This window comes from Aotus nancymaae, unplaced genomic scaffold (genome assembly GCF_030222135.1).
Source record: "Aotus nancymaae isolate 86718 unplaced genomic scaffold, 86718_ANA_hifiasm-v0.15.2.pri h1tg000029l, whole genome shotgun sequence".
Classification (NCBI taxonomy): domain Eukaryota; kingdom Metazoa; phylum Chordata; class Mammalia; order Primates; family Aotidae; genus Aotus; species Aotus nancymaae.
In genome coordinates this window covers 13,634,213-13,706,003 of record NW_026988442.1, presented here as the reverse complement: position 1 = coordinate 13,706,003, position 71,791 = coordinate 13,634,213, and the positions used below count along the sequence as shown (strand labels likewise).

General features: G+C 47.7%; 1 protein-coding gene across 1 annotated transcript; it reads right to left on the bottom strand.

Annotated features, from left to right (window-relative positions):
- Positions 1 to 28,752: 28,752 nt before the first annotated feature.
- Positions 28,753 to 70,325, bottom strand: CHMP4B (charged multivesicular body protein 4B). The gene is made up of 5 exons (XM_012455171.3): positions 70,030 to 70,325; positions 34,390 to 34,567; positions 32,012 to 32,126; positions 30,885 to 31,011; positions 28,753 to 29,622 (listed from the first exon to the last, which is right to left on the bottom strand). The coding sequence occupies exons 1-5, from the start codon at positions 70,217 to 70,219 to the stop codon at positions 29,558 to 29,560; spliced, it is 675 nt and encodes a 224-aa protein (XP_012310594.1). The 5' UTR covers positions 70,220 to 70,325; the 3' UTR covers positions 28,753 to 29,557.
- Positions 70,326 to 71,791: the final 1,466 nt, after the last annotated feature.

Sequence of the window (71,791 nt, the reverse complement as noted above, 5' to 3'; positions counted from 1 at the left end):
ATCAGGCATTAGAGTCTCACAAGGAGCGCTCGGCCTAGATCCCCCGCATGTGCAGTTCACAGTAGGGTTCACATTCCTATGAGTATATAACGCCGCCTGCTGATCTGACAGGAGGCAGAGCTCGGGCAGCAATTCGACCGATGGGGAGTGGCTGTAAATACAGATGAAGCTTGCTCACTCACCGGTCGCTGGTACTGGTCCATGGCCAGGGGTTGAGGACCCCTGGCTCAAATAACAGCCATTTATTTTCCTGCAGTTCCAGAGGCTGCAAGTCCAAGATCAAGGCGCCAGTGGGGTTTCCTCCGAAGCCTCCCTCCTCATCTTTTCTCCCCATGTCCTCACATGGCCTTCCCTCTGTGCACACTCACCCCTGGTGTCACTTCCCCCTTTTAAAAAGGACACCACTCAGATTGGATTAGGACCCAGCCCTACTGGCCTCATTTTGCCTTATTCACCTCTTTAAAGACCTTATCTCCTTACCTCAGACATTCTGAGGTACTAGGGGGTAGGGCTTCAAACTATAAACTTTGGGAAGGGCACAGTTCTGCCCATAACTGCTAGGAAAGGAATGAAGTGGGTGGTTTTTTTAAAGAGAAAGAATCTCACTCTGTTGCCCAGGCTGGTCTTGAACTCCTGGCCTCAACTGATCTTCCTGCCTTGGCCTTCCAAAGTTGGCAGGGGTGGGTGGGATATTTTAGTCAAGGTGGTCAGGGAAGGCCTCTTGGAGGAGGTATAATTTGAGCTGAGGTCTAATCGGGAGATCTGGGGAAAAGAGAGTCCAAGCAGAGGAAAACGTAAGAACAAAGGTCCTGAGGTGGGATCACGTTGGAGGTCTTTGAGGAGAAAGAAGGCCACACTGGCTGGACATGAGGTTGGGGGCCATGGCAGGATGGTGTCAGCAGGGCTTTGTAGGCCACAGAAAGGAGTTTGGATTTTATACAATCCTTCTCCTGTTTCAGTAGAGGTCGTGGGATGTGGTAAGAGGTGCTGGGACATAGTGACAAACCTGATGCATCTTCCCTACTGCCCCCGCTACAGATCTGATCCCTGCCCAGGCACTCCCAGCCAGGCAGGCAGATAAGGAGAGGATTTAATGCACTGTGATCATTCCTGAGGCAGACGAGGTCAGGGAGACCTTGGGGCCCAAAGTGCTAGCTCTGCCTGAACTAGTTAGCTCAGTGTCTCTGGCGAGGCTGCTAACTCATGACTTGAGATGAAGAAGCAGAAGCGTATCCCAGGCAGCGAGACCTGCGTGGCCTAAAGCTGGAGAAATGAAAGGGCTGCTGGTGAGCTCGGGTGGGTGGGGGATATGGGACAGGGCATCAGCAGCACCTGCCATGCAGATATCCACCACCTGGAAGTTGGCTAAGGAAATGATGATCAAGCCGTATGGCAGAATATTCTGCAGCTGTCCCATCGAATGAAGCAGCTTTCTCTCTGAAGATACAAAAAGATTTCCAAGATGTATTAAGTGCAAAAATTAAAGCATAGAACCATGGTTCCTGATAAGCTACCATCTGTATAAAAAGCATATGTGGAGGTGGTAAATAAGACTACGTATTTGTCTTATTCACATTTGCATAAAGAAACTGGAAGGATACACAGGAACTAAGACATGTGGCGGGTGATGGGGACTAGGCAGTGAGGAAGATGTGGGAGTTCGACTTGTTTCACTGTGTGCCTTGTGAATGGTGTTTTTTTTTTTTCTTTTTTGATATGGGGTCTCACTCTGTCACCCAGGTTGGAGTGCAGTGGCATGATCTTGGCTCACTGCAACCTCCGCCTCCCGGGTTCAAATGAGTCTCCTGCCTTAGCCTCCTGAGTAGCTGGGATTACAGGTGCCCACCACCACGCCCAGCTAATTTTTTGTATTTTTAGTAGAGACGATGTTTCACCATGTTGGCCAAGCTGGTCTCAAACCCCTGACCTCAAGTGATCCACCCGCCTCGGTCTCCCAAAGTGCTGGGATTACAGGTGTGAGCCACCATGAGCAATCCTGAATGCAATTTTTGAAACCCATAATCATGAAACTCATTCTTAAAAATTGAAGAGCTAGAGTACAGAGAATGTGGCGTAGGAGCTGAGGTCACCAGGGCTGAGGTTGCTGTCACAGTATAAAAAGACACATATCGTGACTATGAGATTAACAAGAGCCATAGGACCCGCTTAAGCATCTCACAGGCCGGATACCAGGTGTCACTTAGCAATTGATGCAGCCTGGCCCCAGGATTTCCAACACTGCCCAGGGGATTTCCAGGAAACAAGACCACCTCAGCACAGATGCAACTTTCATAAACCTTGAAACAAAGCTTCCCCTTACAAGAATAGCTTAAACTTCTTTTTTGAAAGAAACACCTGGCAACTAACCTAGACTGAACCCAGGCCTAAGAAAGGGAGAAGGATCCCTCAAACTCTGAGGATGGTCTCTAGACAGGGATCCTCCTAGTCAGCTGGTCCTCTGACCCCCTAAGTGTATCTGGCCCATGTCATTGCTGTCTGTCTCATAATAGCACAGCCAGAATAAATCACTTGAGGCTGCGCATGGTGGTTCATGCCTGTAACTCAGAACTTTGGGAGGCAGAGGCAGGAAGATGGGTTGAGGCCAGGAGATCAAGACCAGCCTGTGCAATATAGTGAGATCCCATCTCTTAAAAAGAAAAAGAAGGATAAACTGTTTGAACATCAGACAGTGTCTAAGACTCATCTGTGACACGAATCAACCAAAGGGGAGAAGTCGCCCCTGGGGAAGGTGGCCCCTAGGACCACCTGAACACAACAGCTGCTTATGATTTGAGCAGTAGGGAGCCATGGAAGGGTATAAAGGTGAGGAGGAAGTGTGTGATGTGGTCAGACTTGTGAGCAGCCAGTGTGGAGAGTGATTCACAGGAGGCAGCATGGAGGAGGCAGGTGTGACCATCCAGCTAGCGCCTGGCCACTGATCCAGGGCAGAGACAAGGAGGTGGAATGGGGAGCAGAGCATTGGAGGGGGAAGGGACAGTAGAAGGTAGAGCTCATGCGGCTCCACAGCCAGGTGGTGATGCCAACCTGCTCCTTCCCCTAGGAAGAGAGGTGGATGTCAAACCTCAAGCCCCGCGCAGCCACGCTGGCCCCTGATAAATCCCTGCTGGCCAGTCATTACTCTTCCCACGTGCAGCCCCGTAATTGCTAAGAGATGAAGTAAGTGTCTGAGGCTGCCCTCTTGCCATGGCAGACAAATGCCTGTCTGAGCAAAAGCCGGAGGGAACAGGACAGATGGGGTCCTGTTCAGCTTCCCTGCTCCCAAGCCCAGCCCTTGCTGCTCCTGTGGGCTTTGGGAAACCAACAAGGGCTTGTGTTTAACGAGGCTGCCTGCTCATCCATCACGCAAGGCCAGTGCACTGTGACGACAGCAGCCGCCAAAGATGAGATCCAGGCCAGGGTCCCTGAATCAGAGCAGGGTGAGGGTGGGGCAGGCTCAGGGCAGTCGAACCCAGGCTGTGTAAATCACCACACCTCTCCAGGCTGCGATTTCCTCACCAAAATGGGGATCATGTATTATGAGGCAGACATTGCATGTTAACAACTCTTCAGCCGCTTGCTCTACTTCTTTACGAGGAGAATCACATTGTTTTCAGGATGGGAGGAATGGTACCACCAAAAACACGCACTCCGCCAGCTTCCCTTGCAGCAGGGGCCACCACGTGACAAGAGATAAGACATAAGGCCGGGTGTGGTGGCTCATGCCTGTAATTTCAACACTTTGGTAGGTTGAGGCAAGAGGATCGCTTGAGCCCAGGAGTTTGAGACCAGCCTGGGCAACATAGCATGACCTGTCCCTACAAAAAAAAAAACAAATTGCTGGGCACAGTGGCTCACACCTGTAATCCCAGCACTTTGGGAGGCCGAGGTTGGCATATCACCTGAGGTCAGAGCTCAAGACCAACATGGTGAAACCCTGTCTTTACTAAAAATACAAAATTAGCTGGGTGTGGTGGTGCATGCCTGTAATCCCAGCTACTCGGGAAGCTGAGGCAGGAGAATGACTTGAACCCAGGAGGCAGAGGTTGCGGTGAGCCAAGATTTCGCCATTGCACTCCAGCCTGGGCAACAAGAGTGAAACTCTGTCTCAAAAACAAACAAACAAAAAAAAGTTAGGTTATCCTTGCATGGTAGCGCACACCTGTAGTCCCAGCTACTCAGGAGGTCGACCTAGGAGGATCACTTGAGCCTGGGAGGTTGAGGCAGCAGTGAGCTGTGATCATACCACTGCATTCCAGCTTGGGTGATGGAGTGAGACCCTGTCTCAAAACAAAGAAGCAAACAAAAAACAGAAGCCCTGGGGACATATGGAGATGAGATGCCTGGAAATGCAACAAGAGGATCAAAGCCGCACACCAAGAGTGCTGAAGTGTCAAGATCAAAGGTGTCCAAGTCCCTGGCAGCTTCATGGAGCCACTAAGTCGCCTGGGGCTGCCATATCCAGACTTCTGAATAGTCTCTGTGAGGATGAAAGACAAGGCTCCAGGCCCTGTGAGAGCCTCGAGCTAAAACCAGGCTCCCTACATCAGGAAAAAGCTGGACATCAGCTGTTTCTTCTTGGGACTGGAAAAACTGCCCAATAACCTTGGGCTGCAGGCTAGAAGTGGGTGTCTTGCCCTGGTTCACAGAAAGAAAATGTCACCCAAGATAAACTGAAAAAACAAAACAAAAAGAAAGAAACTCAATAGGCGGGATTGACAGTAGCCTATTACCTTCATGTACTGGGACTGTCATAATAAAATAGAGTAGAGTGGCTTAAGTCACAGCAATTTATGAACTTTCAGTTCTGGAGGCTGGAAGTCCCAGATCAAGGTGCCAGCGTTTGGTTTCTTCTGAGGTCTCTCTCTTTGACTTACAAGCGGCCACCTCCTTGCTCTGTCCTCACGTGGCCTCCCCTGGGCATGCTCATCCTTCCTGCTCCTTGGCACATTCACATTTCCTTTTCTGGGGACACCGGTCAGATTGCATTAGGGGCCACCCATATGCAATAAATGACAGCCTCATTTTAACTTCATCACCTCTCCAAAGGCCCTATCTCCAATATAGTCACACTCAGAAGTATTGGGGACTATGGAACACCTATCAGAAGTGTTCGCCTAGAATACAGCACACAGAGATAAAGAAATGTGAAATATAAAGGAGAAGTTAAGATGGAGGATGAAATGAAATGATCCATTACATATCTAATAGGATGTATGACAGGAATAAGAATTCCAATAAGAGATAGTAAAGAGAATGTGGGAAAAGCAACATATGAAACTATAATAGGGGCCAGGCACGGCCCAGAACTTTGGGAGGCTGAGGTGGGCAGATCACTTGAGGTCAGGAGTTTGAGACCAGCCTGGCCAACATGGTGAAACCCCATCTCTACTAAAAAATACAAAAATTAGCCGGGCCTGGTTGCAGGCGCCTGTAATCCTGGCTACTTGGGAGGCTGAGACAGGAGGTGGAGGTTGCAGTGAGCCAAGATCACACCACTGCACTCCAGCCTGGGTGACAGATTGAGACTCTGTCTCAAAAAAACCAAAAAAATATAATATAAGAATTTTTCAGAATTGAAGAAAGCTCTGGCTTTACAGAGCAAAGCCACAGTTCAGAGTGGGATAAAAACAAATCTAGGCTGAGTGCGATGGCTCAAACATGTACTCTCAGTGCTTTGCGAGGCTAAGGCAGGAGGATCACTTGAGTCCAGGAGTTCAAGACCAGCCTGGACAATATAGGGAGGCCCTGTCTCTACAAATAATTTAAAAATTAGCCAGGTATGGTGGCATGTGGCTGTGGTCCCAGCTACTTGGGAGGCTGAGGCAGGAGGATTACCCAAGTTCAGGAGGTTGAGACTGCAGTGAACTATGATCATGCCACTGCAATCTAGCCTGGGGTGACAGAGAGAGATCCTGTCTCAAAAACAAACGAACAAAATCTATACTTAGGCATGTCTAATTGGACAACTTTAAAGGTAAAGAGAAAACTTTTTTTTTTTTTTTAGACAGAGTCTCACTCTGTCGCCCAGGCTGGAGTGCAGTGGTGCAATCTTCCTGGGTTCAAGCAATTCTCCTGCCTCACCCTCCCAAGTAGCTGGGATTACAGGCGAGCATCACCACAGCCAGCTAATTTTTGTATTTTTAGTAGAGACGAGGTTTCATCATGTTGGCCAGGCTGGTTCCGAACTCCTGACCTCAGGTGATCCGCCAACCTCGGCCTCCCAAAGCGCTGAGATTACAGGCCTGAGCCACCACACCCAGCCAAGAGAAAACTTTTAAAGCTGCCAGAAGGGTGGGAAAGACAGATTCCCTTCAAAGAAACAATTAGACTAAAAAATAGACTTCTAATTAGCAACAATAGGAGCCAGAAAATAGTAGAATAATATCTCTAAAACACAATGAAAAAATACTTGTCAGCCTAAAATTCTATATACCTAGCTACTGTCATTGAAGAGTGAGATTAAAACATATTTCTAGGCCGGGCATGGTGGCTCATGTCTGTAATCCCAGCACTTTGGGAGGCTGTGGTGGGTGGATCATTTGAGGCCAGGAGTTCAAAACCAGCTTGGTCAACATGTCAAGACCCCATCTCTACTAAAAATACAAATATTAGCCAGGTACAGTGGCGCAAGCCTGTAGTCCCAGCTACTCAGGATGCTAAGACTTGAGAATAGCTTGAACCCAGGAGGTGGAGGTTGCAGTGAGCTGAGATTGCACCACTGCACTCCAGCTTGGACAATAGAGAAAGACTCTGTCTCAAAAAATGTATATATATATATATGACCAGGCACGATAGCTCACACCTATAATCCCAGCATTTTGGGAGGCCAAGGCGGGTGGATCACCTGAGGTCAGGAGTTTGAGACCAGCCTGACCAACATGGAGAAACCCCGGTCTCTACTAAAAATACAAAATTAGCCAGGTGTGGTGGCACATGCCTGTAATCCCAGCTACTTGGGAGGCTGAGGCAGGAGAATGGCTTGAACCCAGGAGGCAGAGGTTGCAGTGAGTCAAGATCATGCCATTGCACTCCAGCCTGGGAAACGAGAGTGAAACTCCATCTCAAATATATATATATATATATTTCCAGACATACATGATTTAGAGTTTACTACCCATAGGCCCTCACTGAAAGATTAAAGGATGCTCTTCAACAAGAAAGAAAATGATTAAAGAGATAGAGAAGTGAATCCCATGTGATTCATGCTATTTAAGCCTTTGATCAAGTTCAACCTGAAGATACTCCTGGACTTTTCAGTTTCAGATGCCCACAAGTCCCACTTCATTGAGGGAGGGGGAATGAATTAGAATGTTCTGTCACTTTCAACCAAAAGAGCCCTGATTGACACCACAGCTCTCCCATGTATGCTAACTAAATCAATAAGATTGGTTCCCCCAGCTTGGAAAACAACAGAGGTAAATAAATATGTGTTAAATACATGAAACATGGTCCCTGTCCTTGTGAATCATGGAACCTCATAACCATTGATCAGGAGAGTTCTGAAGACATTGAATCTTGGACTCTGTCCCCACCTGTGACATCCTGGTTTATCTGATCTTTGAAACCAAGACCCAGCCCATCTAGTGAGATTACCTTCCTGTTTGTAATCCCCACATCACCCCCCCGCGCGCGCGCGCACACACACACACACACACACACATGCATACACCCACATGCACACACTCCTCTATTAAGCTCACTCTCCCAGCCAGGGCCTATGCCCACAACAGCCTCACAGCCCCTGCTCTGTTCCCTAGCGTCACCTTGAACACTTGCCAGGATGAGGCTCTCGACACTGCAGTGTGGTTGGTGAGCAGCAACAGATCACTACATGGCTTATATTCCTTGAGTATCCCACTGATATGTTCCATTTAGTGTCACATTTGGGGGTGACCTTAGGCAGGTGGAAGCAGACTGGGAAAATGAGGTAGCTGAACTTGATCTCTCCAAGGGTCTTACGGCCACAAAGAAGGGAGCCATCAACAAGCTGGGTCCCCCAGTTCCCGCCTCAAATACAGTAGGTTCGGCCGGGCGCGGTGGCTCAAGCCTGTAATCCCAGCACTTTGGGAGGCCGAGGCGGGTGGATCACGAGGTCAAGAGATCGAGACCATCCTGGTCAACATGGTGAAACCCCGTCTCTACTAATACAAAAAATTAGCTGGGCATGGTGGCGCGTGCCTGTAATCCCAGCTACTCAGGAGGCTGAGGCAGGAGAATTGCCTGAACCCAGGAGGCGGAGGTTGCGGTGAGCCGAGATCGCGCCATTGCACTCCAGCCTGGGTAACGAGCGAAACTCCGTCTCAAAAAAGAAAAAAAAAAAAAATACAGTAGGTTCCTCCTGGTTTCTCTTATATATCTGGCTTTGATGTAAGATTTCCTTGGAGAAAGGGTTCTGTAACTAGTTGTTTTTGTTTTTTTGAGACACCGTCTCACTCTGTCACTCAGGCTGAAGTGCAGTGGTGCAATCACAGCTCACTGCAGCCTCGACCTCCCAGGTTCAAATGATCATCCCACTTCAGCCTCCTGAGTAGCTAGGACTACAGGTGCATACCACCATATGGTGATTCAGAGTTCACTACCCATAGATAGGCCCAGCTAATGTTATTTATTTATTTATTTATTTATTTATTTGAAGAGACAGGGTTTCGCCATGTTGCCCAGGCTGGTCTCGAATTCCTGGGTTCAAACAATCCGCCTGCCTCAGTCTCCAAAAGCTCTGGGATTACATCTTAGGAAGCTGTCTCCTGCCTGCCCTGCTCCAAGCAGATTCACCCCGCACCTTTGCAAGGGAAGAAGTCAGTGTAGCGTCCTGCTCCCTTCCTCACTGGGCTCCATGGGAGCATTCGGACCCAGGCTTGGTGAGATGGCCTGGAATAGCTCATCGTGCCTGGGAACCTCCTTTTCCCTAACAGGCTCATCAGCACAGGCTCCAGCACCATTTATCCTGTTGGCTGAATCAGGCAATCCATTTCCAGAGCTCAGCAGTGGGTGGGGACTGTGAATTAAGACTCTAACCCAGAGGAAGTTGATGGTCTCATCACCATCTGTAAGCCTAAGAACAGGGTGTCTGGTCCTTCCTGGGCCCCACGACTGCCACTCCTGCACTCAGACAGATGTCTTCTGGGAGGCGAGTCCAGCTGGTCCCTCGGTGAGAGTGCGGGAGAAGCAGACAGGCCCCTCCCTAGGAGACAGCCAGAGAAAGCCTGCAGGCATCGGAAGTCCCCACCTCAAAGGCATGGGCCAATGGCAAGTGGGCAGGGTCCTGGCAGTGTCTACTACTGGAAAGACAAATGAGGTGGTGTCCTCTAGGACAAGAGGAAACAGGGCCTCTCACTGTTAGGACCCCCTCTCCTCCCTCTTCCTGCTTTCATCTGTGTATTGGTGAGGGTTCTCCAGAGAAACAGAATCAATAGAAGACACAGACAGGAGACAGCTAGATTTCTCCTAAGAAACTGGCTCACACAGTTGTGGGGTTTGCAAGTCTGAAATCGGAAGGGCAGGCCCTGGGCTAGAAACTCAGGCAGGATTCTATGTTGCAATCTTGAGGCAGAATTTCTTCTCTGGGGAAGCTGATTTGCTCTTGAGGCCTTCAACTGATTGGATGGGGCCGCCTATGTTACTGGGGATGATCTCCTTTACTTTAAGTCAACTGACTGTAGATGTTAAGCACAGCTACAGAATACCTGTACAGCAACCCCAAGATTTGTATTTGATTGAGTTTTAGCTTTACCAGGCTGGTGGGATTTGAGCCTCACACTTCGCTTCTCTTTATGTCCTGGCCCTCCTTTCTTTCCACAGAAAGGCTTCTCCGTGGGGTGAGCATGAGGGGCATGGTGACCAGCAGCTCTGGGCTCCTGTCTTTCCAGCTATGTGATCAGAGAGGAAGGGGTTCCTCTTCCCTGTCTCCAGTTTAAAAATTCCCAGCAAGGATGGGTCCAGGAGGCTGGGTATGAAATGAGATGATGGCATTGTCTGGATCCCAAAGCAGGAGTGGGGGGTATTGAGGGCCCCCAGAAGAGAACAAGAACACTCACTCCTGAAAGGAGGAAGTGCCAGTGGCGAAGCAGGACCTGCCCCCACAGGTCTCTTCCTACAGGCAGGTGAGGCTGTGCCCAACCTTCCCCTAACTCTCTGCCTGCACCTGCCAGCCTAGACCCAGCTCCTCCCAGCCCCACCATCACCCCATCAAGGAACATGAAGAAGCCTGAAGCCTTCTCACTTTCTTTTTATATATATACAGACAGGGTCTCACTCTGTCACTCAGGCTAGAGTGCGGTGGCACAATTATAACTCACTGTAGCCTTGAACTCCTGGGCTCAAGCGATCCTCCCACCTCAGCCTCCCAAGTCATGAGGACTACAGGGGTGCACTACCACGCCCAGTTAATTTTATTTTAATTTTGTGGGCTGGGCGCTGTGGCTCACACCTGTAATCCCAGCACTTTGGGAAGCCGAGTTAGGTGGATTGCCTGAGCTCAGGAGTTCAAGACCAGCCTGGGCAACATGGCGAAACCCCATCTCTACAACAAATAGAAAAAATTAGCTGGATATGGTGGTGCAAACCTGTGGTACCCACTACTTGAGAGGCTGAGGTGGGAGGATCGCTTGAGCCTGGGAGGTGGAGATTGTAGTGAGCTGAGAACATGCCACTGCACTCCATCCTGGATGACAGAGTGAGTGAGGCCCTGTCTCAAAAAAAAAAAAAAAAAATTAGAGTAGGATCTCACTATGTTGCCCAGTCTGGTCTATGAACTCCTGCCTCAAGTGATCCTCCTGCCTCAGCCTCCCAGAGCACTGGAATCATAGGCATAAGTCACCATGCCTGGCCCTTTCCACCTCTTAAACACACATTCCCCCATCATTACTGTTTCTAGGATATCTGCTATGGCCTAGATGCTTGACACCATTTCTCCTTTAATCAATATCTCCTTAGTCAACAACCCTGGGAGGTTTGAGAGCTTTTACGGAGGAGGAACCGAGGCCCAGAGAGGGGAAGGGAGTTGCTCAAAGTCCCTCAGCTATTAAGTTGAGGATCCAAGATTTCAACCTAGAGACACAGGAGGATTTCACACGTCTGTATGAAGCCAAAGCCCAGGAGAGAGATTTCTCGCAGAAGCTACTTCTCACAAACAGCCTTTCTGGAAAAGCAATGAAGATCCAGGGTTTTTATGATTTTGGCCAGACCTTGGCCCTCCCAGTTGGCTCAGAGTGAGGCCTGGCTGTACGAGAGGTATTTGAGAGTGAAGGTGTTCCCGTCCTTCCTCTGCCACTTCCTAGGCTCCCAGCTGCTGGCCACAGCTCTGGCAGCAGAGGTGCGTAAACCCTCTCATCTAATTAAAAAATAAAATCAAAGAAGGAAAACTTTTTATTACACTTTCCTAATGGTGGAAAATAGTTTCAGACATAAAAAGGCATTCAGCTGGCTACTTCCCAGGCGTCAAAAATTAACAGCCACTACATTTTATTCCAAGGAATTAATGGAAAATTTTACATGGTGGTGTAAAATGCAGGGGACAAGATGAAGGACATGATTCTTCATCGAACAGCTCAGCCCCTCGCTTGCAGCAAAGACACTGTTTTGGCCGCCTGCTCTGAGGAGGAACCATGGGTTCACAGGGGGCCAAGTAGGTTATGCGGGGGATGGAGGGGAGAGGTGGAGGGAATTGGGTACCACCTCCAGGGAAGCTTCTGAACTCCCCCATTTGCAGACATCTCCAAACCCTGGCCTCGTCAAATTGTCATCTTTCCTGCGAGATCCCTTTGCCCTGAATGATTGCAGATGGTCAAAACTTCAGACCCAGGGGCAGGAGGCCTGGGTTCTAGTCCTGGTTCTGCCTCAGTCTCTCCATCTGTCAAATGGTCACTAGAGCTCCGGGATCCCTCTGAATCCTGATGTAAAACAAACTTGGTCTGTGTCCTCTCCTAAAAATATGAGCAAAAGCCTGGGCTTTCAAGCCAGGCAAACCTGGGTTTGAATCCAAGCTCGGCCACTCATTAGCTCCATGGCCTTAGGCAAGTCACTTCTCTGAGCCTCAGTCTCTACCTCTTTAAAATGGGGACAATAGGACACCCCTCTCAGGAGGGCTGTGTGATGTCGACATCACTTTGTCTCGTCTTCTCTGGCTCCGGGGGCCCCCCAGTGAACTCCCAGCAACACGGGCCCAAGCTCCTTTTCTCGTTTTCTTGTTTCCACAAAAGAGTTTATCCTGAAACACGCCAGTTAGCAGTGAACACTGTACAGGCGCCTCCTGGGGCTAGTAGAGAGGAGGGTCCACATTACTCACCTCACAGCGACCCCCTGACAAGCCCTTTGGACCACACTGGAAGGAGAAATCAGTTCCTCCCTGCAGAGTGGGATGGAGTGGGCAGGGAGCAGAGGGGAGCTTTTAAAAACATAATTTGAGCATATTTGGGGAAAAGGCAATGTGCAATTCACGGTTATGATGTCTGTGCTTTTTCTTTAAAATGTTCCTGAATCCAAATTTTAAGTTTTTAAGTGTATTTATTTTTAAATAAACATTTACATGTTCAATCATATTGGCAATTAAGTTACACCAGGGGCTGTAAGCTCGGGGTGAAGACCCCTCATCTTTGGCTCTGTCCACTCCATGGCCTCGGGGGCCCCCTTGCCAGCCACGTCCTTGCTCCTTCTCCAGCCTGGACCTTTCTCCAGCTCTCAGGTGCTGCGGCCCCCTGGTCATCTCCCCTGATGCCCCATGTCCCACTCGGAGGCCCAACATTGAGCGCAGCTGCTCCCCCCCACCCCCAACTCTTCCTCTGCGTCTCCACCAGATGCCCAGTTGTGAGCCAGGGTACTGGGCGCCATCCCGGCCACCCCCCTACTCCAATAAACGCCCCATGGACCCACCTCTAGAGCCTCAGTTGAGTCTATCACCTGCTCTCTGTAAGGCCGGTTGCCTCGCCACGAGCTCGGACGCAAACCGCCCCCACTTTTTCCGAAAGTTCAGACGAGCTCAGGCGTGCTCGGACATGTTCCCTTCCCCCATGCTTGCACAGCCTGGCCTTCCTTTAAAGAGCCCAGTATGCAAACAAGGTCTTGTAACATTAGCCTCTTGCCAACCAATAGCAGTTGAGTCTTTTTGACCAATAGCAGTTGAGTCTTAATAGCCAATAACAGTCGAGTCTTACTAGCCAATAGCAGCCAAGTCCTGTATGCAAACAAAGCCCTGTAACCATACCCAATGGTAGTTCTGCTTTGTCCACACCCTGCTCTCCCAAACCAATCGAGCTATTTCACTCCCTATAAAACCCCATGTCTGAGAGGAGTCCGCGGGACTTCTTCGGACTTTCCTGTGGGACCGCAGAACCTCACCCGGGAGCCTGAATAAACCCTTTGCATTGGATCTTTTCATGCTGGCCTCAGTTTCTTCCCTTTAAACTCGGCGAGAACAAACCTTACACTCTCCAGATCTGCCACCCGCCCTGGCTACCGTCTCTTGGTTTACCACCCCGTGCCTGGAGCTCCGGCTCAGCCAGCAGCCTCACCATTTGAGAGTCCCGCGTTACAGGCTAAAATCCTGCCGCCGAGACTCTGCTCGCCCCACGCCCTCTCCCTGGCCTGCCCTTCCCTCTCTTTATCTCTCCACCTCATGTGCCCGCTTCATCTGAACCTCACACCTCACTCTTCTAGACCCTCTGCAGATCACCCTCTAGCCTGGTTCAAGCAATCAACTGCCTTCGAAAACACACAATGGGCACCTGATGTGTGCTGGGGACACGGCGTTGAGTCCCTGCCCTCAGGGAGTGCCCAGTCTAATGAAAAGGACAGACACAGACAACTAAAATCCTGTTTTGCTGATGCCGGGATGAAGGGTGTTTACAGGACTGGATAGAAGAACCCCCGACACAGCTGGGAGATCAAGAACAGCTTCCTGGGGGAGGTGGGGTTTCTGTCAGGCCTCAGAGGAGGAGGACGTATTCAGCCCGTACAGCTGGCGGAGAGCACAGCCTTGGGAAAGGCCTGGGGTCACCTGACCCAGCCTCAAGATATCTCCTCCCGGTGGCTCCTTTGCCATAAACCTAGGCTGGGAGCATTTCCAATTCTTTGGAGCACTGCCCAGAGGAAAACTCTCTAGGAGGATGAAGATTTATTTATTTGATTGTAAAGTGAAAGACAGACCAAGGCTGGGCATAAAGAAGAGGGATAATAAAGAGCAGGCAGAGGACAGCACCCTGCACCCGGGGAACCCTGAGCCAGCCTGTCAGCCTGAGGACCCTGAGCTGACCCTCCCCTTGGCTCAGTGCTCCTCCAGTAAAGGTCCTGCCACAAACACATAGCAAGCACCTCCTGTTTGCCAGCCGTGTGCCAGGCGGCAGGGATACAGCAGCAAACGAGACAAAGGCCCTGCTATCAGCCAGAGTTGGACGTGGACCTGGCAGTGACAGGCCAGGGCTGTGCTGAGGCAGCAGGAATCCTGGGGCCTCAAGAGCCCAGTAGCAGCCCCTGGCCCGACCTGGCAGGGGTGGAGGGGCAAGAGAGGGTAGGCAGAGACAAGTGTCTGGGAGCAGGGTCTAAGTGAGGGAAGAGGGTGTGCAGGGCGTTCCACAGCCATGCCCTGGGGCCTCTATGTCTGCAGGGGCCCTGACACGGGACCACTACCATGGCCCTGCTGCTTCCACCCCTCAACTTGCACCCCAGGAAGCCCACCCCACACCTCCTGCTGCCCCCCTTTTATTTTATTTTATTTTTATTTTTTTGAGACAGAGTCTCGCTCTGTCACCCAGGCTGGAGTGTAGTGGTGCCATCTTGTTTCACTAAAACCTCCTCCACCTCCCAGCTTCAAGCGATTCTCCTGCCTCAGCCTCCCAAGTAGCTGGGATTACAGGTGCCCACACCATGCCAAGCTAGTTTTTGTATTTTTAGTAGACGTGGAGTTTCACCATGTTGGCCAAGCTGGTCTCAAACCCCTGACCTCAGGTGATCTGCCTGCCTCAGCCTCCCAAAGTGCTGGGATTACAGGCATGAGCCACCGCGCCTGGCCTCCTGCTGCCCCTTGAGTCCTTGCCCTGGCAAACAGTCCCAGCCAGCCTTGTTCTCCAGGGTCGACTTGGCCATAGCCTCCTCCATGTATCCCCTCCCTGCCCACCCATACCTAGTCCAATCTCACGGAGGTCCCAGGACGGAGGCTGGGCCACTGTCTAAGCCTCTAACGTAGCCCGAGGTGCCATAGACAACCCCCATCTCTGCAAGGGGTCCCTTTAGAGATCCCCTCTTTGCTCCCACAGGGAGGGGACAATAACTGACCCACTCCCAGGTGTGACAACTTACGATCCAATAATTCTCTCTCCGTCTCTTGTCAGTTTCCTGCTTATGGAGACAGAATAAGATGAGGGCCAGGGGAGCCAGGTGACGCTTGGGATAATGGAAATTGCTGGACCGTTATAAGCCCTGAAGGGTGTGTCTAGCCTCAGTTTTAACTGTGCTCTTTAGAATGTTGGGTACTTGGCCAGGCGCAGTGGCTCACCCCTGTAATCCCAGCACTTTCGGAGGCCGAGGCAGGTGGATAATTTGAGGTCAAGAGTTCAAGACCAGCCTGGCCAACATGGTGAAATCCCATCACTACTACTTCTACTACTACTACTAATAATAATACAAAATTAGCCAGGCTTGGTGGCGCACATCTGTAATCCCAGCTACTCAGGTGGCTGAGGCAGGAGAATCACTTGAATCTGGGAGGCAGATATTGCAGTGAGAAGCTGGTGCCACTGCACTCCAGCCTGGGTGACAGAGCAAGACTCTGTTTCAGGAAAAAAAAAAAAGAATGTGGGGTGCTTGATGCCTTTGTCTGTAGCTTGGCCTCGGCAGGCACCATTTCTGGCAACAGGAAACTTCATTCCATGCCTCATCCTGGTTTGCGTGCAAAAATGTTCATTGCCCCATTATCTGCAACCATGAAAAACTGGAAACGGCCCTCAGGCCTAACAGTAGGGAGGGTTCTAAACTCTGCAAAAGCAGGGACAACATCTGCCTTGTTCATTGTTAGGGTCTGCAGTGCCCAGCTTGATGCCCAGCACACAGTAGCTGCCCAGGAAACATCTGTGGATGGAAGAGGATGAAGGAGGGAGGAAGGGAGCGAGGGAGAACAAAAGGAAGAAGAAACTTCGAGAGTTCTTCTGGAATCTCAGAAAGCAAACCCTTCCCTGCTTCTGCCAAGCTGGAGAAGATGCACCTTTTGGGGGGCTGTGACTGTCCATTTTTAAAACTTCCATCAATGTCTCCAAAACTTGATTCCATCTTGAGTGTTTTTATTTTTCCTTTTTCATCCTCCACCGTTTTTTTTAACACTAACTGTTGACTTTCTCGTTTGGAGAGGCTGATTGAACTGTGGCTCGGGGGACTCAAGACAGTCACTTGAGACATTTAGAGTTCCAATCACGCTGTCGCCTCCCCAGTCCCCCACACTTGGCACCAGGGAAACCATCTCTGATGAGAGCCGATTATCTTTACACTCTAGAACGTCACACCCTAAAACACAGGCTGTGCAAATCGGAATTCTCCGTCACTAATGTACATCCAGTGAAAATATCAGAAGGCTGATGGGAAAAACCCACATGCTAGTGAAGTTCCGTGGCTGATGTCATTTGAGAGTCACAAGCTCCAAGCCTGGGGAAGGCTGTGAGATCACCTGTCTGGGGGCCACTCCGTCTCATCCCTCAGGGCTGAGTCAGTGCCCACGGTCCTCCCTCCAGAGAGAGTGGCGGGCAGGAGAGGCCAGCGGACGGGGGCGGGGCGCGCACATCAAGTGAGTACCTGCTGTGTGTAGGGCACTGTGCCAGGAAGGATCTCGTGCAGTCTGAGAACAACCCTGCCAGGTGAGATTTATTTATCACCCTTTTGCAGAGGGAGCTTCCTGTGGGATCTCAAAGGATAAAGAGGAGTTAGTCGGGGGAAGTGGAGAGGCCTGGAAAGGCATTCCATGAAAAGGGAATGGCATTGAAAGGCAAGAGGCAATGAATAGAATGAAAGCAGTCTGGTGTTGCTGAAGCTGAAAGTGCCAGCAGGAAGAGGGAAGGACAAGGCTGCAGAGGTGGACGGGGAAGGAGCAGGGAGACACAAGCTAGAAGCCTGGAGAAGCTGGAGTAGGCTGTCACTGTCATTTAGGAGAGAGATGATGTGTCAACAGCCTAGCCCAGGCTAGACCTTCTTCTCTCATTCACAGGACCTACTGGTGTCCCCTGGTCTAGAGAGAGAAGAGGAAAAAACACAGGGAAGAGAAAGAGACCAGAGAAACAGGGTGATGTGGGAAATTGCCAGGGAAGAGACTCTCAGAGATGTCTAAGCTAGCCTGGAGTCAGCAGGACTGGGTGGCTGATTCAATGCCCACGGAGGCTGAGGAGCGGTGAGGACCCAAGGATGACACCCAGATTCCGGTCTCCAGAGCTGATGGCGGGGCTGCCTCTGATTCTGGGACTCACGGGAGGCACTGATGGAGGAAAGATGCTGCATTGCCTCGTGGACATGCTGGGTTTGTGGTGCTCACGAGACATGAGCCCAGGATGACAGGGTCTGACTCAGTAGTGGGTCTAGACCCAACATCGAGGCACAGATGTTGGTCGTGAGCTTGACAATGATCCCTGCAGCCACAGATGAGAGGGGTGCACTTGGAGTGCGGGGGAGGCTGCCAGATGAGGACCTCATCCATTCATCCTGCACACAGGTTCTGTTTGGCCTGCACAGATTTCAAAAATCTTCGAGCCAATGTTTAAAAATCAAGGATGCTCACTTAAAAATACAGATCTCTGGCTTCTCTTGGAAACGCAGAAGACTTGGCAAGAGTGGCTGGAAATCTCTCAAAGCAACCACCACCGAGGAGCAACCATCACCAACAGGGGCGCGCGCTCTCCTGCTCACCGCAGCCCCCACCCTTGTCTATTGCCTCTCAGAACCTGAGCCTAAGCAGTTCTTGTTGGTGATCATGGCACCTGTAGTGAGTCTTTGTCCCATATCTCTATCAAATGCTGAGAAACAAAGGGTAGTCGCGGAGAGTCAGAGCCACGTGTTTAGGTAAAATAGGAGAGCATATATCTTTGCAGAGGCCAAGACAGTTTCCTTGTCTTGAGCACACACAATTAGTCTGTATCAAAGGCCTAGCCCAGCTCAGACCTTCTTCTCTCATTCATGGGATCTACTGGTGTCCCCTGGTCTAGAGTGAGAAAACACACAGGGAAGAGAAAGAGATCAGAGAAAGAGTGTGATGTGGGAAATTGCCAGGGAAGAGACTTTCAGAGATGAGGACCCCTGGAAGTCAAATCAGGTCAGGCATGAAGGATCTGTGCCATGCCAGGGCACACAGGGCCACACGTGTCCACACACATGCACACAAATACGCACGTGCACACGCACACACCAGAACATCTCTAGGCCTGCTTCCATTCATGTGTGCATGCCTCTCTACACACAGAGGCACATGTGTGCACATGCAGAGGGCAGACACAGTGAAGGGGTGCGCACATGGACAGACACGCAAACACCCACATGTGGGTGCACTGTCACATACACTCAGGCACAAAGACGTACATGTCTGCACAGACACAGGTGTACCCCTGTGCACAGAGCCACTCGAGCCTGTGCCCTCCCAGGAATCTGTGCTCCCACCTCGCAAAGCCCTGACAGTTCCAAACCAGCAACTCATAACTAAATAAATATGATAAACAACTCCCCTCCAGATGGCTCCGCACACACCCCCACTCCTCTTGCTTAGAGGGATGGCACATTCTATGCCAATAAATCCTCCTGTTTGAAAACATTTGCCTTCTTAATTGGCCCATTTATGGATAAAATATGTTTCTGGGTAGTGCTCTGCCAGAATGGGATACCGAGATGCAGGGCTGGCGGCGTGTGCTACCACCCGGCCTGGAGAGGTCCGGCTTGGCCCACCCCCAGAGACAAGGCCCCAAGCAGGAGGAAGGGGTCTCAGCACTGCCAGAACTAGCTCCTCTATGATCTTTTCCTCCCTGTGCCTCGATGTCTTTCTTGGGGTTCACATTTGTTGAGCTTACTGTACGCAGCACGGTCCAAGGTCCTTAGAGGAACCCGCAGGTCCTCCCTTCGTTTCTCTGGTGGCGAGCCTGTGAGTTGCAGCTGACTGTCATAGCCCCCAAAGATATGTCCACATCCAAATCCCTGGAACCCATGAATATGACTTTATTTAGGAAAAGGATCTTTGCAGATATAATTAAGGATCTTAAAATGATATCATCCTGGATTACCCCAGTGGGCCCTGAATCCAATGACAAGTGTCCTTATAAGAGACAGGAGAAGACACACAGAGGAGATGTAAACGCAGAGTAGAGATTGGAGGCTACAGCCCAGGAAGGCCAGGGATCCCCGCATTCTTCCAGAGCAGGCAGGGAAGGGTTCTCCCCCGGAGCATCTGTGGGAGTGGGGCCCTGCTGACACCTTGATACAAGACTCCTGGCCTGAGCGGCGAGCGAATGCATGTCTGTTGTTTTCAGCCGCTCAGTTCATGGTCATTTGTCACAGCAACCTCAGGAGACTGATTCACCCCCTCAAGTATGGGAGGTACCCCGACCACACAAAGCCAGGCTCAAATCCATCCCCTGCTGCCTCACGGGCTCTGCAGGAGACCCATGCTGGAGGTGGGGAAATGGAGGCCCTGAGAGGGTCAAGGCACCAGCCGGTGGCCAGGCAAAGACCAGAACCCGACACCCTGGCCCTCCTCATGCTGCACCTGCCCTGGCAGTCCCCACAGCAGGAGCAGGGAGGGAGGAGGCCCAGCCTAGGACAGCCCCGAGAGGAGGGTTCCCTCAGGGTCCCACTCTGAGATGCACTGAGGAAGGACGGGAAAGAAACCTCCTTGGGGGTTCCATTTTCTTCCATTCTAAGATGGGCCCAGAGTGGGTAAAGCATGAGAACCCCTTACAGCCACTCCAGTGAGTGCTAAGATGTGTCGTGTGCCAGGACAACCTCTCCTTCACATGCCCCCACCCCCCTCGCCCCCACCTGGGGTGGTGGGTGCTGACAGCTCTGCTTCCCTTGCTCAGGCAGGAGAGTGAGACCGGTGAGACCTCCATAGAGCCGGGTCACCAAACTAGTTGGCGACAGAGCTGGGATTCTAGTTCAGGCCCCTCTGCTTCCAATGCCACCTGCTATGCTGCCTCCCAGGTAAGAGCCAGGCCACCAGAAGCAGCGTGAGACCTGGTCCTCTTTTCCCTCTCATCCATTAAATGCTGGTCTCTGGCTCAGTGGCCTATTGTGGGCCAGGTGGGTCGGAAGTTTGAATCACCCACAGTGTGGTCTTGGTCAAGTCCTCTCCCTCTCTGAGCCTCTATTTTCTCATCTGTATGTTGGGGGGAACGTGGTAACAGCCATTCCTAAGGGTTGTCATGAGGACTCATGGAAATAAAACCCCGGGAGTCCTTACCAACATGCTGGCACCTAGCAAGCACTCAACAAATGCTAGTGGGTGTTCCAGCAAGGTTAGAGGTCAGTGAGAAGGAGCTCCTAGTGCCTGGCCATGGAAGGTCACTTGACCAAAGCGAGGCCAGGATGCCAATGGAAGGGAGTGGGTGAGGCTGGCCATGCTGGCAGGGGGGACCTCAGCCCCACCCCTGCGCTCCCCCTTAGCACCCCTCCCCAAAGGACACCAAATCCTCTGCCTATGGCTCAGCCCAGCCGCTGTTCTCAGAACCAAGCGGTGGCTGAGTGAGCCGCAGGGACAGGGAGGAGGGGAGATGGGAGCATCATCCGCATGTGTAACCAATGTGACGGCTCAAGTTCCCAGTCCGGCTAATATGATCATAAACCAGATTGTCAACGCTAGCCAGGAGGGGCTGGCTAAGGCTAAATACAGGAAGAACAAAGGAAGGTGGCAATGTTGGTGCCACCAAACCAGGTTCTGCAGTAGCAGTGACTGCGTGGCCTCCAGAGCCAGGCCTCTGGTCCCCTTCTCCATTGCAGGCAAAGCAGCAGCCCTTTTCTGGTTCATGTCATGGGCTTCCCTGTAAGATCTCATCTGAGTTTGTTGTCAGAAAACATTTGGAACAGCCCTATCCTGATCCAATTGTCCTTTTCATCAATTAATTCATTTTGTTCAGTTTAGCACGTACCAAGTACCTACTCAGCACAGGCCTGCAGTGGTGCTGAGCACAGGACTCCACCACTTATGGTATAAAGGGAGGCATCATACAAGGAAATGCAGCTTCTACAGGGAAGAGAGCCAGGCAGGAACGCATGTGTGCGGAGATATGAAGATATGTAACTGGGGAGCTAAGGGTCTCGGAAGCAGGCCAGGCAGAGGAGCCTTGCCCTTGCTCTCGAGGACAAGTGGCAGGTGTGGGAGTGACAAGATCCAGCCCAGAGATTAAGAGGTAGCCCTGGTTGCTGAGTGGAGAATGGTTTGTAGGTCAGGGAAGCAGCAGGAAGGCCAGTGAGGAGGTCCTGACAGGCGAGCCATCCTGGTGGCCTGGAACAGAGCCAGGCAGGTTTCATGGGTGTGCAACCTGAGCAACCACACAGGGCCCTCACCTAGAAGGGCCCCACACTCGGTTTAATAGTCTATTGTTGCTGTCTTGAAATTCTTTTTTTTCTTTTTTTTTTAGAGTCTCACTCTGTGGCCCAGGCTAGAGTGCAGTGGTGCGATCTCGACTCACCGCAACCTCAGCCTCCTGGGTTCAAGTGATTCTCCTGCCTCAGCCTCCCGAGTAGCTGGGACTACAGGCACCTACCACCGTGCCCAGATAATTTTTTGTATTTTTAGTAGAAATGAGGTTTCACCGTGTTAGCCAGGATGGTCTCGATCTCCTGACCTTGTGATCCACCCACCTTGGCCTCCCAAAGTGCTGGGATTACAGGCGTGAGCCATGGCGCCTGGCAAAATTCTTAATAATTTCTGAACAAGAGGCCCTGCATTTTCACTTTGCACCGGGCCCCTCAGTGATGTAGCCAGTCCTGATCAAAGCAGAGCCGGGATCTTTCTGAAACAAGCAAAGTCCTAAACAGACTTTTCCCACTGTTGTGCTGGAGCCGGCTTGTACCAGGCCCAAGAGCCTTTGGTTCAATTTTTTTCCCCACGTATTCCAGTGACCACAGGAATGGTCGAATTTTAAGGCATGTTTTGTCATGTTGGTAGTTTGAAACTGGCCATGGTAGGAGAATGTGACGGAAATCAGCAAAGATTACAAAGCAGGTCTTTATTTTTTCTGTAGGCGTTTCTTCATCAGCGCTGCCCCAAGTGCACCCAAGGTCCTCCCTGGCAGTTTGATAAAAACAGGCTTCTGGGCACCTGTCCCCAGGCCTTGCTGGCACTGCGCAAGGTGAGGCTCACCCTTTGAGATCTCCTCAGCCCCCTGAGGCCACATGGGGCCCACAAACCTCACAGAAGGAGGCAGAGGAAACTGGTGGAGTGGGGTTGGGAAAGGAAATTAGCCTAAGATATGGGGATGCGCAGCTCACCAGGGAAGCGGAGGGCAGCGCTTTGGGGTCTGTGCTCTTGGAGAACCAGCTCCAGGGCAACAACTAAAGTCCCCGGCCTGGGACCACTCCCACCCTCCCACGAGCTGGTTGCCTTCCAGCTAAGCAGATGCAGGGCCGGGGGTGGGGGACACACACGTATCCATGTCCACGGAGCTGTCCTGCTTTGCTGGGCTCCTGGGCCCAGCACAGGGACCTGGAACAGGGAGACTGCCTGGAAGATGAGAGAGCGGCGCACAGCTGCAGCCCCCTAACCCCGCACCACAGAGTGGATCTTCGTACATAGTGACTACAACGGCCCCACCTCCTGGCTGGCTTCTCTTACACTCGAGCTTCCAGACCCTGGCAGGAGCTAGGACACAGCCCTCTCCCGACCCATAGGGGTGTCCCTGCGGGCAGGCGGAGGGAGTGAGGGGGGTTGTGGGGGGGCGCGAGAAGCACGGAGACAGGGGAAAGCGAGGAAAGGGAAGGGAGCAGTCCCGGATGCTAAGCAGACACCACTCGCCGCCCCACTCCACCGCCTCCTCTCCCTGCGCCAGGCGCAGACCACGCGGAGGAGCCCACCGTCTTCCCGCGGTTCGACGGGAGCGGGGCCTCACAGCCTGGGACATGGCGCCACCTGCAGGCCCCTGGGCGCGCTGCAGCGTCAGCCCCTCAAACCGGGGAGGAGGGACGGGTAGGACCCTACACTCTCTAGATGAACCCTCTCGCTCCACAGCGTTTCCCAAAAGGTATTCGGTGGAACTCACACCCTGGTCAGGTAGTTTGGGAGATGTCCCTTGGAGATTCACAATGCACCTTTGCCCCTGAAGTCTGGCTTGAGTGAGCGCTTCCTTTCCCTAAAACACAAGCCTCAGGGAAGTGATTCTTTCTAGGCCTCAGTTTCCTCATCTGCAGAATGGGGATTAGGATGTTGCACTAGAAAAGATTATCTCAAAGACTAGGTGGGACTCACGCCTGTAATCCCAGCACTTTGGAAGGCCGAGGCGGGTGGATCACGAGGTCAAGAGATAGAGACCATCCTGGTCAACATGGTGAAACCCCGTCTCTACTAAAAATACAAAAAATTAGCTGGGCATGGTGGCGTGTGCCTGTAATCCCAGCTACTTAGGAGGCTGAGGCAGGAGAATTGCCTGAACCTGGGAGGCGGAGGTTGCGGTGAGCCGAGATTGCGCCATTGCACTCCAGCCTGGGTAACAAGAGCGAAACTCCGTCTCAAAAAAAAAAAAAAGACTAGGTGGGATTCTCAGGCTTTAATGAGAAAGAGAATCATGGAAGCATGTTGGAAATGCAAGTTCCTGGGTTTGACTCTCCAGGGAATTCTAATCCATGCAGGAATCTGCAGGTAGGACCAGCCCCAGAAGATTCATATGCAGAAGGTCCGCCAACACCAGAATGAGACTTGCTGAGGGACTGGGTCTTCAGTGAGGCTGGAAAAGCAGGTAGGGGCCAGATGGTACCTCCAGTGTGGAAGCTGTAACTGTCCAGAAGGGGAGGTTTTTTGTTGCTGCTGCTCTTATTTTGAGACAGGGTCTTGCTCTGCTGTTCAGGTTTGAGTGCAGTGGTGAGAGATCATGGCTCACTGCAGGTTTGACTTCCCCGGCTCCAGCGATCCTCCCACCTCAACTCCTGGGGTAGCCTGGGACTGCAGCCGTGAGCCACCATGCCCACCTAATTTTTTTTTTTTTTTTTTTTTTTTTTTTTTTGAGATGGCATCTCAATCTGTTGCCCAGGCTGGAGTGCAATGGCACAATCTCGCCTCACTGCAACCTCCACCTCCTGGGTTCAAGCTTCAGCCTCCCAAGTGGCTGGGATTACAGGTGTATGCCAAAACGGCTGGCTAATTTTTGTATTTTTAGTAGAGATGGGGCTTCACCATGTTGGCCAGGCTGGTCTCAAACTCCTGGGCTCAAGCAATCCACCAGCCTTGGCCTCCCAAAGTGCTGGGATTACAGGCGTAAGCCACTGCATCAGGATCCAGAAGGAGAGATCCAGAAGCGAGGGCTCTTTAGAAAGATCACTCTGGCAAGGTGGGTGGCAGAGACACCAGGAGGTGACTGCTTTAGTTGCTCAGGTAAGATTTAATGGTGTCCTGGACCAGATGGTGGCAATGAAGGGGAAGGAAGGGACAGACTGCTGAGGTAAATCCTTTAACTCTTCAGGAATACTGAAAAAAAACACTGAAATTTATTATAATTATTTTAAATAATTATATTTTAAAACTTCAAGGAGTTGTGTATTATTACACAATATATTAGTACAGTGGTACATATATATAATTTATTAATAAATATGTTATATACTCACAAATATTCTTTTGATAGGGGTTCAGAGACCAGACGAGTTCATTCAATACCTGGCACATACTAAATGCTCTGTGTTAGCTATCACAGCAGACTGTAGCTCCCATAAACAGTCCCAGTAATATCTCTTATCCCCTAAGCTCTTTTAGAACTAGCTATGCCAGCCGGGTGCAGTGGCTCACGCTTGTAATTTCAGCACTTTGGGAGGTCAAGGCAGGCGGATCACCTGAGGTCAAGAGTTCAAGACCAGCCTGGCCAAAATGAAGAAACCCCATCTCTACTAAAAATACAAAATTAGTGGGGCATGGTGGTGCATGCCTATAATCCCAGCTACTCGGGAGACTGAGGCAGGAGAATAGCTTGAACCCGGGAGGTAGAGGTTGCAGTAAGCCGAGATCCTGCCATTGCACTCCAGCCTGGGCAACAAGGGCGAAACTCCATCTCAGAACAAACAAACAAAAACAAAACAAAACAAAAAACAGAACTAGCCATGTCCCCATCAAGAGGTGGAGTCTAATTCCCCTCCCCTAGAATCCTAGGTGGGTTTGCAACTCACTTATAACCAACAAAATGCAGTGAAGTGATTCTGCATGACTTCTAAGGCTGGGCCACAAAAGATGGTGCACCTTCCACCTTGTTAGCTGGGACAATCACTTCGAGAGCCCTGAGCTCTGGCTATGCTGAAGTCTCCATGCTGTAAGAAGCCCAAGCCACATGGAGGGGTCTCAGGTTCCTGACAGCCCCAGGGGACATCCCAGTCAACAACCACATCAGCTGCCACACGTAGTACACCACTGACTGGAGAGGTCCCCCAATAATTCCAGCCTTCAGCCATGGAGGTCATCCTAGTGTTCAGGTCTTCCCAGGTGAGGCCCCAGTTATCACAGAGCAGAGGCAAATCATCCCACTGGCCCTTTCCAAATTTCTGACCACAGAATCTATGAGCATAATAACATAGTTGCGCTGAGTGTGGCGGCTCACGCCTGTAATCCCAACACTTTGGGAGGTCAAGGCAGGCGGATTGCCTGAGATCAGGAGTTCAAGACCAGCCTAGCAAACATGGCAAAACCCCGACTCTACTTAAAATACAAAAATTAGCCAGGTGCAGTGGCATGCACCTGTAATCCCAGCTACTCTGGAGGCTAAGGCACAAGAATCACTTGAACCCAGGAGGCAGAGGTTGCAGTGAGCCAAGATTGTGCCACTGCACTCCAGCCTGGGCAACAGAGTGGGACTCTGTCTCAAAATATAAAATAAAATAGTTGCTTTTCACAGCTAAGTTTCAGGGGTGGGGTTTCATGCAGCAATGGAGAAGTGAAACCGCGATGAGTATGCACCGTGGTGGCTGCCCACGCTTTCTATGAGGGAACCAAGTGTCCCTACATAGCTGCCCAAGTTGAGGAGGGAGAGGAATTTTCCTTCCAAACCAGGAGATTTATGACAGCTGGCATAGAAGTACTATAAAAATTTTTTTGTTTATTTTGTTCACTTGTTTTGTTTTTCTGAGACAAGGTCTTGCTCTGTCACCCAGGCTGGAGTGCAGCACTGTGATCATGGTGCACTGCAGCCTCAACCTCTTGGGCTCAAGTGATCCTCCTGCCTCAGCCTCCTGAGTAGCTGGGACTACAGATGCATGCCACCATGCCTGGCTAATTTTTGTATTTTTAGTAGAGACTCGGTTTCACCATGTTAGCCAGGCTGGTCTCGAACTCCTGACCTCAGATGATCTGCCTCCATGGTGGACACTGTCAGTGCCACCCGCTCAGCAACTATCCCTCCTTCCTTGCTAAAAGAAACCCAATTCTCTCCAGGCATCAAGTTAAGTGGGCAGTAATATATTCAGGGAAGGAAGGCTCCACCCCCAGCCCTATGGGAGAGCCCTATTGGTCTCTTTTGTCCTGTACAAACATTCCAGACTACCTTGCAGCAAGAAGTGGCCATGTGACAGTTATGGTCCACGAGGCATAAAGGACAAGTTGTGAGAAGACTCTGGGGAAGCCTGGCCTGCTAACATGGGCTCGGGTGAAGGGAAAGCTGGCGGGTGCTGGGCCTGCTGCTTCGTGACACTGGCTGTGTGAGGAAGGATCATCTCACAACCAAGAGAAGGCAAGCCTTCCGGCCAGGTGTGGTGGCTCACTCCTGCAAACCCAGAACCTTGGGAGGCCGAGGTGTGGCAACAGGAGCGAGGTGGGAACATCGCTTGAGCCCAGGAGTCAAAGATCAGCCTGGGCAACATTGTGAGACTCTCTCTCTACAGAAAATGTAAAAATTAGCTGGGAGTAGTATGCCAGCTACTCAGGAGGCTGAGGTGGGAGGACTGCTTGAGCCCAGAAGTTTGAGGTTGCAGTAAGCCATGATCATAGCACTGTATCCAAGCCTGGGTGACAAAGTGAGACCCTGTCTCAAAAAAAAAAGGGGGGGAGGGAGGGGAAGCCTCTATGTGTCCAGGGTGCTGGAGCAGAAGAATGCAAAGAATCTAGTTCTTGAAGATATGGTTGAACCACTACTCCAAACCCAGAACCCCACCACCACCACCAAGACTTCTTGTCCTGAAATTTTTAGACTGTAACCACCTTGAGGGCAGGGATTCTGATGCCTGTACTCCTGGCTTCTTAAATAGTACTTAGCACATAGTAGGTGCTCAAGAAATATCTGTTGACTAAGTTTTCATGAATAAGCAAATGTCTTCATCGCTTATACCAGCGGGTTGAGGCTTCTGTTGCTTATAGCCAAGGAATCCTGACTCGCTAACTTCTCTCTCTGGCCCCACGATCCTCCTGAGAACAGGAGAGGGGCTGGGGATTACTTAACACTGTACCCCAGGGGCCCTGGCACAAGACCCACACCTAGTAGAAATAAGCAGCTATTGCTCAGAGGAGTCACAGACCCTGCCCTGGACCTGGCTTCCGGGTCCACCAGAGCTGGAAGCTTGAGTCTGCAAGTTCCCCTCACATAGACCTACGGCGAGAAGCCCTGTGGCAGCTGATGAGAAGCGCTTAAGGAAGTCCACTGGGTCTCCCACACCAAGTGATCCCAGAGGCCACACCAGTGCAGGCTGAGGGGGTGGAAGCTGGCAGCCAGCACTGCCACTAGATTTGTCTTGAAGTGAAAGAACTGAGACTAGCCAGCCCCAACCTCCACACAAGTCATGTATTTTCAAGCCACTATCTTCAAGTCCCAGTTCTAAGTATGGCAGCCCTGGGATGGCCCAATGATGGGTGAGGGACAGGGCATGAGCCACTCCACACAGACAGGACCTCAGAACTGATCTGCTCCCATCCCTTTGCTTTCCAGGTGAGAACGGGAGCCCCAAGGAGGGGAGGCAACTTGCCCCAGGGCGCCCGGTGAGCAATGATGGTGTCGCATTGTGAACTCAGGCTGGTTTTACTTTAAAAGGTTTGGGAGTGAGCACAGGGTGAGCACTCCTCTTAAGGGTGTCCTCTTAATACTGCAAATTTGCATGCAGAATTAAGAATGAGTATGTAGAGATCTACCTTTCTGGAGGGTCCACAGCATTCATCAGATTCTCAAGGGGATACAAGACCAAAGAAAAGGGTACAGAGTAGAAGGAGCTGGGCCAGAGTCATCTGTTGAGTCTCAGCAGTGCTGGGGTGAACTCCATGTCCCAGATTCTCAGTCACGCCCTACACTTCCTCCCCATGAGAAAGGCCATTTCTTCAATGTTCCCGATGAGCCTTGTCGGATGGTAAGGCTCCTGCTGGCACTGCCCATGGACACTGGCAGAAAAGAAATAGGGAATACCCTGGAGTGCCCAAGAACCAACTTACCCTGAACTGGACCCAGAGTCCCCAAGCACAGTGAAGGCCGATCTAGAACTTGAACAGACTTCTAGTAAGACAAGCTCTGCTCTTTGGTTCAAACTGATGACACACGTCATGGTTAAGTCTCCATGTTTCCAGACTCCACTGTACACCTTGCTGGTCTGGAAAGGGTCAGCTCCCAAGGCAAATGATAGATTAAACACAACAGCAAAGTATGAAAATTAATTGAGATATTTAATAGACAGTGCAAACCATAATTTCATCTGAATATAAATGTATGCACATGTTTCCAATGAGTTATCTATCAGTTATCACAAACAGCAACAAGGACCTTATAGCTATGTTAGAAAACTGTATAGTTGGAACTTAATTCTAACAATCTCACTTGCTCTCAAGAGAACACCATCCATTTCAAATCAATGTCACAAACTCCAAAAGACCAGGGAAGCAAGGACGTGGGGAGTGGGCCAGAGTGGCAAACACAGGGCCAGTACACAAGTGATGGACAGAAATACAGCTCTGGAGGAAATCAAAATCAGATGCATTATTACAGCTAAGGGCAAGGAAAAGCCTATGGCTTTTTAAAAATGACTTTTCTGCCAGTACCATACAAGTATACAAACAGATGCGCGGCAAGTCAACTGACTTACAAGGACAGAGGCTACATTTCAGGTCATTTCAACTGTAATTGACAGACCCTTTCCATTGAGGATTCAGCAGTGGAGTCAGCGTAGTCCAGAAGCTTAATGTTGGATTTGCAAATACAGTTTATTTTACAGAAATTCAACATTATAAACAGCAGGCACTTCCCACCCCGCCCACCCCCCTCCCCCGCCCATCCCACCAGGTGCAGACCATGCTATGCAGAGAGTGAGCAGCAATGCAGCCCTACTGCTTTGGAGTGAGAGTTGAGAGCGATGGAACCTGCCTGCACCACGTCCTGCCTGCCCCACACACGCACACGCCTGCTCGCTGCGCAGGCCACCAGAGTCTGTCTGGGCCCAGCCCGCGCTGGACCCGTTACATGGATCCAGCCCAGTTCTCCAATTCCTTCATGTCGTCGTCTTCCTCTTCTTTCTTCTTGGCTATGTGAAAAGAGAAAAGGCTGTTTAGGACAGCTGGTGCTTTCAACATGTTCTGGCCGGACCCTGGGGCTGCCTGTGCTCCATGGCGTCTGTCCAACAGCCCTGCCCTGTGGCCAGTCTCCTCTCCAGGCTGTAGGCAGACTGCTCCTTGGTGCCTAAAAGCTGCCACATAAAACTCTGGTTTTCCAAATAAAACTATGGAAAACCAACACACTTTGGCAGTGCACACCCTCTGCCTCCAGCAGGACCAGACAAAACAAGAATTCTACACAGAAGCCATCAGGATTCCCACAAGGCTTCGGGCCCAGAGCCTCCAAGGTGGGAGGAGAGTGGGAAGAACCCCCCAAGAGATCTAATCCTTGCCAACCCCCAATTTCACCTCCAGTGGCTTGACCCATGGCTACATAGCTCCAGGAGCCTTGCTGGATGGTCTCTGCCTACACAAGACTCCAGGCAGCTGACTCCACTTGAGGGGGCCGTTTCCTCTTTATACACAGGACAGGGAGGTGACCACACTGGTCATGCACCGCCCCCAGGACTCTCTCTCATGCCGTATCAAATTGTCTCACTTTTTCTAGAAGTTCTGTGTGGATTACTTCTATCTGGGAGTGAAATACTGTGCAAGGGGATGGAGAAAGGGAAGAAGGAGGAAATGAAGGTTTTACAGAGCCAGGTCTCTAAAGGCATTGAAGCTGTTTCCTTTGCCCAGGGGCTGCCTCTAGGGGCCAGGGCTTTTGCAGGCGTGTACAGTACAGGATACTAGACAGGGGCAAGAGCTGCCCTGCACTTGAGCTCTCACACCTGCTCATAATGCCTGGAACTTTCTCTTCTTTAGTAAAATAGGAAAAATCATTCTAGAAAAGAGGCTCTCAACTGGGGGTGATCCTCCCAACCCCTACCAAGGGACATCTGGCCATGTCTGAAGACATTTTTGGTTGACATAACTCAGGGCGGTTGCTACTGGCATTTAGTAGGTTCAGACCGGAGTGGTCCCGAACATCCACAGTGCGCCGGACAACCCTGCCCCCACTCTCATCTCTCTGCCCAGAGAGTTATCTGGCCATGTCCATAGCATCAAGATTAAGAAACCCTGTTCTAGAGAGAAATCAGAAAAAGGCAGGTGACATGGCCTCTGTGGCCATTACAATGGATCCTATCTAGTTCCCAGTCTTGGGCAAGCTCAGGACACAACCCAAAGCCAACCGACCAAGATCACCCGCCACATGCCCTCATGGGTGTATCATAACTCTAGAAGCACTCACCGGGTTTTGATGGTAGGGCTATAGAGGGAACATTTGGTAGAGGGACTGTTTCAGGTCCACTGATTTCCAGCAAATTCTTGTCTAGTTCCTCCTGTTCTAGTTCTTCTAATTCCGCCATGAGCTCATCCTGGTAAAAGGAAACACAATGTGAGTGCCCTCCCTGAGAATCCCAGACCCCATGGTCATGCCCCCTACCTAACTAATGCTCAGTAGAGACACACACCCCTCTGAGAAGGTCTGCAGGGAGGTGAACTCCAGGTTCCACACCCTGTGATTCAAATATCGTAAAGCGGCTTCTGTTGGGGAACATATCACTGCTGTGCATCAGTGATGTACACCTCTGGTGTCCTGCACTAGACTGTGAGCATCTGGGAGAGGGGATCTTTGCCTTCCTGTTTCTTTGGCTCAGAGATGGACACAAGAGTGAATGCTCAGGAATGCTTGCTGATTTGAAATGAACTTGATTCATCTATCAAACTCCAGTATGAAAACCCTGGTGTTGAGAGCCAAAGGTAAGACCTGCAGGCTGTTTTCTCAGCTATACAGCAGGGGTCAGAAAGCACAAAGAAAGGTCCAGCAGACAGGAGCAGAGCTTCAGGAGACTTAAATCTAGCACATAGTGAAGTACCTTCAACAGGGGCTGGTACTGTATTTTAAAAACCTAAGAGACTCAAGGCCCCAAATTGCGACAGCAGAAACTGGCAGGTCCCGAGATCCAGACAGATCCCTTGGGTCAGGGGTAAGTGCTCCCTCCTTGGCTTTACCTTTCCCTCATGCTGGAGCTGTCTGAGGCAAATCCTGTGAACTTCTCCAGGGCCTGGTCATCTCTGCTGCCCAGCTCTATGCCAGGGCCTGCCCTGGAAAGGTGCAGGCTAGCTACTTGTTGAAATCAGTTAGTGACCTGAAGCCTGCTGAAGGGTCCTGATGAATGTTCCTTTACTCTACATAAGCTTCTACCCCAAATAGGGAAAGTGTCCCTTACAATGCAGAATCCAGACAGGGTTAACACCATGCCCTGTCTCTGTCCAAGTCCCAATACTCCCTGCCTGAGAGTCTCAAAAACACATCAAGGGGCAGCCTACAGGGGGTTGTTTGTGAAGCTTATGGAATCTGTACAAACCACTCACCTCGTCAAACTCTTCTCCAAACCCTACAGGTTTTGAAATTGCTGTTGAAATCTCCTCCGCAAGTTCTTGCTGGTCAGCAATGTCCTGCATTAACTCATCGACTTTATCGATGTCCCTTCAAATGAAATGGACAGGTATCGTGTCAATTTATTAGGCTGTGTAAAGAGGGCCTGCAAGGCAAGGCAGGAGCAAAAACTGGGCCCCACACCATCAACTTCCCAGCCACACCCCCTGCAATTACTCCCTCTGAGGAGTTACTTAGCATTATTGCCTGCCTTCTCCCCTTTAAAATAGAGAACCACAAACTCAAGGGGATGGGAATGTCCTTAAGACACTACCCAGTCTAACATCCTAAGGAAGTAAGGCTTAGCAAAGTCGGGTGGCACTCTCAAGGTCCTACGGCCAAATTAGTAAACATGTCAGTTAAGACCACAGGGTTTTAACTCCTGGGCCAACAGCTCTTTTTCAAGCCCAAGAGTAACTCCGTACAGGGGGAAGTAAAAGCACAAATCACAGAAGACAGCCATGCCGCCTGACAGGCCTTCCATCTACTCAGTCCACCTATGGATCCTCTAGGACCCCAAAGGAAAGGCAAATATGCAGAATTTTCTTCTATACACTGTCAATCATAAAACCTATAATTACTCAAGACAATATATACACATATACATCAACATTTGCACAGTATTTAATGAGCTCCCTGCTAGGTTTCTAGGAGAACACAGAAATGAGGCTTAAATATCATCTTCAATCAAGCACCTCGCTCCAGTGAACATCCACCTCAGACAAAACCTCACTTATTTGAAGGCTACTTCTCCTGCAACCTCATATTTCTAGAGCAAGATCATCACACTTTTTCTGAAAAGGGCCAGATAGTAAATACTTTAGAATTTATGGCCATAGAGTCTCTGCTGCAAATACTCAACCCTGCTGCATAGCACAAAAGCTGCCACAGACAATATGTAAATTAAGAGGCATGATTGTATTTCGCTAAAACTTTAAAGGCCAGGCATGGTGACTCACACCTGTAATCCCAAAACTTTGAGAGGCCGGGGAGGGAGGATCACTTGAGGCCAGGAGATTGAGACCAGCCTGGGCAACATAGTGAGACCCCATCCCTACAGAAAATTTTAAAAATTACCCAGGCATGATATCACACACCTGTAGTCCTAGCTACTCAGGAGGCTGAAGTGGGAGGATGGCTTGAGCCCAGGACTTTGAGGGTACAGTGAGCTAGGACTGGGCCACAGCACTCCAGCCCAGACAGACACAGCAAGACCCTGCCTCAAATAATAATAAAACTTTATTTACAAAACAGATGGCAAGCCCATAAGGTGCATTTCCGTGCTTTCCCTACCCACTGGACAGCACAGCTGAGTACCCAAAAGGAAGCAAAAAAGGCTCCTAGCACCCCCAAATATATGCTGCCAAATCTAAGCACTAAAAAAAAAAAATGCAGATTTTTTTTTTTTAATTGAGATGGAGTCTTGCTCTGTAACCTAGGCTGAAGTGCAGTGGTACAATCTCAGCCCATTGCAACTTCGCCTCCTGGGTTCAAATGATTCTCCTGCCTCAGCCTCCAGTAGCTGGGATTACAGGCACACGCCAAAACACCCAGCTAATTTTTGTATTTTTAGTAGACAGGGGGTTTCAACCATGTTGGTCAGGCTGGTCTCGAACTCCCGACCTCAGGTGATCCACTCGTCTCAGCCTCCCGAAGTGCTGGGATTATAGGCATGAGCCACCACGCCCAGCCCAAATGCAGATTTTATTCATGAGAGAGGCCTTCATTTGGAGCCTCCTTACCTTGGCCTTTAGTTACAATTGTAACAAGCTTGGTTATTTAGTTTCTTAGGCCACTGTCATGAGAGGTAGCCATATAGGGGAAGAAGGACTGCTGAGGGCAAGATCATTGTCAATATGACAGCTACAACTGGAGAGCAAGGGAGAAGGCAGACAACTCCATCAAAAGCAGACACTGGAACGGAGAGATCCAAAGCTCTTGGATGAACCACACATTTCAGGGCCCCTGAGCATCAGGGAAAAATCATGGGCACTGATTCTAATCCCATTTCTATCCAAGCTCCCATGTCACACAGCTTCCCTCACCTTCATAACCGGAGGTCTGGAAAAGAGGACCTTCTAAAGAGAACCTTTCCAGCTTGAAACTATGCTCATCACAATAACACTGAATTACTCAGAAAATATTTTTGCATCCCATGAGATCTGCTTCCAAAGGCACATCATCCATTTTAGGAGTTTCAAAAAAGAATGAGAATTAAAACAAACTTGGGTGCTCGAATAGGTAAGTCAAGGGATCCGTGTGCCCAAGGCCATGGCCTGGGTGCCCCGTGGCGCAGGGGCGGGTGGACACGTACATGTTGTCGTGGGCCGCCTTCATGGCCTTGGCGGCATAGCCCATGTTCTTGAGCACCTCGGTGTTGGTGTTGGCGTTCTCCAGGGCCTCCCGCTGGAACTCAATGGTTGATAACGTGCCGTCAATCTGTGCCAGCTGCTTCTCATACCTTTTCTTACGCTTCAGTGCCTGGAGGGCCGCTGCATGGGGGAGAAAACAGGGATTCAGAGAGCCCAGGCACAGGGTGAGTCCTAGTGTTCACTGAGTCTTCTCCCCAACTCTACTGGAAGCACCTCTGTTGTAGCTTCCACTATAGCAGAGGGTTCATAAATTCTACACAGAGAGCACATTCAATTTTCTACAAAAACATAAAATTCACATACCTCAAAACATGGCCAGTAAACAAGCACACAAGCCAAATTCAACCCTTCAGTAACCATGCGCACACACAAATCAAAGCAGGGACAGCTACTTGAGGAAGAAGACACTCTGGGGTCAAACCCCAGCTCACAGGCTCAGATGAGCTACTTAGCTTCACAGATGGGGTCAGTGTGAGCAGCAAATGACTTAATGTTTGTAAACGCCTGGCACATTAATCAGTGTGTATACCCCTCCAAAAAAGCGGCTCTCATTATTATAAAGCAACTTTAAAGTACCATTTTATGCCAACTACATTACAGAAATAATAAATATAATGACCATACCAAATACTAGATCAGTTTGGATTAAAAATGCTATTTCACTCATAGCCAACAACTCTGTAAACTGTTACAATGCTTCCGAAAAGGAATATGGCAACACAGCAACAATCATCCTAATGTTCTTAACCTCTGACCCAGTGGTTTCCTTCTGGAAATGTATTCACAAGCAAAAAGCCCCATGCCTGAAGACGGCTACGATAGCGTTCTCCATCATCGAAAACACAACTACACTAAAAAGACAGACACAACTCCCTGCCATGGCCAAACCTAGAGTCTGACCATTTGGTCAAGTCAGTGGCATCATCTGCCTTAGCCTCCTAGCACACAGAGACCGTATGTAGAGATCATCTCCTGGGAAGGTCCAGTAGTCAAGGCAAGCAATTTGACCACGGTGAATGTGTAGCAGAACTGGGACCAAAACCACATCTCCCAACTTGAAACCCAGATTTCCTTCCCCTCATGGTCTCAGTTCCACTCTTCACACTGAAAAGTATCTTTAGCACGCATCTTAGATGATGTTGGGGCTCAGAACACACCACCCCAAAATATGACCATAGGAAATGAGAATATACCACCGCCAAACCCCCAAAATATACTTCTTTGGCATATTTTGAGCTGGTTATTCTGGGAAACTGGTAGCTCAAAAAGCTGTCCTTTCGTTTAAAAAAAAAAAAGTACATCTAGGAAGGAAAGCTACATTACTAAAATTATCTGTGTCAGGAAGAGGGCTGCTCCAGACAACTTTTACTACCTAAGAGACCTTTTATCTGCATAACACAACCTTTATTCACCATACAGTAATTCTTCCCCTCACCCTCCCATAACTTGTGCCCCCACCCCCAGCCCAAGCCCCTATTCTTTTCAGTAACTCAGGATGCTATATAAGCTTCAAGCATCTGACTCTTCTTCAAGTGTCATATTTTGTGTGATTTCCACATGTACATATTCAACTAAATATGGTTTTTCTCTTGTTAATCTGTCTTACATCAATTTAGCTGGTAGCCCAGCCAAAGAACCTAGAAAAGAAGCTATTTTTTGCTCCCCTGCAATGGGCATCAAAAACCAGGAAGGAGGCTTAGCACAGACTCTGTCAGAAAAAATGGCTGAGCTGGGCTGGGCTGGGTCAGTAGCACTAGCCTCACACACATGCACCCAGCACGCACACTCTCCCATGTCCTGGAGCTCTGGACCACAGCCAGCTCCTGCAGACTGGAGGTCACAAGCCTTCCCCCATGGGGCTGTGGTTTCTCCATAGGTCACATGAATAGGTCCCATGGTCTTTCTACTCACACCCCCTGTTGGCATGGAATTCTGTCCTAAGGACCATTTGCCAAGGGAAAATGGCTTGGTCTGCGTATAGCAGTTCACAGTTCCTCTAAAAGCAGCAGAAAAATTCTCCCAGCCAGTCTTTCCAACGAATGCTGACCAAAATACATACATACACACATGAAGAGAACTCATAAAACATCTGAACAACAATGAAATGTGCCTCATTAAAATCTGAAAATCCACTTAATCCATTATCTCCCTTGATTCTGATATAGGCCGGAATGGCCCCCGACTTCAAGAAACTCATCTTGCAGTCACACCATGGGATCCTCAAGACCCTTCACTCTCACCTTCTGGTAGCACTAAGTCATGCTCACTTCATAAAGGCCTCAAAATAGCAACCCTTTAAGGTTGGAATGACCACCCCTTTTAGTTGACGAGAAAACTGAGGTTCAGAGATGTCATGTGACTCAGCTCAGGTAACTGGCAGAGAGGGGACTTAAACCAGGTGTGGAACCCCAAAGTCCATGCCCTGCCATTATGTTATGCCTCCCACTTAATGAAAAAGGAAGGATACTGCCCTGGAGGGATGATCCAGTCCTGCAGTGACAGGGGGATGGTGGAAACACAGAAGAGGGAATGAAATCCAACCGTTCCTTTGCTGAAAAGTTCTCAGTAGCTCTGTTTGCCATATGGTTTAACATGGCCTGCCAAGTCCTGCAGAGGCAAGGCGTTAGAAGTCTCTCTGCAAGTCCAAGTCCTGGGAGGCCTAGCACAAGGTCTACAGAACCACCTTTGCCATCAGTAATGTCAGAGGGAAGAGGTCCTGGGGAAGTCTTGTGAGTGCCCCAGGGCGTGCGGCTACTGGCCTGCTTCCTGTGACTTCCTTGGTGCTGTGCTGCTTTCCCACAAAAGCCATACCCTAGACATACTCTAATCACCAAGTGAATCCTTCTAAGATCAAGTGCCAATGTCCCCCTCCAGGACATCCCCCTTTCCCAAGTCCCCTCCAGCCAGCTCCACCACCCACAGCCTCACCTACCATTCAAGATTCACCAAGGCCTTCCAGGCTGGCATGGTGGCTCATGCCTGTAATCCCAGCACTTTGGGAGGCCGAGGTGGGTGGATCACCTGAGGTCAGGCGTTAGAGACCAGCCTGGTCAACATGGTGAAACCCCATCTCTACTAAAAATACAAAAATTAGCCAGGCGTGGTGGTGCACATCTGTAGTCCCAGCTACTCGGGAGGCTGAAGCAGGGGAATTGCTTGAGCCCAGGAGGTAGAAGTTGCAGTGAGCCAAGATCATGCCACTGCAGTCCAGCCTGGGCAACAGAGCAAGACTCCATCTCAGGGGGAAAAAAAAAAGATGCACCAAGGCCTTCCAAGAGCCTGCTGCATGATGGTGAAAAAGCAATGGGCAGTCCCATCTGCCTCCTATTTCATTTAATTATCCAGAGATCCCAAATCCCAGATCCCAAATGACTGGGGATCCGAAAGGTGATGCTGCTCACCCAAGTCATCCTGCTGCCAAATGAGGAGGGGAGTGGTCTGTGTGACTCCCAGTCCTATGCTCTTCCTCACGGGCTCACAATAACAGCAAGTGACTCTGAGACAGTTCTTAAAAGCAAACACTCTTTGACAGAGCTGCCTTGCTTTTCAGTGTCCCGAGTGTAGCCGGAGCTTGATAAAATGCTTATGAAACTGGTTTTATACAGTCAGTACATTCTTATATTTAAAACCAAAGTTATTTCCCTATTAACATCATAGATTTAGAACTGCTTTTTCTCCAATACATTTTCCATTGGGAGTGACTCCTTGTATGCTAATCCTAACTTCCTCTGACCTCCACCCCTACTTCTAAAATCCCCCAAACAATAAATGATCTGGAAGCAAATACCAAATATACCAGGGAGGAAAGCAAGAGCCCATCCCCACGCCGAATGAAATAATGCTGATATTATTCATCTTTGCAGATCAGCAATCCAGCACAATGAATGATACACAGTAAGTGCTTAGTATCTACTAAATTGAACCTCCAATTTCATTTGTTTTACAAGGTTTTTGTATATTGTATCCAGGGTTCTTCATGGGGGACGCACCCGCATTTTATCTCCTGTGCACCTCTGACCCAGAGAATTGATGTCTTACTGAAACACAGGCTAGAACAATCACCTGACAGCATTCCTCCTGGCCCATAAAACAGGGACTTGCCACAAGCACCTGGCTGTGAGGCGTGCCCTCTCATACTGGGGATAGGTCCTGAGCAAACAGTATGAGGGACAGTCCCAGGGAATCCCCCCAGGACTCCCCTGCCTGCCTGCAGGGTTCACACAGCCTCTTCCCTTCCTTGCAGTGAACTCTCCACGACTGTTGATTTTTTTTTTTATCTAGATCTATCTGCTGTGTGTGTTTCTCAACTAATTGAGAACTCTAAAGAGAAAGGCTACACAATTAATTTTCCCTACAGAAACCCCCAAACAGGCTTCATGAGTAAAGTAACCTTGAAAATAGACATGGGGTCAGCATCTGTGCTGCAAAAGCAGATGTAGACAAATATTCACAGCACTTGAACCACAAATGTGTGGCACCAGTGGTGAGGTATATACACCAGGGCAAATTAAAGGCTCAGAGGTATTGGAGTGCTTCCACAAGTAAAATGCCATTCTTCTTGAATACTACTACACTTAGTAAAACTTCCTCCATCCCAGGCTTATTTCTGATCACAGAAATTTGCTTCTATTTGTAACCAACCCAATGTTTTCATAAATATTAAACATATATTGGTTCTTAATGTCTTGCCTTAACTTCTCCAAATTCCTGATGGTTAGATTACAAAACAAGTACTGGGTTAAAGAGAAGCTGTTAATCTAAATCAAATATTCAAAAAAGAGGTATCTAAAGAAATCCCTTTTCTGCCAGAGAACCCCCAGTGTCATTTATAAACACAATGGCTTTAACAATTGAAATCTAACCCAGACCAATAGACGTTTAAGAGGTTGCTTTTAGATGGGAAAAAAAAGTCCGTGGAATCTCCATATTTAATTATGCCTTTGCCGGTTCCAAGAGAGTAATTACAGCAGCAATTACAGAATCTAATAACCAGCTTTATTGGCTCTGAAAGCTGAAGCAAAAACAACTCCAACCATGTTGAAATAAACATTGGTCTCCAGACAGTTGCTTCATTAGACCCTCTAAACAGCTATTTAGAGGAAAGATAAAGAACAGATACCCTAAGAAGCAGAGACCAGTCAAAAAGACATTCACCCAGGATGGAAACCCTTTCTGCAAGGCAACAGTTAGTGATTACAGAAACCATTTTTAGAGAACACATCAGTTCAATACAACTAGACAGGAGGTTCCTTTCTCCTATACAAACACGGTATCTCTGAAGAGCTGCTGAGGAGGGCAAGTCTGCCTGTCCCAGATCTGGGGGTGTTCAGTATACTGGTAAATAGCCCAGGGCATCTCAATAGATGCCAAGAAGTCATAACTATACACTCATTACCAGCATAGAGAAATTCAGGAATGGAGGAAAGGAGGGCCCAATAATACTCTCACTAAATGAATGGCAGTGTCTACAGTCCTTTTGAAGACCCAAGAGTCTACATTTGAAGTCATCTAACAGAAGGTACAGGGCTGGGAGAGAACAGGGGTGCTGCTTTCCCACTCTCAGCATGAACGACAAAGCAAATGAACACACTCCTGAGGACACTTACACACAAATGCAACACCAGGACTCCAGCCTAAGTGAGTGTTCTGAAGAACCCTCAGCAGCCTGGTCCCAGCAGGGCTACTGGCAGGCAGGGAGCCAAGCAAGGCTGAGGAAGCCCCACTTGCCTGCCTCCAGCAATCACTCAGATAGATCCTCCTGGCTCATTCTGCCAGTGAATAAACTCAGATATTCAGGCTGCACTTAGCCAAGAGAACCATGCCTGGCCCTCAAGCCACTGGTTGCTTCGCTGGCCGAAGAGAGTGATGGGGGTGTCATCTGTCATCTGCCCTGTATGTATGGACAAGAAAAGACCCAAAGTCGAGTCTACAGCCATACCACCCTGAACTTAGCCAATGTTGTCTGATCTTGGAAGACCCCAAGTCAAAACAACACAGTTAGTCACCAATGTCAAAGAAACCCATCCTCCTGTAAAGATGATTAGTGACCATCTTTGTACCACATGGCATTAGAGATCCCACCAAACTTTGATAAAATAAGAGTTATAATCATGCCATCAAGAATAGAGAGGGCTTGAGGAACTCTTAGAGATAATGAAGACTAGCCCCTCATTAGATAACTGAGAAAAATGATGTCCAGAATAGGCAACACTGCTTGCCAGGACCCCACAGTGAGTCAGAGGAAGAACCAGGACTAGAACCCAGGTCTCTAGCCCAGGACTCTTTCCACCACCTCAAGTCTGTTGTCTCCAAATTTAGTTGCTACAAATAAACCAGCAGTTCCCCATGCCATAAGGAAAACAGTCTACCTAATGCTCTTTCATCTGGTTTCCAAACCCTGCCCTTGACAAACTCCATTTTAAAGCTCATGCTGATATATGAAAGAACCAAAAAGCTACCTGGTTTGCTCCCTAGGTCCACAGATAGAAGGGGAAAAAAAATAATGGGAAAGAGGTGCTAATCGGGCTGTTTCAAGAATCCCTTTCCCTAATGAGTGCTGTTGATACACCTGCAGTTTCAGAAGGCAGGGCAGGGCTAGGCTCTCATTTCTCTACCCTGTGTGAGGATGGCTGGGACAGCATGGGCATACAGAAAGTTATTAGAAACCAAAAGGCACTTTGGAAGCCCAGACAGAGGCTGTTTTGTGTCCATCGCTGCTCAGACAGTGTCTTAGGCTCACCTGCAGGACGAGAGCCTCATCCTGCAAAAGCTTTGGCACGCTGTCCCTGACACTGCTGTATTTATTCCCACACAGCTGGAGAGTTGAGGCAAGAGGTGCAGAGAGCTTGTTTCAGAGCAGCCTCCTTCTCTGTGATGTATCTCCCTGTTCCTCTAATTTGCTCTCTGTGGCCTGGAGCTAATGCACTCCATTTAGAGATGGCAAAGTAAGTACTTGTGTATGACCAGGAAATCAGAGTCTGAAGCCCTGCTGACTTCATGAGCAAACACATAGGGAGCCCAGTACTCCAATGCAAGGGAAAATTCTAGACAGAAAGAAAGCCCCTTATCTGCTTGAAAGGGACAAAGATGGGCCGGGCGCGGTGGCTCACGTCTATAATCCCAGGACTTTGGGAGACCAAGGCGGGTGGATCACGAGGTTAAGAGATCGAAACCATCCTGGTCAACATGGTGAAACCCATCTCTACTAAAAATACAAAAATTAGCTGGGCATGGTGCTACACACCTGTAGTCCCAGCTACTCGGGAGGCTGAGGCAGGAGAATTGCTTGAACCCAGGAGGTGGAGGTTGCGGTGAGCTGAGATCATGCCATTGCACTCTAGCCTGGGTAACAAGAGTGAAACTCCGTCTCAAAAAAAAAAGAAAGGGACAAAGATGAAAGAAATAAGCTCCACAACTAACAACCTAACAGAATATTGAACTGCTCTAAATCATTTAAAGAGTAAATACAAAGTGTATTCTGTAAAAAGCAAGATAAAACACACTCTGCAGTCAAACAAGCTTAGGAAACGCTGGGTCACATCAAGTTACAATGGTCATTTAGGGAGTGCAGTTGTCCAGCTTCGAGTTTCAGCTCCACCATCAAGTAAATTAGTGAATCTCACTAATAACCCTCATGACAGTAACACATACCTCATAGGGTTATTGTGAAGATTAAAATGAGGTACGTATGTAAAGCACCTGCCACAGGGCCTGACATGTAAATGCTGGTCACTGGTATTATTTACGGCAGGACTTCCCAGATCCTATTTTCATAGGAAGAAACACCGACACCCAACTGGCTCACCAAAAAAAAAAAAAAAAAAAAAAAAGAAAGAAAGAAAGAGGGAAGGGAGGGAGGGAGAAGAAAAACCAAAAAGACACACAAAGCAACAGCAGATTATTCCAGACTGGGTCAGCAGGCATGGCCCAGTCCATAAGGAAGAAGAGAAATGGCCACAGGAGACAGGGTCACTACAGGTAACAGTGCAAGGCCCATCTGGGTTGCCTCTTTCTGCTCCCCAAAGGGCAGCTGATCAGGGAGAGAAGGGGTTTCACTTTCCAGACCCAGCAGGCACCTCCAGAGTAGCTTTCGGTGATTAAGATAACTCAGGGCCAGGATGGGGAAACCAGGATCCTGGGAAGGAAAGTGACCTCCCCCTGGCTAGTGAGGGCCATAGTCATTCAGCCTGTGACCTGGAATCCAAGGCCAAAGTTCTTTCCTGAACACCAACCAGGCTGCAGAATTTCATTTAAACAGCTATTAGAGGCTAAAACTGAGCACCCATGCAGCCCACAGATATGCCTTCATTTGTCCCATGTCTTAGTTAAGTCGTGTCTTAATATGTAAATTTGAGTATTACATATTTCACATAAAAATCCAGACTTTTGGCTTCCTTTTGTAAAGATGGAGTATCAGGAAACACTGAGCCCACACTGCCACCTAGCAACGATCCACTAGCGCAGAGCAGCAGCCATCCCTTTTGGAAGGGGCACATATTTTCCAGTTCATCTCAGAGCCCACCACTGCCCACCATCTTCTACCTGGACACATTACTCATTTACATGTCCTGACCAGTCCCTGTAACACCTGACATTAATCTCACATCCAGTGGAAGCTGCTAGGAGTTATCTGATACAATCCCTTGCCTTCAGGCAGTTAAGATTGTGTTCAAGTTAAAGATAGGCAACTGAAGCCAGGCACAAATTACCGGCACTTTGGGAGGCCAAGGCAGGTGGATCACAAGGTCAGGATATCGAGACCATCCTGGCTAACACGGTGAAACACCGTCTCTACTAAAAATACAAAAAAGTAGCCAGGCATGGTGGCATGCTCCTGTAGTCCTAGCTACTTGGGAGGCTGAGGCAGGAGAATCGCTTGAACCCAGAAGGTGGAGGTTGCAGTGAGCCAAGATCGCGCCACTGCACTCCAGCCTGGGTGACAGAGCAAGACTCCGTCTCAAAAAGAAAAAACATAGGCAATTGAAGTCATAAAGGTTTAACAAGTGCTCAAAATAACAAAGTCAGAGGTACTAGACAAGGAGGAATCCAAGCCAGGTGCCCCAAGCAGGAGAGACCTGTATCTAGACACAACCTGCAACACAGGTCCTGTGATCCCGAATCTGGCTTCTAGTTCCAACTCTGCCATGACTAAAGCATGTCACTGAGCAAGTCCCCTCCCTTCTTAGGGCCTCAGACTCCTCGTCAAGGACACAAGAAGGGTGGATTAGAAGGTGCTCTCTCTAGGACTTCCTCCAGCTCTAACAATAGGTGAACCCATATTGTTCTGAGATTTCCAGTAACAGGACTGAAACAAACATAAAAGGCTCTTTCTGGTTGATCCTGTGTAATCCAGAAAATGTCATTAACATCCATATGCTCCATTTCCTTACTACTTCACATAATCAAGTTTTTCCTTCCCAATGAAATGAGCAGTCTTTCTTATTTTAACTGGCTTCCCAAACTGAGTTAAAGATCAGAGACTCCCTTTCGCCTCTGAATTAAGCTGCTTCAACTGGGCAGAGAAGTCAGCACACAGATCCAACACGAGCCACAAATGTCACTCAGGAAGCAAAGGTAATGGTGGTTAGAATCCAAACACAGCCACCTTCACCCTCCATCTCCTTACATGTTCTGGCACTGACTCTCTCCTCTCTCTGAAATTCCTCTCTCCTGTCAGCCCTGGGGGATCCCCTAGCCTGGTTCCCTTGCCCCAGAGGCCATTCCTTCTTGAGTTTTGTGTTTTTTTTTCCCTAGATCCTTCCCTCTTCTCAATTCTTAATTGTCGAAGCTCAAATCTTAAAAATCTTGATCCTGGCTTCTGTTTGTTTGTTTGTTTGTTCATTTTTGTGACACAGGGTCTCGCTCTGTTGCCCAGGCTGGAGGGCAATGGCATGATCTTGGTGCACTGTAACCTCTGCCTCCCAGGCTCAAGTTATCCCTCCCACCTCAGCCTCCCAAACAGCTGTGACTATGTGTTTGCGTCACCACACCCGGCTAATTTTTTTGTATTTTTTGTGTAGAGACGGGGTTTCGCCATATAGCCCAGGCTGGTCTCCAACTCCTGAGCTTAAGCAATTTACCCACCTTGGCCTCCTAAAGTGCTGGGATAACAGGAATGAGCCACTGTGCCTGGCCAGCTCTTCCTTTCTCACATGAACTAACATCTGTTCTGAGCCTTGTATTTTATTCTTGTATTTAATCCTGACAATAAGGAACGCATCTTACTAGCCGATTTTACAGAGGAAGAGATTTGAGGCCTGGAGAGATTATCCCAAGCTTATGAATAACCAACCAGCAGAGTCAGGATTCAAGTCCAGAGCCTTCCTTCTGCTTCTAGCCAAGACAGGATGGCAGGGACTGGCTTTACCCCTAGCCCAAGATAAATAAGTTAACAGTTTGTGAGACACTGGACATCAAGCAAAAAAGAACAGTGATCCTTAAGAGCTCGGAAATAAGTAAGTTAAACCCTAAGATCACACCCAGTTGACTGCTGAGGGTTTCCAGGCCAAGGTGCAGGAAAGGAAAACCCAGGCAGAGCCCAGGAACTTCCTGAATTAATAAGATTGAGCTGAGAGTCTGGGGAAACCAATGTAGCTGGAGTTCACAAGAGTACCTGAGGAGAGAGTCGCACAGAGAGAGAACCCCAAAAAGCCACGGAGTGTCCCCCACAAGTATTCAGCAGAACACTGATCAGCACACATGTGTGAAGAAGCTACCTAAGGCCAAGGAAAGAACCATTCAAAAGGATGACAGAGAATAATGCTAAGTACTCATATGGGGTCAGTCATAGTGCCTGTTTCTCAGCTAGATTAAAAAGCCTCATAATTCTTCTTGGAGGGCCTTGTCTTCACAGTAGGGATTGACTAGCCCTATACTAGATAAACACTGCTCTAGGCCTGCCTAATAATTCTCAGACCCAAGGCCCAAAAGGCAAACTGTTACCAAAAAATTGTGCCCCCAAAACTTAAAGAATATTTATAGGAATACAAAAATATCCAGTACCAAACAAGGTAAAATTTAAATTTCACATCCAATCAAAGTCTACCATTTATGCAAAGAAATGCATAAATAACACCCATAATGCAGAGTAAAATCAACAAATTACAAGTAACCCAAACTAACGCAGAGGTCAAAATTAGCAAAGAGATTAAAATAGTTATAACTATAGTCTATATGCTTAAAAAGCTAAGGAAAAACAGGGAAGATATTTGCTATGGTTTGGATATGGTTTGTTTGGTCCCACCAAGTCTCATGTTGATATCTGATCCCCAATGTTGGAGGTGGGGCCTAGGAGAGCCGTCTGGATCATGGTGGCAGATCCCTCAGGAATGGCTCAATGCCATTCTCCAGGAGTGAGTGAGTGTTTTTTAACAAAAAAACAGTAATAGTGTAGTGTGGGGATTTATATGTAAAACATGATAATTGTACACAGTTTTTACTCAGTTCCCGAAAGAGCTAGCTGTTACAAAAAGCCTGGCACCTCCTCCTCTCTCTCTCTCTCTTGCCATGTGATCTGCACACATAAGCTCCCCTTCACCTTCCACCATGAGTGGATGCAGCCTGCGTCCTCGCCAGCAGCGGATTCTGGCACCATGCTGCTTGTACAGCCTACAGAACTGTAAGCCAAATAAATCTCTTTTCTTTATACATAACACAGACTCTGATATTTCTTTAATAGCAACACAAATGAACTAAGATAATTTATTTAAAAACCTAAATCGAGCTTCTAGAGACTAAAATTATTATATGGATTAACAGCAGATTGGACATTTCATTGACAAAAAGATTTGTAAACTTTAATAGCAATAAAACTATCCAAAATGAAATACAGAGAGAAAAAAGAATTTTAAACATCAGCAGAGCATCAGTGAGGCGTGGGACAACTTCAGGTAACCTATATACATGTAACTGGAATCCTCAAAGGAAGAGGGTAGGTGAATAAATATTTCAAGAAATAATGGCCAAAAGTTTTCCACTCTGAGGAAAATTATAAACCCACAGATAGAAGAAGCTACAGGCTGGGCGCAGTGGCTCACGCCTGTAATCCTAGCACTTTGGGACGCTGAGGCGGGTGGATCACAAGGTCAGGAAATTGAGACCATCCTGGCCAACATGGTGAAATACTGTCTCTACTGAAAACACAAAAATTAGCCAGGTGTGGGAGCTCACACCTATAGTCCCAGCTACTCAGAAGGCTGAGGCAGAAGAACGGCTTGAACCCAGGAGGCGGAGGTTGCAGTGAGCCAAGATTGCGCCACTGCACTCCAGCCTGGCGACAGAGCAATACTCCGTCTCAAAAGCAATAAAAATAACAAAAGAAGCTCAATGACCCTGGAGCATAAGAAACATGAAGAAGACCACATATACCAAAGCACATCATATTAAAAGTGCTCAAAGCCAGTAATAAAAAAAAAAATCATAAGAGCAGCCATCTATCTATCTATATATACACACACACATTACATACACAGAGATAAAAATAAGAATGACAGATTTCTCATAGAAAACAATGGTAGCAAGAAGACAGTGGAGCAATATTTTTAAGTACCAAAAGGAAACAAAAAAAACCTGTTAATCTGGAATTCTAAACCCAGTGAAATCTTTCAAAAACAAAGGTAAAATAGACTATCAGACACAGAAAAGCTCAAAGAATTCATCACCAGAAGACCTTCACTACAACATTTTTTTAAAAGTCCTTCAGGCAAAAGGAAAGTGATACCAGATGAAAATACAGATCTATGCAGAGCTATGAGGAGCACCAGAAAGGATAAACACATGGGTAAATACATAAGGCTTTAAAATGATGTAAATCTTGCCAGGTGCAGTGGTTCATGCCTAGGATCCCAGTACTCTGGGAGGCCAAGGTAGGAGACTCCCCTCAGTCCAGGACGTCAAGGCTGCAGTGAGCTATGATTGCACCACTGGACTCCAGGCTAGGTGACAAAGTGAGACCCTGTTTCTAAAAATATAATAAATAAAATGTAAGTTATTTAAATATCTTTAAACAAAAAAACAGTAGTAGTGTAGTGTGGGGATTTATATGTAAAACATGATCATTGCACACAGGCCAGGAAAGGCAAATGAGAGTATACATACATGAGGTGTACTATACCTGAAGTAATATTATGTATATCACCTGGGATGAAATTAAATTAGGAATCATATGCCAGGTGCAGTGGTTCACACCTGTAATCCCAGCACTTTGAGAGGCCAAGGCAGGAGGATCCCTTGAGGTCAGGAGTTCGAGACCAGCCTGGTCAACATGGTGAAACCTTGTCTCTACTACAAAAATTAGCCGGGCGTGGTGGCGTGTGCTTGCAGTACCAACTAATCCGGAGGCTAAGGCAGGAGAATCACTTGAACCCAGGAGGTGAAGGTTGCAGTGAGCCAAGATCGCATCACTACCCCATCTTGGGCAACAGGGTGAGACTCCAAAAAAATAAAATAGGAATCACGAACAGAAAACCTCTGTTAAATCCCCAAATTTAGAAACTAAATGATATACTTCTAAATAAGCCATAGGTCAAAGAAGAAATGGAATAGGAAATCAGAAAGTATTTTGAACTGAATAAAAATGAAAACACAATGTATCGAAATATGTGGAATGTCACTAACATGGTACCTTAAGGGAACTAAATGCCTATACTAGAAAAGAATCATCTCAAATGGACCTCAGCCTCTACCTTAACAAGCTAGAAAAAGACCAGCTTGGGACTGAGCAACATGGCAAGACCTTATTTTATTAAAAATTGTTTTCAAAAATTAGCCAGGTGTGGTGGCGGGCACCTATACTGTCCCAGCTACTTAGGAAGCTGAGGCAAGAGGATCACTTGAGCCCAGGAGTTTGAGGCTACAGTGAGTTATGACTGTGCCACTCTACTCCAGCCTAGGTGAAAGAGTGATAACCTGTCTCCAAAAAAAAGAAAAAGAACAAATGAAATCCAAAGTAAGCAGAAGAAAGGGAATAAAGATCAAAGTGAAAAATCAATAAAAGACAAAAGAGAAACAAAAGAGAAAGAAGGTCAATGAAATAAAATTCTGGCTCTTTGAGAAGTTCAACAAAATTGAACTTCTAGCCAGACTGGTAAAAGATTACCAACATCGAGAATGACAGATGTGATATCACTACAGACTCCACGGATACTAAAAGGATAAAAAGGGGATATTTTGAACAACTTCATGCCAACACTAGAAGAGATGAAGCAACTCCATACCAATACTACAAAGGATGCAACAACTTAGATGAAACAGGCAATTCCTTGAAGAACTCAAATCCATGCTCATTCTACTGTACCAGGAATTACACTTTGCTCATGACACTCTGCTAGGGAACTAGGGACAAAAATTATATAGTCCCAAGGCTGAAGGAGTTCACAGGCCAGCAGATATGGACAACGTAATACGATGACAGGGGTCAGCACAGGATACTTACCTGTGGATGCCCAGAGCGGGGAACCTAACCTTGGGGTTATACATTTTAAAGGATGGCAGGAGACAGCCAGGAGGAATATATCCAAGCAGCAGGAAAACAGAGGCATGAGAAAATAAGAGGGAGCAAGGAAAGATAAAAGCTAAAGAGAGAAACTCAAGGATAGACTTGGATTTCTTGTTAAGTTGCTGCTGGAGTCTATCCCAGGGTTAGCTGGAAGCCATTGAAAGATTTAAAGCAGGACAGGAACGTGATCAGATTTACATTTCAGAAAGATCGCTTTGGCTGCTGTGGGGAGAAGGGGCTGGCAACCACTGAATAATCCAGAGGGTGTAGATTTCAAGGGCCTGAACTGAGGCCACAGCAGAGGGGCTGCCCAGGAGAGGATGAACTTGAGAGACACCAAGAGGGAAGACCATGGGCCTGTATCACCTGTTTGAATGTACAAGAGAAGGAAATGGAAACTGAGCCAGGAAGTTCCAAGTTCCTGGCTGGAACAAACAGGTGGTGGAAATGCCATTTCTCAGAAAGACTAGTAACTTGGGGAAGAGAAGATGGGGCAGGGAGGAAGAAACTATTCTCCCAGGTCTTTCTGTGGGGACGTGGGCTTCAAAATTCAAGTTAGCACCTGAAGTCTGAATTAACATTCTCTAAATCCATATGAGGAAGATGGAGTTCAGGGACTTTGGAGTGGGTCAAATCTAAATCATTTCTGGCCAGGTACAGTGGCTCACACCTACAATCTCAGCACTTTGGGAGGTTAAAGTTTGAGGCCAGGAGTTTGAGATCAGCCTAGGCAACAGAGTAAGTAAGATCCTGTCTCTACCAAAAAAAAAAAATTTTAATTAGCCGGGCATAGTGGTGCACACTTTTAGTCCTAGCTATTTGGGAGGCTGAGGTGAGAGGACTGCTTGAGCCCAGGAGTTTGAGGTTACAGTGAGCTATGATTGCTCCAATGCACTCCAGCCTGGGCAACAGAACGAGATCCTGTCTCTTTAAAAAATATATATATATATATTTTTTTTTTTTGAGCCCAGGATTCAAAGGTAACCTAATTACTACCATTCACACATGGGTGTGTCTCAGGAGAATGTACAGGTATAGTATATGTTTGTAATTGCAGAGACTGTCTCAGGGCCTTATAATTTGTCATTTCTGGGAAGGGCACAGAGTGACTGAGGCAACAAAGGCACTTTTTAAAATTATGTACCATTTACATGACTACCTAATCAAAACAAACAAAAGTAACAGCCTATTTCTTCCCCATCCCCAGACATGGAAAGGCAGTTATATTTAAAGCAGCAAATCATTTACTAAGAACAACCTAACTATGACTGGCACTGGCGCTTTGGTCTCGTCCTCTGGGTGGAATGAAGGCACTGATTGAGCTCCTCCCCCAACCCACCAGGTCCCAGGCTGGATGCTTTTAGCCAGGCTTGCTCGAGGTAAGCAGGTTCTTGGCTGGGACAGAGGGGAAACAGCCTGCTTTGGGTTTCCGTTCCCAGGCTAGATGCACTGTTTCTTTTCCGACTGGCTTTTCTTTCTCTGTTTCCAGCTGAATCCATGCCAACAAGGGCCCCCTTCTGCCTGAGCAAGCATGAGAGCACCCTGGCAACTGAGATGACAACAGAGGTCTGGGGGCTGGGGACGTTTGTGGGCAAGTGGGGGAGGGAGTAAATACCGGCAGAAAAACACTTCCAATGTGCACACTTGTTAGAAAAGCAAGGCAAGAGGGAAAACCCAACCAGCATTTTATGCTTTTGGACTCAAAGAGACTGATCAAGGGGGGTTGCAGACAAATGATCTTCCTTGCCAAAAAGGCAGCAAGGGGCGGGCACAGGAAGCTGATTGTCTTTTGGGAAAAGGTAGTCTTGCCTTGGTCCTTAAACAGTGGGGCACAGGTCAGGCATGGTAGCTCACACCAGTATGTTATATATACTTTACCACAATTAAAAAACAAAAATAGACTGGTTCATGGGTTTGCTATCTGGCCTTCCCTACTGAACACTTTCGATTAAAACCATGTATGTGAAAATAATAAAATTAAAGAACGAACTCTAAACTGCACAGAATTACCAAACACTGAAACACTGAGAGAAAATAATCTCTGAGGCCAGTCATGGTGGCTCATGCCTGTAATCCCAGCACTTTAGGAGGCTGAGGCAGGAGTATCACTTGAGGCCAGGAGTTCAAGACCACCAACCTGGGCAACACAGCAAAACCTCATCTCCACAAAAACTTTTAAGTAGCTGAGCAGCCAGGCGCGGTGGCTCACGCCTGTAATCCTAGCACTTTGGGAGGCTGAAGAGGGCAGACCACCTGAGGTCAGGGGTTCAAGACCAGCCTAGCCAACATGGTGAAACCCCATCTCTACTGAAAATACAAAAATTAGCTGGGTGTGGTGGTGCACACCTGTAATCCCAGCTACTCAGGAGGCTGAGGCAGGAGAATCACTTGAACCCAGGAGGTGGAGACTGCAGTGAGCTGAGATCACACCACTGCACTCCAGCCTGGCGACAGAACAAGACTCCATCAAAAAGAAAAAAAAATAGCTGGGCATGGTGACGTGCATCTGTAGTCTCAGCTACTTGGGAGGCTGAGCGGGGAGGATCCTTTGAGCTGCGGAGGTCCAGGTTGCAATGAGCCATTTTCATGCCACTGTACTCCAGCCTGAGTGACAGAGCAAGACCCTGTCTCAAAAAAATTAAAAAAAAAAAACAAAAAACCTCTGTTCTCTTGAACAATTCACAGTGCTAGATTATGATTGTTTAGAAAATAATGTAAAGAAAGGAATGTCAGAAAGCAGCCTCCCTACCAAGAAAAACGATACCTCAAGGGTCCTAAAGTAGTCAATCGGAAAACAAAAAGCTAAGGAGTGCTATGGACTGACCTCCATACGTTGAATTTATACGTTGAAGCCCTGACCCCAGAGTGGCTGCACTTGGAGATGGGGCCTTTTGGAGGTAATTAAGGCTAAATGATATCACAAGGTGGGTCCCTAATCTGACAGGACTGTTAGCCTTAAAGGAAGAAAGATGCCCCCACTCTCCGTCCACTCCCCGTAATGCACACACACACTTCACGGAAAGGTCATGTGAGGACACAGCGAGAAGGCAGCTGTCTGCAAGCCAGGAAGACAGCTAAATTACCCAGCACCTTCATCATGGACTCTGAATCTCCAGAATCGAGAAAATACATTTCTCAGTCTATGGTATTTTGTTATGGCAGCCCAAGCTAACTAATACAAGGAAGACAGGCACCAAAGATGCCCAAGCCATTCAAAATCCTTCATCCTGGCCACAGTATCCTCCATACCCTCTTCATGTAGGGCTCCTGGGTCCCTCCCCTGAGATGACTGACAGGCTCAGTGTCTCTCCCACCTTGGTGCCTTGTTTTTCCTGGCTCCAAATGCTGGGGGAAACCATCAAATGCTTCTGCCACTCCATTCATCCTCCTTTTCACCACCACCCTCTCCCAGTCAAGCTTCCTTCCACATCCTGCCGAGCACTCCTCCAGAACATCTTCATTCTCTACCACACGTGAGACCTGGTTCTGGTTCCAGCTCTGCTGCCAGTCAGTTCTGGTCAAATCAAAGTCTTAGTTTCCTCATCTGTAAAATGGGAGTGGGGGAATAGACCCAGATGATCTCTTAAGTCCCTTATATTTCCAAGACCCAGTAACTCATCAAAACCTGAATAAGGTTCAGCCAGGCGGAGCCATCTGCCCTTCTTTCCTTCCTATCTACTGTCCACACATGTGCCAAGATGTGGCTCTGTAATGCTCAGATGTCCTAGGGTGTTATCGCTTCAGACTGACCCTATCTTAGGCACTGGTCTTAAACTAACTCTGGAGACTCTCTTTAAAGAAAGGGATCATCGTGTGTCTACTCTGGATACGGCCTCCTCCTTTCCTACCAACCACAGAGCCATATCTGCCTAATCAGCAATTAAAAGAAAATCTAAAACTTATTTCTCATACAGGAAAAGGATCAGGAAAGTCTTTCTGGGGTCTGGTTTCACATAAGAAACTGACATTTTAAATTACTCAACCAAAGAGGGTAAAGAAAGAAATTCAGGCCAAAATTAACTCACAGATTTGTGGACTTATAGCCTTAAGTCCCAAGACAGAAGGAAGTCAGTTCCTTAGAGCCCAGGGGCCAAAGAAAGGGAGGGAAGTGTCTCTTGTTCTTGCCTGAGTTTGCTTCTGCTTTCTAAGGGAAAGGCAAAGCTGAGCAAACACCACAGATGGGCGTTCTCGGCTGGGCCTGCACCTCTCTAAGTACCCAACATGGTCTAAGAATGCAAAGAACTGGCTGAGAAGGGGCTGAAGTTCATAATCTGGCCCCTTTCCTATGTTTACAAACAGAGAGAACTGGGGAAAATTCTGTGTCTACATAAATACCACACACCCTTCCCTCTCCCAGCAAACAGCAGCCTCTCTTCTCCAAGCTTCCTCTCACAGCTCTTCTCGTGTTCTCCCTTGGATTCGAGTCATAATCCCTAATGGACTGTGAGCCCAAGACAGAGGCCAACAATTCTTCATTTCTGTACTCCCAGCAACACCTAGCACCGTGCCTTGTACTACAAGGTGTTTGGGAAACACGATGAATGAGTAACAGGATGATAAACGGCCTCTGAGATTCTAAAAGGGCCAGAATACACAAATATTGTTCTCTTCTCAAGTCCTAAACTGTTATAAACCCTCCAGACTGCTGAGTGCTGGAATGTTCTCATATCTTGATCTGTGTGGTAGTTACACAGTGTATACATTTATAAAAATTCATTCAGCTGTCACCTAAGACTTATCTGCTTTACTATAAATAAATTATACCTCAACAAAAAAGAAAAAAAAAAAAACAAGAAGCACCAAAAACTATTTATATACCAACTTTTTCTTAGGTCTCTTTATAGACTTCCTAACCCTCCCCAGAGTCCTGTAAAATGAGCCAAAAGTAGGAATTCCTCTGATCCCTTGCATGGAGGAAACTCTGATGCAGGGAAAGACAGAACCTTGTTCAGCCTGGTCACACAGAGAGTCAGAAATGTAGGCACAAGACCCTGGGGTTTGTGATCCTCCGCCAGGGCTATACCAGCCCACCTAACCACTGACAGCCAGTTATAACTCAAAAGAAAACAACCCTCTAAAATAGCAACTGTTTGCTCCACCTCTCCTGTCAGCTGGCTTTCTGCATGGCACTTGATTTTCCAAACCACTCTGGCGGGGTTGGCTACATTTACCACAGCATCTGTTGAGAAGCAGGTGAGGCTACAGCAGAATTATTTGGAATGAGGAGATAGGAGCCATGAGTTCCAGTCCCAGCTTTCCCTTCAATGAGCTGTGTTACTTTTAACAGATCACCTAACCTCTCTGGGCCTGTGATTTCCCACTATATGGACAAGATGAGCTCTAAAGTTGTTTGATTTTCCAGAACTGCTTAGGAGACAGGAATGTACTGTGCAGGTTAATAAAAGGGAGAGAGCTGTTTTAATGTCACTAGTGGAGACTTGAGGTTTTAAAAGGCCTAATTTAGAAACAGGTGGGCAAATGTTTACCATATTCCTAAGAGGCTTAGCTGCTCATGATGGAGCCAAGACTTACGCTAAGCACACGAGGCCTTTGCAGAAAAGCCCGCTGTTCTTTCCGATACTTCCAGGATCATTGATTTTCTCTTCGATCGCCATCCTAAAAAGCAGATTGAATTAAAATGACTCAAGTCAGGCCAGCCCTTAGCAGCTGGTTCCTTTCTTCACTATCCTCACACAGGAGACAAATCCCCTACATCCTGTGGCCCCAAAGGTAGGTCAGTGAGCAAGTCAAGTCCTATCACAAGTCTTACCCCAGTGTTCTTAACTGGTCACTCCTGGGGTTTTGTCCAGTAGGGCTTGAACCTGCTGAGCCTCAACAGAAATTTGTGCCTCTGATTTGCCAAAAGGCTGGCAGTAAAGTCAGAGGCAGGCTACTGATCCAAACAAGGCTCAGGCACCAGGAGAGATGCCCTCCAGCGTCTGCGCTGCTGGGCTGGGTGCTGAACAGGGGAACAGCTAAAAACCATTATTCAGTTCTCGCCTCTGATCTAAGGAATCAAAATGGGAAAATGTCCACTACTTTCTACAAAACAGCCTGGGGCTGACCTAGACTTTTACAATGAGCAGGGATGTACCTAACTGTTAACAGGTAAGATGAAGGCTGAGCTACTCCATCTTTTTATGCAGTGAAACTGCATGGAGCAACACCTGGCTGTCTGGAGGGTAAAGTTACTGCAATGTGGCACTTGTTGACTAAGAGAATGTTACAGCAGAGAAATCTTAGCACTCATTCAATCCATCTTCCCATTTTGTTGTTGAGAAAACAAAGGCCCAGAAGTAGGAAGGCCCTTACTTGTCCAAAGAGGTACAGTGACAGAGTTTGAACTAGTGTGCAGCATCTCAAAGTCTTAGGGGTCTGCCTGACCAATCTGGGCAATGGAGGGAGCACCCAGGGGCAGGAAAGCTAACAGGAGGCCAGGCGCTCAGGAAAGGGGAAATTGGGGAAGAGTTCATTCTCAGAGTTTCAGGAATGGGATAGGAGACCGAGTCTGGGCTGAACGTGAAATGTATAGCCTCAGAAATACAGGTCACTGTCATTAACCAGAAAGAATAACTAGCTTTCTCTTGAACCAAAGATAAACATGAAAGACTAAACAATCCCAAAGACCGCAACTAATTGAGTTAGCCAGCTAGCCAGCTGGGAATGAAATGCACAATATTAGCCAAGGACTTGATTAATAAATGAGGCTGGGTCAAGCTAGTTTAAGCAAAGAGGATTTGCCTGCCTACCTTTGGCATGCAACCTGAGATACTCTGAGAACAGAAAAATTGCTGTTCTGTCTCTACCAAGCTGCCCAGAATGGCTAGACTTCAAATAAAGCAGAAGGGAAACCCGGGGGAACAAACATGAGAAAGGATAGTGACCAAGGGCCTTCCTTATAAGGTGACAGCCCTGAGACACATCTCGTTCCCTCAGGCAGTAATGGACAGACAGCCTACCAATGGGAAACTTCACCTGGGTGCTATAGGGAGATGGCTGCTGGTCCCAGCAAACTGCTCTCTAGAGACAGAAAGTATCTATTTGGTATGTGCCTCACTAAATTCAGACTAACACAGATTCCTCAGCCTGGCATCCAGGGCTCCTCAGGGAAGCCACAACTAAAACTCTCACCCCACCTGAGCCACCACTACCCCTCATCTATACCTCATAATTCCTCAACCCTCCTGCATACAAACACAGCACAGGCTAATCCCTGCAGCTTTGGTCCCACAGTCCCCTCTGCCTCGAATGGTCCAACAGGCCTCCTCCTTCCCAAATCCCATTCATCACACCCCAGCTCAGAACCTCTGTCACCCCTGGCGCTACCCTAGAGTCTCCCAGCTGAAATTCACTTCTTCCTCCTTCCTTCTCCTACTATACTTTGAATACCAATGGTAGGTGTGCCTTATTTTACAGTTATGCACTGTCCTTCTCTACAGCATTCAGCAGACTGGGAGTTCCTGGAGGGTAAGAACTATGTCCCACACGGTCCCTTCAAATTGAGTCTTTCATAGTAAACACTCAAAATGTTTGCCAAACTTAACAACCTTTTTCCTCTTCCCACCATCACCTGATAAAAACAAACAGCTCCACCCCAGGATGCCAACCAGGGGTCCAAGCTCCTAAACCTGGGAGGAGCTGGCTCTTTTTCAGGCACCCTTTGTGTGGCCCTGGCCTCTCTGCCTCTTACCTCTGAAATAAGAATAATGGTTCTTGTCAGAGAAGCTCAGTGCTTTGAGATGAGAGGCTCTGCAAACACAGATTCCCAAGTTCAAGGCCATTATTTTAAACTCCCCTTAGACCCATGCACCATTTACCAACTAATGCTAGAAACTTAAGGCTGGTTTCCAGCCAAATGCCTCTTCTTTTATCACAAATGCCCTAGTGTATAGCTGTTGAGAGAGCTGCACTGAGCACTCTGGGTAGCCTGTTGGCTTTTTATTTCCAGAGTGTGGAGATTTCCATCTCAAGTGTGAAGACGGCTCATGGTTTCAGGAAAAGCCCGGAATTTCAGGCCTGCTGTTCTCTCAAGTCTCCTGGCATAATCGTCAATCAGTTCCCAACCTATGGGTTGTGAGCTCATTGGGTTCACGGTGGTCACTCCAGTGCGCTGTGAATGTGTACAACTGTGCCCTGCCTCTGCACTAAATGATGAATATATCACATAATAATAAAAACAACTACCACGTGACCACATACCATTTACACGGACACAGTCCTAGGGAAGAAAGACGGTGGGTATATAGTAAATATCGGTTGAAGGGAATTTTGTATTAATATCTGATCTCAATTAACAAGTACTAAAAGTACAACTATTATATGCCCAATCTCACTGTTTTCTGAAATTAGAAAAGGGTTCTTCAACCTGAAAAGACTAGGGACTATGGGTTGATCAAAGAGTCCTGGGTGGGAGGGATTCAGGTCTAGGTCCCAGCCCTAGCCAGACTTCCAGAAAACAGAGCCAGGTGGCCCTGGGCTAAGTCTCTAGACCTTGGTTTCCAGAGCAGAACAACAAAAGGGTAGGATGAAAAGTACCTTCTGCCCCCAGCCCTGCTCTTTATGACCCCCTTATCCTTAGACAAGCCTCTGATACTCTAGCGCTCCATTTGCAGTGGCTTGACAAGCCCCGCCCTTTTGGGGACATTCAGCAATATTTGGAGACATTTTTGCTGTCACAACTGGATGGGGAGGTACTATGAACATCTAGTAGACAGAGGCCAAAGCTACTGCTGAACATCCTACAATACACAAGACAGCCCCACACAACAAAAAATTATGCAGTCCAAAATGTCAGTAGTTAAGGTTGAGAAACCCTACTCTAGAGGCCACAGAGAAAATAAGCTTATTGTGGGAAAAGATGGAAACCTGGCAGGGAAATGCACAATGTTGATGTTGTAGCAAATTGAATGAATGAAGACAAGTGAATAAAGGCTCTCAAACCATTCCAGAATGTAAGAACAGTCCTCTCTGGGTCTTCTCCTTGGCACTAGTCCCACTGTGTATAACAAGGTCCAGTCACTCTTAGGATCCCCACACCCAGCCCCAACCTTGTCCTCCTCAACCTGACCACACCCACTACTGACACAGCCTTGCTGAAGCTGGGGGGAATCTGAAATACAGCATTAAAAGGAAGGAGCCAGGGAGGATGCACAGAGCGGCAGAAACGCGCTAGACTTGGAGCCTCAAGGGCTCTAGCCTTGACTCTCCCTCTAGGAACACCATTTAATTGTTTTGAGTCTTAGTTTCTTCCTCTAAAAAAAGGAAAACAATGGAGCTAAAAATCATATCTGCCCTACATAAGGCTTCTCTGAGTTTCAAAACCAGATTATGTATGTGAAAGTTCTTTGGAAGCCATAAAACACTGTGAAGTATTCCTCTGCAGAATAACAGGTGCTCACATTGCACAGGGAATATTATAAAAACTGATTTCCAATGACAAGATTCTGCCTATTGATAAATTAAAAGCACTCAAGGATTATAGTGATCTGGGGTCAGGCATAGTGATGCACACCTGTAATCTCAACTCTTTGGGAGGCAGAGGTGGGAAGACTGCTTTAGCCCAGGAGTTCAAGAACAGCCTGGGCAACATAGTTGAGACCACTGTCTCTATAAAAAAATAAAATATTAGCCACACTTGGTGGTACATGCCTATAGTCCCAGCTACTTGGAAGCTGAGGTAGGAGCATCAATTGAGCCCAGGATGTCCAGGCTGCATTGAGCCATGATCATGCCACTGCACTCCAGCCTGGGTGACAGAGCTGAGATCCTATAGAATATCAAACACACCAGAAAACCCACTGTGATACAGCCCCCTCCCACCCTCAGGATCCCCAAGTCACAGAGCTAGGTCTGCCAGTGACTCATATAATCTGAACCTCAACTTTTTCATCTCTAAAATGGGATAATACCACTTATACATGGAGTTGCTGAAAAGATCAAACATGATCAAGTTTGTAAAGTACATGGCATTTCCCAAAGATGGGGGAAATGTTTTCATTTTCTGGGGATATTTTTTCTGAAAAAATTTTTTTTTACTTTGAAATACAATGTTTTTAAGAATGATGAAAATTACTTACCTGGGCCTATATTGCAGTGTCCTTAACACCTTCAAAATTACCTGTAAGATCTAATCATGAGGAGGGCTGTCCGCAGCTGTGAGCCCTGCAGTCCTGTCAGCTAGGAGCAGCAAGCTGAAAGCCAGGCTGATATCAGTTCCCTCCTTAGACAAGGCCACAGAAAGCTATCGGAGCCCATTACAACTTGACATCCAAAGTCCTAACTCCAGACTTACCAAGCAATCTGCGATGACACGCTGCCTATGTGCAAAATTCTAAAGGAAGAAAATGCTTTGAAGAGGTGAAAGCAACTATTTCACCTGATAGAGAATTAAGAAAGCAGGCTGGGCACTATGACTCATGTTTGTAATCCCAGCACTTTGGGAGGCCAAGGCAGGTGGATCACCTGAGGTCAGGAGTTCAAGACCAGCCTGGCCAACGTAGTGAATCCCCGTCTCTACTAAAAATACAAAAATTAGCTGGGTGTAGTGGCATGTGCCTGTAATCCCAGCTACTCAGGAGGCTGAGGCAGGAGAATTGCTTGAACCTGGGAGGTGGAGGTTGTAGTGAGCCAACATCGTGCCACTGCACTCCAGCCTGGGCAACAGAGCAAGACATCATCTCAAAAAAAAAAAAAAAAAAAATAGCAATAGGTTGTGTCTAGCAGCTCATGCCTGTAATCCCAAAACTTTAGAAGGCCAAGGTGGGTGGACAGCTTGAATTCAGGAATTCAAGACTAGTCTGGGCAACATGGCAAAACCCCATCTCTACGAAAAATACAAAAATTTAGCCAGGCATGGTGGTGTGCACTTGTAGTCCCAGCCACTAGGGAGGCTGAGGTGGGAGGATGGCTTCAGCCCAGAAGGCGGAGGTTACAGTGAGCTGAGATCTCGCCACTATACTCCAGCCTGGGCAACAGAGCGAGACTGTCTCAAAAAAAAAAAAAAGAAAGAAAGAAAAGAAAAGAAGGAAAGAAACAGAAACTAGCAATAGAGAGGGGTCTCACTTTGATGCCCATGTTGGTCTCAAACTCCTGGCCTCAAGTTACCTTTCCACCTCAGCCTTCCAAAGTGTTAGGATTATAGGTATGAGCCACTGTGCACAGCCTAATCTGGATTTTAAATGTCAGACTTGTCCGTCAGTGTCTCCAAGTCCAGCAAACCCTGGAACACACCAAGCTGATCAAATTTCTCACCCTAATGGGGGAGTCACAAAGTGAATCCTAGTCTGGGTAGCAACTCCTCTCCAAACCTGCAGGGAACAGAGGCTGGACTACACACATGTAAAATCTTATTTTTATTTATACAACTATTAGATCTTATAAAGGTTACAAACCAGGAATTTATAATTATTGCTTATGCAGACAGTAGAGAATCCACTACTCAGGTTTCTCAGTTCCTACTTATTTTCATAGAAGACAATTATAATTAATCAATTTAACTGAATCATTAACTGTATAATTAAGCAAATTAATTATCAGAATAAATTATACTTTAAATTTAGTATTCCAAAGCTAATTATTTTATGACCAAGTTAAACACTAATCTATTGTCATGTCCCCACCAAGGGGCTTCTGATTCAAATAAAGTACTTTAAAAGTACTGCAAACAGTTCCACATTCCTGGTTTTTCTTTTCGAAAAACTTTTCCTATTAATTTAAAGTTTCAAGCACTCATATATTTTGAGCTCCTTTCTGCTCTAACATTCCATTACTCCCCAAAATAACTATTCGATAAAAAGTCCCCCAGCCCCAACAATGAAGCTATTCCAGTTCCGTCTACCGCATATCAAAACTGAATTCTGAATATGCTTCTAGAACAAATCACACTGTACCCTGGTTATCTGTTTACTTGTCTGTCACTCGGCGAGATTATAAGCACCTCCGAGGCAATGACCTGTCTTCATCTGCATTTACCCAGCAACTAGGACAGTATCTGGCACACAGCTCGAATTACTACATACTTACCTATCAAATAGATTCATGAATGAAGCAAAAGTTTCCAGCTTCTTTGAAAATGGATCGACTGAAATTAAATGCAAATGTGTACCTATATAGCATTAAGAGCAAAGATTTGGGATCTCAACATCAGAGTCCCCAAACTGCACAATATCCAAATCTGTTTCAAAATCTCTCAAACTTTGATGGGTCTACAAACCACCTGAGGATCTCATAAAATGCAGGTTCTGCTTCAATAGGTCAGGAAGGGGCCTAAGAGTCTGCATTTCTCATAATTTCCCATAGACCACACTTGGAGCAGAAAGCTTGTGTAGTCAATTCTGTATTCCATTTTTGTAGCTAAAGAAGCTGTTGCTCAGAGATATGAGGAGGCTTCCCCTGGCTTACCAAACTAGCGAGTGGCAGAGGTGGAATGGGAACTCAACTCTTCTACCACAAAGCTAGCACCTTTTCCACTATACCACATCACTGACCTTTTGAGCTAAACAATCACAACCAGAGGGAATGTATAGCTTTCCTCCATCACTCAAATAAGCCCTCCAAGCCAGCTTTGCCCTGTAAGGAAGAGGGAGGAGATAGAGCTAGAAATATCAGCTGTCAGGGAATCAAGCCAGCCAGATGCTCTTGTTAAGAACTTAAATCATTCAATCCTTCAGCTAAGACTCTTTAAGAAGGACCAAACAAACTTTAGGGGTTCCTAGATGCTCATCTCTTTACTAACGAATAAGCCACAGGAAAATACGATTGCTTTTCCCTGTCTCTGTGATACAGGAAGCAACAGGGCTAAAGAGCACACATAACCAAATTAGCTCCTAAACAAACGGCTTGGCCCTGCATGTTCTGGGGTTGTGCTGCTCAGACTTCTGCCAGAATATTCAGATTATTCAGCTCTGTCCACTCCACACCTTAAGAGCAACACTGACCAGGCGCGGTGGCTCATGCCTATAATCCCAGCACTTTGAGAGGCTGAGGCGTGAGGATCACTTGAGGTCAGGAATTCAAGACCAGCCTGGCCAACATGGTGAAACCTTGTCTTTAGTGAAAACACAAAAAAATTTAGCTGGGCTTGGTGGCTCATGCCTGTAATTCCAGCTACTCAGGAGGCTGAGGCAGAAGAATCACTTGAACCCAGGAGGTGGAGGTTGCTATGAGCAGAGATGGTGTCACTGCATTCCAGCCTGGGCAACAGAGCAAAACTTAATCTCAAAAAAAAAAAAAAAGGGGCCAGGCGCGGTGGCTCACGCCTGTAATCCCAGCACTTTGGGAGGCCAAGGTGGGCAGATCACGAGGTCAAGAGATTGAGACCATCCTGGCTAACATGGTGAAACCCCATCTCTACTAAAAATACAAAAATTAGCTGGGCGTGGTGGCATGCACCTGTAATCCCAGCTACTCAGGAGGCTGAGGCAGGAGAACTGCTTGAATCCAGGAAGCGGAGGTTGCAGTGAGCTGAGATGGAGCTACTGCACTCCAGCCTGGGCCACAGAGCAAAACTGTGTCTCAAAAAAAAAAAAAAAAAAAGAGCAACACTGGTGAACAGAACATGCACATCCAAAGGAGGGTAAAAAGGAAGGAACAGAAGCACCAGAAAACAAACAGTCAATGAAATGTAGAAGGGCTGCAGGCTTGAGACATAAGCACAATCTTCCTTGATCTGTCATGTAGAAGCAGGATCAGACCTGTTCTCTGTGGCCCCAAGAGACAGAAATCACAACCTGTTTTCTAGTTCACAATTGTCCAGTGTCAAAGCCGGGATTTGCCCCAATCTTTCTATCCCCAAATCCTACATTCTTTTCACCAGCCCAGGCTGCTTTCCTATGAAGCTACCATCCCAACCTGTAGCAGAAGTAGGGACTACAGAAAGACAGGTATTAGTCCCAAGTAAGAAAGGTGTCGGAGCTGTCCAGAGACAGACTATGTTGTAGTGTGGGAGGATAAAGCACCTAATACAAATCTTGTCAACAGACGGGTTCCATCAGAGGTTCATCACTTGGCAAGAATGCCACAAAGGGAATCTGGGCATTGGATGGGTGGCTGGGTGAGATGAACCTACAACCTCAGAGACAAATTAAACTCTTCCTGCTGTATTTTCCTCTAACACTTCATTTATAAACTTAGGATTTGCCTTTTCTCATAGTTACTTTTATTTGTGCGTCTTCCTCGATGAACTGTGTGGGCCCTTGTGGGGAGAAGGCAGTGTCTCGTCCATCTTCATACCCTTACTGTCCCTAAGACTATCCCCGGGAAGTCAAGGAAACATTTTCATCTCACCTATTTGCCAGGCATTCTGACAGGCACTCTACATACATCAACTTACTCCACATCCTCGCAAGAACCCCAGGCAGTAAGCACTGGTAGTATTTCCTTTTTCACACACAGGGGAATTGAGACTCAGAGAAAATAAGTAACTGCCAAGGTACTACTGGTGAGAGGTAAAGCTGCATTCAAACTGGGAATCTTTGCCCACATCACCACACTGCCTTCCTCCTAGAAGAAACGTAAATGATTGCTGACATAAGCCAAACAGCTTCAAAACAGGCTAGTACATAACCAGCCAGATCTGTTTTTTCCCATTGCTATGCTCAGATTTTTCTTCTAAATATAATCATCTATCCTCAAAATGACCAACTGAAATTGTTTTTTAATATCCTCTCTCTCACACTCTTAAAGACAGTGGCACAACACAAAATAATTCTAAGCAAGAAGACTACGCTTTCATAAGAAATTCCTCAAGACCCCAAGGGCTCTGCTCCTCCTCCTGGTGGGCCCTGGCTCCATGTCAAGGATCTGGACCACTGTAAACAAATTAGATCCTGGCTTTCTGCCTCAGAGATAGATGGATCGCACACATCTTCATAGTTTGGCCTCCAAGACCTCACTCCACACTCTTACCCAACTCTGGACAACTCAAGATTTCTTCCAAGCAAAACAGTCCTGCTCAAAGGTCTTCACGTTTAGTTAAACTTCCAAACAAAACCTATCTTGAGTTGCAAACCACATTATAAACCTACTCCGGCAGGCACTGAAAAATATCTAATCTCCCTGCCAAATGGGCAAAATAAGATTTTGTTGGCCGGGCACAGAGGATCACACCTGTAATCCCAGCACTTTGGGAGGCCAAGGTGGGCGGATCACAAGGTCAGGAGTTCGAGACCAGCCTCATCAAAATGGTGAAACCCTGTCTCTACTAAAAAATATATAAAAAATTATCTGGGCATGTTGGTGCATGCCTGTAATCCCAGCTACTCAAGAGACTGAGGCAGGAAAACTGCTTGAACTCGGGAGGCAGAGGTTACAGTGAGCCAAGAATGTGCCATTGCACTCCAGCCTGGGCGACAGAGCAAGACTCCATCTCAAAGAAAAAAAAAAAAAAAAAAAATTTGTCATTTGAATCAAAGGCACCAGCATGTTTGGATAGCCAACACATAGGGCCTCTGACACGCCATCTGTCTTAAGAAGTAAACCAAACTGATTCTAGTTAACTATTTTTCTAAACAAGAAACTTAAGTGTTACTAAGGGAAATTCCCACTGCTCAGTTCCCTGAGTAGATTTCAAGTTCTGTATCCCTGGGCCTCTGGGATAAGAGATTCTGCTGGCACATGCACCACTGAGACACTGTGCTTTTCAACCTGAGATCTTGATTCCAGAGAACCAAAAAGCCACATTCACTATAAACATAACTTACTACAATGTCTTTACATATGCTCATGTTTCACAGAGACTTTATTAAACATAAGAAAACCACCCTTACTCCAGCAATGAGCAGAACTTAATGAAGATATATCTCTTGTGAGCTCCTGGCCTCTATGTATCCATCAGATATTCTCAGCTGAGCCTAAATTAACCTGTAAATGAACTGATTTGCATCCATAAATTCACAGAAATGTACTAGTGTAAGGTGTTTTAGATGCCTGTCTCCACTTCCTAATCTTATACAATTCTCTTGTTAAACTCTGATCTTGTCTACAACTGTTTTTATCTTTACTAAAACAGGAAAAAAAAAGGAGATCTGAACCACCTGGGGTAGATATTTCCTTAGCTAATTACTAAGGCTTGAAAAGATCTTTGATATTTGATCATCTTCCATTTTTTTCTTTTCTTTTTTTTTTTCCCACATGTTCTCCAGAAAAGTATGATCACCTTTCTTAAGGAGAAAACCAAAGGGCATTGTTTAGAAAGGTACCAAAAAAAGACCTAGCTTTGGGTGATTTTTGTCAGTTCAGCTAAACTTTAATCTTGGTTACCATCCAGCTCTCAATGAAAGAACTTTGCCATTTTGACAACTAAACCAAAGAAGTCTGATCAACAATAACTTTATCGAAAAAGAAAAGTACACTTACTCAATATCCACAATTTGCCACACTCTTTCATGTATTATCTTAGCTAATCCTCATCATAGCCATATGAGATGACTATTATTTCATAAATGATGATATTTAAGTCCCTTGGAAGGCAGGGACCACATCTGGTTCACGTCTGTATTCTCAGCACCAAGAATGGGGCCTAGGACACAGTAAGGGCCTGCCACGTGCTTAAGAATGAATATACAACTAAAGGAAAAATTTGGGAAAAAACACGCAATCCAAATTTTGCTCTAGGTCCCTCACTGGAACCACTACCTGGAATGCAACTACACACTGCAAATACTCAAGCTTCTGAGGTTTGTTTCATCTTTCCAATGTGTATGCCTCAAAGATAGCATCTACATTTGGCTACACACCCAGCAGGGAATGGCCTGTTTCTGTTTCACTTCTTTTTGCCCTACTCAGCACCACACCTTGCACAGGTGGGTGTTTAATGAACTGAGTGATGGCGATGGCCATGATGACATCATCGGTCATCACAGGAATAAATGACACAAGATGTTCACAGTCAACAGAAGAACTAGTCTCTGTTGAGTTACATCCCCTCATGAGCCTCATTTTCCTCTCTGTACAATGGGAATAACAGAACTTACCCACAAGATTGTTTTTTTCATTTAACAAATGTTGACCATTAACCACGAGCAAAACACTGTGCTAGGTGGTGGGGACACAGTGATGAATGTGACCATCACAACTTACCTCGTGGACCTCACAGTCTCAGCAGACGCCGAGGGGTTTTCCAAACCTACAAGGACTATACAATTATGAAGTACCGCTCCTTCTCTTGTTTCCCAACTTCACTAATGCTATCACCATCCAACTGGTTGCCCAAGCTATAAACTTGGGAATCATCCTCCACTCCTCTCTCTCCTTCATCCTGCCCACTCCCACAATTCCAATAAATCACCAAATCTCTTTTGATTCTCCTTCAGAAAGGTCTCAGCATGTACTATTTCTCTTCCAGTTCTCCGTGCTTCTATACTAGGCCCTTTGTTCTCACCTGAATAATTGCAAGTCTCCTTGTAATAATGATAATGGCAAGCATTTATTGGTCACTTACCATATGGCAGGCATTGTGCTAAGAGCTTTGCATGCATAACATATTTTCGTCCAATCAAGCAGATACTAGTATCCCAATTTGTAGAGGAGGAATCTGAGGTGCAGAGTAACCTGCCCCAGGTACACAGCTAGTAAGTAATGAAGTTGCAGCTCAAACCCAGGTCTGAAAGACGCTATCCTTGTCCCTTATGGGATTCCTGCCTCCAGTCCCTTCGTGGTCAGTCCACACTTCTTCCTTTAAGCTGCTGCTGGAGTCCTCTTTCAAAATTCCAAGCAGATATGATGATTCTCTGCTTTAAATGACAGCCAAGGGCTGAGCACAATGGCTGTAATCCCAACACTTTGGGAGGCTAATATGGGAGGATCGCTTGAAACGAGGAGTTTGAGACCAGCCTGGGCAACATAGCAAGACCCTTTAATGTTGTTAATTAGCTAGGCATGTGCCTGAAGTCCTAGCTACTCAGAAGCCTGAAGTGAGAGGATCATTTGAGTCCAGGAGTTCTAGGCTGCAAGTGAGCTATGACTGCACCACTGCACTTCAGCCTAGGCCTCAGAGCAAGATCCTATTGCTTAAAATGAACAAATAAATAAAAATAAAGGACAGCTAAGGGTTCCTCACCACTTCCAGGTCAAGGTCCAAAGACTACAGGCCGCTCTCCAGTGTTACCTCCTGTCCCACCCACAGACTTCAAGGGGACACTGTCACTGCCCCGCAAACACACTCAACTTCTTGCTGACCCACCTCACACTCTCCTTCCTCTGCCAAGTCTTCTTTATCCTTTCCCCCTAAACAGGTGCCTCCTCCTCTGCAGCCTCACGTTTCTGCACTGTTGTAATCATTTCCTGCTTGCTCACTCGTGCGCGTGCGCTCGCTCGCTCTCTCTCTCTCCTGTCTCTCTCTCTCTCTCTCTCTCTCTTTCTCTCTCTCTCTCTCTCACACTCCCACCTCAGACTTCCAATCCTGAGTTCCTGAAGGGCAGGCACGGTGTATTTTCATCTCTGACTCTCAAGGTCCCAGCATAGTGGCAGGTGAATAAGTAGACTAACTGAATATGGTAATGTGGTCGTGTTCAGCTCCCCACACTATCCCGGGAAGCAGGTAAGACCTTCCTTCCAGAGGATGCTAAAAAGAAGGGGAGGTTACAGCAGCTCCAGTCCTCTCAAGCAAACTCAGGAAGACAGGCTGCTTTTGGCAAGTCAAACAGCTGAGATGGGCCTCCACAGTTGGTTGGCGAGCTCTCCCCCAGCCTCTTGAAAGTCAATTCAATCGACTCTAGTTAGCTCCAGACCAAAAGACCACAGCAGAATGGTAAACTGACACCCTTCTCCTGCATTCCAAAGTGCAGAAAGCTAAAAACACTGACTCTGATGACCATAAACAGAGGATCTGGACTGAGGGAGAGTCATCAGAGGCAAAAGCTAGAGACAGCAAAATATAACCCTGTGCCCATCTCCACAGCTACAGCTGGAGTCCAGTCCACAAATCGACGACTGCAACTGCCTCCTCATGGTCCTCCCGGCTCCCACTCTCATCCCCCACCACTCTCCAAAGAGCAGCCACATGATGTTTTAAAAACCCTGTCATAAGGACACGTTCCAGCAAAATACCTTCCAAAAGTTTTCCATCCACTTGGAATAAAATCCAAACGCTTCACCAATAAGTTCAAAGTCCAACCCCTGGCCCCCTTATTTCATGCCACTCTCCCTTCAAGCACTACATTCTGGACACAGGAGTCTCTCCCTTCTGTTTCTTACAACCTGCCAACCTCCAAGCCTTTTCCCATGCTGCTCTCCTCGCCTGGAAGGCTCCTCCCCCAGATTTTTACACTGCTGGTACTTTCTCCAGGCTCAGTTCAAACTTTGCCTTTTCAAAGAAGTCTTCCTTGGCCATTCTATCTAAAGTGGTATCCCTCCCACTCCATCACTCCCTATCAGACCATCTTTTTGTTTGTGTATTTACTACTTATCCCCCCCAGACAATATTTTCTTCATTTATTTTCCTGTTTCTGTCTTCTCTCCCATTAGGGTGGAGGCTGTGTTTTGTTCACCCTATGAATACAGTGCATGAGGCAGGCACTAAAAAGAATTTCCAGAATATTTGTTGACTATCTGCAGAGAAGCATCCTCAAGATAGGCTATGTTGTTCTCCTATTAGAATGGAGAAAACAGCGATTGAGCCCCTACTATGGCTGAGCACTGTAAATCCATGATTTTCCTTTCCAAAGGGTAAATGAGCGCAAGGTCACACTGCTAGTCACTAACAGACTTCTGAGTGAATTACTTGTTTGTGTCACTCCTAAACCCTTCTCAGGGGGAAGGTATGTCGTTCTGTGATTCACTGTCACATGGCCATAACAAGAAAAAGCAAACCTTTCTAAACTGCTTTACAGTTTTAAAGCACTTTCACATTCATCTCACTGAAGAAAAACACAAAGCAGTGGCTGGGTGCGGTGGCTCACGCCTGTAATCCCAGAACTTTGGGAGGCTGAGGCGGGTAGATTATGAGGTCAGGAGTTTGAGACCAGCCTGACCAACATGGTGAAACCCCGTCTCTACTAAAAATACAAAAAATTAGCTGGGTGTGGTGGCAGGTGCCTGTAAACCAGCTACTCAGGAGGCTGAGGCAGGAGAATCGCTTGAACCCAGGAGGCAGAGGTTGCAGTGAGCCGAGATGGAACTACTGCAGTCCAGCCTGGGCAACAGAGCAAGACTCCATCTCAAAAAAAAAAAAAAGAAAGAAAGAAAAAGAAAAACAAAAAGCACTTAGAATGTCCAGAAAGTCATACAACAACAGGAAGTAAAGTACGCAGTGCTTCGAGATTCCGTACCGGGGCCCTGAACCCCATTAGTGGGGACTAGGGAGGAATCGGGAGTCTCTATTTCTCGTTCAGAGGGATGGGGAAGCGGTGAGTCACGGGGTGAAGGCTTGCGCCACGGGAAACTTTGATAAGGCCAAGCTATGAGGCAACAAAAAGTGAATCACGAAGCTGGAAGACACCTTAGGCCTCAACAGAGGCCAAACCCTGGCTGATGGATGGGGAAACTGAGGCCTCAAAGGGAAAGCAACTTGCCCAAGTTGACTCAGCAAGTAAACAGAGCGGGAAACAGAGGGTCTCCTCTCCCCCACGCCCTGTTTCTCTCCACCAAGGAGGCGTTTCAAGGAGAATTCTGAGTTAGGGGGATGGGGAGAGGCCAGGGGCAGCTCACAGACTCCACAGAGGAGTCGGGAGAGGGCAGGGGTAGCACCAGGAAGCACAGAAATACTAGGATGGGGGCAGAAATGAGTCGTGGAGGAGGCAGGGGCAATAGCTAGGAAGGTGGGTGAGGCCAAAGGGAGCAGGACAAGGTGAAGAGAAAGGAATAGAGTGAGGGTGGAGGAAAGTGCTGTGAAATCGGGGGTCTGAAGGGGCCTGGCGGGGTGGGGAAAGGCTGAGAGGAGAGGGCAGAAAGAGTCTGACGATGGAAAAGTCCCGGGATCGGGGAGACACTGAAGGGAGCTGGACGGGGAGGGGTCCCTGACCCGGCAACAAGTCTGACCGAGAGAGTTCCAGGGTCAGAGCAGACCCCGAGGAGAGTCTGACGAAGGTGAAGTCGGGGCCCAGGGAACCTGAGGGGAGCCCGAGGAAAGTCTGAAGGGGCCGGGTCGCCTCACCGCGCTTGTTTTTGGTGCCGTGCTTCTTGGCGGCCGTCAGCTCCTGCTCGATTTTCTTTTCCAGAAACTCCTGTTTCTTGCTTAACATCTCCTCCGTGTCCCGCAGCCGCTGGATGGCCTCCTGGGGGGTCGGGCCGCCCTTGCCGGCCTTACCCCCTCCAGCCCCGAACAGCTTCCCGAACACCGACATGGTTGCTGCTCGCCACGCCGGCCTTCGCCGCCCGCTCCGGCTAGGCTCGGCTCGGCTCCGGCGCCCGCTCCCAGCCTCTCCGCTCCCAGCCGCCGCAGGCCTCTCCACCGCCTCCGCCCCGCAGCTGGGCCCGGCCGCGCCACCTCCCAAAGGCCCCCACGCCCGGCCTGGCCAGCGTCAGGGCAACGCGCCGCTGACTACAACTCCCGAAGGGCAACGCGCCGGCCGCGCCTCAAATCTAACGGGGGGAAGCGCACTGCATGCCGGGAGGCTATAGTCTTCCGGCTTCTGGCGCTCCCCGGCGCGTCTTTTTGGTCTAGCTGGGGTCAAAGGGCGTGTGTCATGCTGGGAAATGTAGTCTCCTTGGCCTGTGCTCTGCAGGAGTGGTAGAACAGTAAGAGAAATAACAGTAAGTTCTCGGTGTGCAACACTGCTCAAAAATTTATTGCTAGTATGGGATACCGCTATGCTTGAACTGTATATTCACGTGAAGTTGTCTTAAAAGCGTGAGTGAAGGCAACAGTTGTTTACAATTTCAACCTGTCAACTCAGTGGTCACAGAAGCAAAGCAGTGTCTTCAGTTAAGTACGGTAGTCTCCCCCCGTATCTACGATTTTACTTTCAGCAGTTTCGCTTATCAGCGGCCAACTAAGGTCTGAAGGTATTAAATGGAAAATTCCAGAAATAAACAATTCATAAGTTTTTCATTTCCATCGGCCTAATGAAATTTCATGCTATCCTGTTCCATTCCACCTGCGATGTGAATCGTCCCTTTGTCCAACATACCGCTAACAACTGTTAAGTCACTTACCAGCTTAGGAGTTATCAGATGTACTGTCACGGTGTTGCAGTGCTTTCTCTCGAGTAACCCTCATTTTACTAAATAATGGCCCCAAAGTGCAAGAGGAGTAATGCTGGCAGTTTGGACATGCCAAACTGAAGCTGTAAATTGCTTCCTTTAAATGTAAAGGTGGAAGTTCTCGGCTTAAGAAAAAAAAATCGTATGCTGAGCTTACTGAGATCTACAGAAAGAACGAATCTTCTAGCCCCGAAATTGTGAAAGAGGAAAAATAAATTCATTCCAGTTTTGCTGTTGTACCTCAAACTGCAAAAGTTACAGCCACAGTGTATGTTAAGCGCTTAGTTAAGATAGAAAAGGCATTAAGTTGTATCCTTACTTACAGGGGAAAAAAAGAAAATAATTTTTTTTAAAAAAGAAAGGAAAAGGCATTAAGCTTATAGGTGGAAGACATGAACAAAAAATGTGTTCCAATTGACAGCAACCTGTTACACCAGAAAGCATTGAGCCTACATAAAGGCTTCAGCAAGGAGTGTCCTAAAACAAGTAGCACCAAGCCACTTACTGAAAGTAATGTATGGTTACACCAATTTAGGAATAGGTTTAGACTGCAAAATATAAAAATTACTGGATGGGCTGGGTGCGGTGGCTCATGCCTGTAATACCAGCACTTTGGGAGGCCAGGGCAGATGGATCACCTAAGGTCAAAAGTTCGAGACCAGCCTGGCCAACGTGGTGACACCCCATCTGTACTAAAATTTAAAAAAAAAAAT

What these genes read in the sequence shown, in the direction of transcription:
- CHMP4B (XM_012455171.3), bottom strand. Translation starts at nt 70,219, where the DNA reads ATGTCGGTGTTCGGGAAGCTGTTCGGGGCTGGAGGGGGTAAGGCCGGC. An exon ending in AAGGCGGCCCACGACAACAT is followed by an intron (nt 32,127 to 34,389) that starts GTACGTGTCCAC and finishes TTTCATTTGAAG; the next exon opens with GGACATCGATAAAGTCGATG. An exon ending in AGCCCTACCATCAAAACCCG is followed by an intron (nt 29,623 to 30,884) that starts GTGAGTGCTTCT and finishes CTTTTCACATAG; the next exon opens with CCAAGAAGAAAGAAGAGGAA.